General features: G+C 32.7%; 12 protein-coding genes across 20 annotated transcripts in view; 9 read left to right on the top strand and 3 right to left on the bottom strand.

Moving 5' to 3' along the window:
- The first annotated feature begins 7,247 nt into the window (after positions 1 to 7,247).
- LOC105642018 (Major facilitator superfamily protein) lies at positions 7,248 to 10,718 on the top strand. The gene is made up of 4 exons (XM_012226689.3): positions 7,248 to 7,406; positions 7,524 to 7,741; positions 8,260 to 8,816; positions 9,678 to 10,718. Exons 1-4 carry the CDS (start codon positions 7,331 to 7,333, stop codon positions 10,576 to 10,578), a joined length of 1,752 nt encoding a protein of 583 aa, XP_012082079.1. The 5' UTR covers positions 7,248 to 7,330; the 3' UTR covers positions 10,579 to 10,718.
- Positions 10,719 to 10,823: 105 nt separating this feature from the next.
- LOC119370070 (structural maintenance of chromosomes protein 2-1-like) lies at positions 10,824 to 13,072 on the top strand. The gene is made up of 3 exons (XM_089715706.1): positions 10,824 to 11,370; positions 12,310 to 12,384; positions 12,562 to 13,072. Exons 1-3 carry the CDS (start codon positions 11,314 to 11,316, stop codon positions 12,679 to 12,681), a joined length of 252 nt encoding a protein of 83 aa, XP_089571832.1. The 5' UTR covers positions 10,824 to 11,313; the 3' UTR covers positions 12,682 to 13,072.
- A 4,613-nt stretch (positions 13,073 to 17,685) lies between these two features.
- LOC105642015 (Glycolipid transfer protein (GLTP) family protein) lies at positions 17,686 to 19,857 on the top strand. Its single transcript, XM_012226688.4, has 4 exons — positions 17,686 to 18,542; positions 18,702 to 18,874; positions 18,987 to 19,132; positions 19,577 to 19,857. Exons 1-4 carry the CDS (start codon positions 18,219 to 18,221, stop codon positions 19,681 to 19,683), a joined length of 750 nt encoding a protein of 249 aa, XP_012082078.1. The 5' UTR covers positions 17,686 to 18,218; the 3' UTR covers positions 19,684 to 19,857.
- Positions 19,858 to 20,109: 252 nt separating this feature from the next.
- Positions 20,110 to 24,361, bottom strand: LTA2 (2-oxoacid dehydrogenases acyltransferase family protein). The gene is made up of 6 exons (XM_012226687.4): positions 23,237 to 24,361; positions 22,731 to 22,922; positions 22,557 to 22,644; positions 22,402 to 22,472; positions 21,513 to 21,596; positions 20,110 to 20,519 (listed from the first exon to the last, which is right to left on the bottom strand). Exons 1-6 carry the CDS (start codon positions 24,149 to 24,151, stop codon positions 20,415 to 20,417), a joined length of 1,455 nt encoding a protein of 484 aa, XP_012082077.1. The 5' UTR covers positions 24,152 to 24,361; the 3' UTR covers positions 20,110 to 20,414.
- Positions 24,362 to 30,771: 6,410 nt separating this feature from the next.
- Positions 30,772 to 35,406, top strand: LOC105642013 (Agenet and bromo-adjacent homology (BAH) domain-containing protein). The gene is made up of 6 exons (XM_012226686.3): positions 30,772 to 31,252; positions 32,771 to 32,853; positions 32,967 to 33,089; positions 33,195 to 34,028; positions 34,150 to 34,366; positions 34,486 to 35,406. Exons 1-6 carry the CDS (start codon positions 30,973 to 30,975, stop codon positions 35,016 to 35,018), a joined length of 2,070 nt encoding a protein of 689 aa, XP_012082076.1. The 5' UTR covers positions 30,772 to 30,972; the 3' UTR covers positions 35,019 to 35,406.
- An 856-nt stretch (positions 35,407 to 36,262) lies between these two features.
- Positions 36,263 to 38,042, top strand: LOC105642011 (uncharacterized). Of its 3 annotated transcripts, none has more exons than XM_020682435.3 (3): positions 36,263 to 36,673; positions 36,774 to 36,855; positions 37,516 to 37,656. In XM_020682435.3, exons 1-3 carry the CDS (start codon positions 36,557 to 36,559, stop codon positions 37,557 to 37,559), a joined length of 243 nt encoding a protein of 80 aa, XP_020538094.1. In that variant the 5' UTR covers positions 36,263 to 36,556; the 3' UTR covers positions 37,560 to 37,656. The 3 variants fall into 3 exon arrangements, with proteins under 3 accessions (XP_020538094.1, XP_012082074.1, XP_012082073.1); XM_012226684.4 differs by lacking the exon at positions 37,516 to 37,656 and adding an exon at positions 37,680 to 38,042 and having other exon boundaries at positions 36,287 to 36,673; XM_012226683.4 differs by lacking the exon at positions 37,516 to 37,656 and adding an exon at positions 37,671 to 38,042 and having other exon boundaries at positions 36,296 to 36,673.
- A 145-nt stretch (positions 38,043 to 38,187) lies between these two features.
- Positions 38,188 to 39,161, top strand: LOC149493027 (Copper transport protein family). The gene is made up of 3 exons (XM_089726897.1): positions 38,188 to 38,467; positions 38,584 to 38,665; positions 38,776 to 39,161. Exons 1-3 carry the CDS (start codon positions 38,438 to 38,440, stop codon positions 38,958 to 38,960), a joined length of 297 nt encoding a protein of 98 aa, XP_089583023.1. The 5' UTR covers positions 38,188 to 38,437; the 3' UTR covers positions 38,961 to 39,161.
- A 781-nt stretch (positions 39,162 to 39,942) lies between these two features.
- Positions 39,943 to 53,340, top strand: LOC105642010 (uncharacterized). 4 transcript variants are annotated; one of them, XR_002285356.3, is made up of 15 exons: positions 39,946 to 40,563; positions 41,122 to 42,419; positions 42,562 to 42,740; positions 44,228 to 44,424; positions 44,517 to 44,585; positions 44,808 to 44,880; positions 45,355 to 45,511; positions 45,600 to 45,891; positions 45,984 to 46,098; positions 46,198 to 46,361; positions 46,643 to 46,717; positions 46,828 to 47,228; positions 47,651 to 47,715; positions 48,232 to 48,281; positions 48,390 to 53,340. XR_002285356.3 is itself a non-coding variant. In XM_012226680.4 (12 exons), exons 1-12 carry the CDS (start codon positions 40,228 to 40,230, stop codon positions 47,014 to 47,016), a joined length of 3,144 nt encoding a protein of 1,047 aa, XP_012082070.1. In that variant the 5' UTR covers positions 39,946 to 40,227; the 3' UTR covers positions 47,017 to 47,322. The 4 variants fall into 4 exon arrangements, 1 of the variants encoding a protein (XP_012082070.1); XR_016322853.1 differs by having other exon boundaries at positions 39,943 to 40,563; positions 42,562 to 42,728; positions 47,651 to 48,281; XR_002285355.3 differs by having other exon boundaries at positions 47,651 to 48,281.
- A 4,297-nt stretch (positions 53,341 to 57,637) lies between these two features.
- LOC105642009 (Regulator of Vps4 activity in the MVB pathway protein) lies at positions 57,638 to 59,820 on the top strand. Its single transcript, XM_089726763.1, has 5 exons — positions 57,638 to 58,077; positions 58,190 to 58,293; positions 58,395 to 58,566; positions 58,663 to 58,782; positions 58,977 to 59,820. Exons 1-5 carry the CDS (start codon positions 57,889 to 57,891, stop codon positions 59,661 to 59,663), a joined length of 1,272 nt encoding a protein of 423 aa, XP_089582889.1. The 5' UTR covers positions 57,638 to 57,888; the 3' UTR covers positions 59,664 to 59,820.
- Positions 59,821 to 60,258: 438 nt separating this feature from the next.
- On the bottom strand, positions 60,259 to 62,874 carry AHP2 (Tat-binding protein 1(Tbp-1)-interacting protein (TBPIP)). The gene is made up of 6 exons (XM_012226678.4): positions 62,739 to 62,874; positions 62,520 to 62,545; positions 62,146 to 62,413; positions 61,784 to 61,854; positions 60,570 to 60,758; positions 60,259 to 60,484 (listed from the first exon to the last, which is right to left on the bottom strand). The coding sequence occupies exons 1-6, from the start codon at positions 62,764 to 62,766 to the stop codon at positions 60,386 to 60,388; spliced, it is 681 nt and encodes a 226-aa protein (XP_012082068.1). The 5' UTR covers positions 62,767 to 62,874; the 3' UTR covers positions 60,259 to 60,385.
- A 79-nt stretch (positions 62,875 to 62,953) lies between these two features.
- On the top strand, positions 62,954 to 65,299 carry LOC105642006 (hypothetical protein). 4 transcript variants are annotated; one of them, XM_089726767.1, is made up of 5 exons: positions 62,954 to 63,352; positions 63,704 to 63,797; positions 64,091 to 64,128; positions 64,234 to 64,369; positions 64,686 to 65,299. In XM_089726767.1, exons 1-5 carry the CDS (start codon positions 63,002 to 63,004, stop codon positions 65,099 to 65,101), a joined length of 1,035 nt encoding a protein of 344 aa, XP_089582893.1. In that variant the 5' UTR covers positions 62,954 to 63,001; the 3' UTR covers positions 65,102 to 65,299. The 4 variants fall into 4 exon arrangements, with proteins under 4 accessions (XP_089582893.1, XP_089582891.1, XP_089582892.1 ...); XM_089726765.1 differs by having other exon boundaries at positions 64,091 to 64,149; XM_089726766.1 differs by having other exon boundaries at positions 63,704 to 63,803.
- A 568-nt stretch (positions 65,300 to 65,867) lies between these two features.
- PSRP3/1 (Ribosomal protein PSRP-3/Ycf65) overlaps positions 65,868 to 66,602 on the bottom strand; it is a 1,152-nt gene continuing 417 nt past the window's right edge. The window contains exons 1-2 of the mRNA XM_037637356.2: positions 66,580 to 66,602; positions 65,868 to 66,277 (exon numbers count right to left, since the gene is read on the bottom strand). The exon at positions 66,580 to 66,602 is cut by the window's right edge and continues 417 nt beyond it. Coding sequence (XP_037493284.1) covers positions 65,993 to 66,277; positions 66,580 to 66,602 — 308 coding nt within the window. The 3' untranslated portion in view covers positions 65,868 to 65,992. The remainder of the gene's footprint in view (positions 66,278 to 66,579) is intronic.

The following is a 66,602-nucleotide window of genomic DNA, read 5'->3' as shown; positions in this document are numbered from 1 at the left end:
AAAATGTTAACAGATTTTCTTGTGAGGTTTTATCTCATGTATTACGAGGTTTTGCTAGCTTTTTTTCACCTAACATTTCCAAGTTAGCATTTGGGTATATGGAGTTAGCTTGATGGCTTGAGCTAGATTGCTTAGATTTTTTAACCGTTGATAATAAAATTAATTATTTTACTGATAAAAAAATTAATGTACTCCTTTTTAATTTTTAATCATTCAATATATATTCAAACTCTACCGGTTTGATTAATCTAAATCCATATCAAATAATTCCATAAAAAGAAGTAAAACACTTATTTCTGAATATTTAAAAAGATTTTATACTTAGATGTAAACTCGAGGTACTGTAGCTAAAAAAGAAAAATTTTTATCATCTTATTTCACCTCTCGTTGCTCTAGAATCATCATTGATGTAATCTAATAATGGAAGAGATGAAAATCTCAGAACACTTGTCAGGCTAATCAACCTTAGAACTGAATGGAGAATGAAAGAAGTCCATATTGTAGAAGGGGAGAAAATTAATTGACATTAATGAATGAAAAGCTACGTAGAGTGATATGTAAATGGGAGGATTTAAGGGCTTTTTGGTTTTCAGTTTTGAGTTTGAATTCATTATTGCTTGCGTCATCTATGGCGTGGCGTCAAAAAAATTCTTATAAAGTGGGGGAAGAGATAAGCGACGCATCCACCACTCTCTATCATTTGATTCATCGTTTGTTGTTTTGTGTTTGTTCATATTAAAACTATATATATGGCCATCTTTGCTCGATTTGCCTTTGTCAGACAAACCTTTCACGCATCTTGTGGGTGACAAATTGCCTGTTATCATTATCTAACTCTAGCCGAGTAGGAAACAAAATTTGAATCCTTCTGATTTTATGAGAGATCTTAGTAGCTGTCAGGTAAGCATCATCTCGGTTTGAGAATCTTTCGGTTTGATTTTGATTTTAATTGGTTCATTTTGGATTCAGTTTCGATTAGAAATCAAACTGTGATTATGCTTACTATCAGTATCAGATGTCTTAGTATTTATCAGGTGTTTCATCAAATATTAAAGAAAATAATATTTCATAACGTGCTCCCTTAATCTCTAAATACTAATATAAATATTACACTACCAAACACTATAATAAATAATAAAAATATTGCTTCAACCTAATGTTAGAATAGCCTAAATATAAAGAAAAGATAGGTTTATAATTATTTATTATTAAACTTTAAGATATTATTATTTTGCATATAATTTTAAGATATTATTAACTTGGTGCAATTACTAGCTCGTTGTAAGGGGAAAAAAAAAACTATTATTTAGATGGATAAGAGTTATTTACACCAAAATTGAATACCTAGTAAATTATAATTTATAAATTATAAATATTATGTTATTGTGACTATTATTGCCATAAATGAAAATATAACTATTTCTTCGTTTGAAAAAATATATAGGGGCAAAATAGTGATAAGAAGTAAATATTTTCTTAAATAATAATCTACTGTTGTCTTATAAGTGTTTTTCTAAGTAACGTTTTTTTGCGAGTGTTGAATCCATGACTTATATTAGAAAGATTGTAACCATTGAGTCATGTAAGTTATTGTATTAAATTGCTTAAATAAATTATTTATTCTAATATTTTATAATAGTTTGTTTTTCTATCAATTATTATATGACTCATTACATTTATATTTGCTAAGGTCATTATAATTTATTCAGCATATTTATTTTTATTATTTTATTTTATTTTTCTAAAATTAAACATGTTGCTCTTATTTATATGATACTTTCTCAATATTAAGTTTAAATTATTTTGTCACAAAAAAAGTGTTCAAATTATTTAATATATATTTAATTAAATATCAGTTTGATCTCAGATTTCAATTGACCATTTAATCTTTAATCATTTGCCTTTATCAAGTTAAATCACTATCTTAATTAATTATGACGTTCAAAATATAATATTTATCTTAGCATTTAGAAATTGAGGTACCATTACATGAAATATTATTCTCACTAACATGTAAAGGGTTTAAAAAATTTTTTTATGACGCTGCGATATCCAGTACTTGTATTTGCCTTGTTTCCCAATGCAAACATTATATGTTCATATCAAAAAATTATTTTTAACGCACATTTTTATTTTAAACCATTAGATAAACAACTAACCACTAACAACTAATATCTAATTAACAATTAATAACTAGTATAACAGCTCACAGCTACTACAACAGCTAGAATTGTGGAACGGAAAGTTTGTATACTTTGTTCTTTTTCAACTACCCATTAAAACCTTATGCAATTTTTTCCAGTATCCTGTTTCCAACTTCTATTGTATTCTTTCTTATAGGGTTTTCGTTAAGTTTAGGACGTTAACCCTCTTCTATTACAGGAAGTATTATTGACTGGTTTTCAATATTAGGCAATATGAGCTTGGTAAGATATCAACAGCAATAATATTTATATATTTGTTCAAATTAATTACTTGGTTGATGAACATTGTTTTAGCCTAATCAAAACCCAAAAATGTTGTTTTCATTTTTCCTTATTTATGTAAGAGATAATATTATTTTTGGAGTTTGTGAGTTTTTTTACTTTGGTATCTGAATGAAAATTGTTGTCAATTAAGTGTTTAGATTTTTATATATATTTTTTAATTTGGTGTCTTCTAATGATGTGAACAATTGAAAAATACAATAAAGCTATATGAGACCCACATATGCCAAGCTAGAAACTTATTTGGCCTAATATTTAATCCATATCATCATGCCAACGTGGCAAATGTTTGGAAATAACTATCCTAACCTCATTTAATGCTTAAAACCCTTACATATCATTAGTTCAGCTTATCATTTTCGTCCTCATCCCCATCTCCATCTCCATTCCACCTCCACGTTTACGGCCACCGTATTTCTTCCAAAATCTTTTCTCTTCTAAAAAAAGCAAATCCAGAATAACACATTCAGTTGCACCACCACTCACTATCACCTTTGATTCTGATATCTTGCTGCCACCATTGATTCTGATATTACTACCGCCACATTTAAAACGCTATCACAGAAGTTTGCAAGGAATGGTGAGTATGTTAAAGTGGTAGGTTTTAGTAGTTCGCATAGTGAGTCACCAGATTTGGATAATAAAAATCCGTCAAATAAAGAATCAAGTGAAATGGCAAGACAAGAGGAGGTGATTCAATCACGCCGTTGTCCTAATGTTAATACAAACGAGAAGTAATAAAAATTAATATCAAATAATTTTGTAAAGGAAAGGTCAAATCTTGGACTAAGTGCTAATATTGTTAAAAGAGAAGGCCCAAGATAGATTTTCTTTTTTAATTTTAATTTTTATATATTTATTTATTTATTTATTGGTTTTTGAGTGAGGATCTGTTTGACTTGTTTGAGTCCACATGATAAAGTAGATGATGAAGTTTAATTATAAATATATAGGAATAGAGAGAGCTTTTACAAAAAAAATTAAATAATTTTTTTGTCTTTTGGTAATAGTTTTATTAAGGGTTTCAATTATTAAGTGATGTTAGGACGGTCATTTCCAATCATTCGTCAAGTTTGCATGATAACGTGGATTAAAATATCAGATTGAATAACCATTCATCAAGATAAAAATGGGTCTTATATAGTCCTAATGTAATTTTTAATTGTCCACGTCATCAAAAGGTACTAAATTAAAAAGAAATCAAAATTCTAAACAACATTTGACGTTCAGAACCGAAATTAAAAAAAAAAATAACAACTTCAAACACCAAAAATAATATTATCCCTGTGTGTAACTTTAATTAAATTCTAGCCAATTTAACTAGTTCCTTTAAATACATAAATGTTGAGAGACATAATTGCACTCAATAACAAATGCATTTCCTTCAAATATTATGAACTTTAAGTTTCGGGTTTGAAGCTTTAAAGGGTAATAATATAGAAGGTAATTTATATAAATGAAAATTTATTTAAAATTCTGTTTTTTATTTGAATTATATTAATTTTTATACAAAAAAATAATTTCTTCATTATTTTTTTAAGTTTCTTTTCATCTCTCCACTGGGCATAACCCATATTCCAAAATTGTCGGTTTTAATTTCAAAACCATTGGTATCAGTTTTAAAAAAGGTGAAACCAAAATTAAACTGCTTTTAGATAGTTTTTAAGAAGATTTTAGAACTGTCAATTTCGGTTTTGTTTCAATTTTAAATTGAAATAAATAATTTATTTCAAACCTTTTAAAATTTCTATTTAGATTTATAGCTTGAGTAAATAATAATAATAATAAATATTACTATTGAAAAAAACTAGACTAATTTAATAAAAAATTTAAAGTTATTTTAAAAATTATAATAAAACAAAAAAAATTTTAAAAATATGTTTTTCACGGTTTCAAACCGGAACTGCCAACTTTTAAACCAGAATCGTCAGTTTAGTTTATAAAAATAAAGAATCGAAATTAAAATTTAAGTACACGGTTTCAATTACAGATTGAAATCAATAATAATTAATCATAATTTATTGTCATTTTTTACCGTTTTGATTTCGGTTCGATTCTGATTTGAAATGGAACCACTGTGATTGGTTCCCTCCACTAACACCCATGCATCTACCGAATCTTCTTGGTATGATATGGTATGAATCAAACAAACTTACTTCATTAATCTAAAGAAAACCCACTTCACCTAATTATTCTCTCTGTCTCTCTCTCTCTCTCTCTCTCCTTCTCCATCCATGGCACCTTTTGACTTCAATTTTTTCTAATCCCTTTAATTACAATTTTAGAAACAACTTTGCGGCTTTTACATACTCAATTAATCAATCAATAGAATAGATAGTAAATGGCAGGTGTTTTTCCATTACCTTTTCTTTTCTTTCACTTTGGTTTCTTTTCTCATATATTTACTTCCTCTTCCATCCTAACTTCATTTCTTTCCTAATCTATTTATACTAACAACAACAACGATAATAGGAGCCCCTTTTAGCTTGGGGCATTTTTCACGTTTTAAAAATATTTATGTGTTTTCTCATATAAAATGTTGTTTTTCCGTGTAAAATTATATTTAAAATATTATTTTTTAATATCTATTTCCACGTTTTTTACATATTTTATAGAATAGAATATTTATATTTCTCACTTCATTTAAAAAGCTATTGCTTTTTTGGTGAGTACCAAATTTTGCTCTACACTAATAATGTTTGATTGAGATAATTAGTGATTTTAATTCCTGTAAATATAAGAATATAAATTCGATCCCTGAAAAAAACATTTTGCTGAAAAGACAAAAAATATTTATGTTCTATGGCTCGAGAGAATTAAATCTCCTTATTGTACCATAAAAACAAAAACTTTTTGCTCTCTACTCACCACTAGATTTCTTTATTTAATGAAAATTGTAAGGACAATATCGATTTGTTTCTGTAGCCAGTATCTAACATCTCTTTTATGTGACCATAATTAAAAGAAGTTTAAGATCAATTTTTTAAGCTCGAGAATAATATTTAATGAAACTTCTTGTAATTCAGCCAAATTAAAGTCATTTTGTCCAACAGGTAGCATTGATACCTATTTGTACTAGCTAATTTCATAACCTTGAATATGAATCATTAATATTTAATATAAGGGTATATTAGAAAAAAAATTTAAAAAAATTATGATTTAACCATATTAATTACATTTTTTGATGTGTAAAGTCAAAATAGACCTATTATGGTGGGACAAAGGAGTATTTCTTAACTAAAAACATATACTACATATTTTTGGATGATTTTTTTTTTTTTTTGGAAATAAAATGAAATTTATTTAATTAATTATAATGAAGTAACAAAATGATCTTATTATATTGTACGAGGGGCGGAGGAAGGCTTAGTGTATTTCTTTGCAAATTATAGAAAATTAAACTGTCAAGTTTGAAATTTTTCATAATTTGCTTGTTCTCATACCAATTTGTTGATGTTATTTAGAAATATTACTGTTGTAGTTACAAAAATAACTATATAACTTTAAACGTAACCTCTTGAGACATCTATTTATGAATCAAATATCAAATAAATACAAAAATGATTTTATTTGTACGGTCAAATTTTCTTAAGAATATACGTACTATACTTTTTTATACTGAAATTGAATAAATTATTTTAATTAATGTAATAATTCCATTTAGTTAACTAAAATTAGAAATTTTCGAAACTAGAAAAATAAAATATTATAAATTAAAAAATTGTTCATACTTTTCAATGATTTAATTTTATATGTACCATTTGTTTATAATAAAATTCATTTATTTATACAATAAACAAATAGAACTTTTTTAGCTAAATGCATAAATTTATCTATGTACTTTATAGAAAAAATCTTGTGAAAACTGTTATTTTTTACTTTGACTCATTAAAATTTCAATTTATAAAATTACATCTATTAAACACTTTAACTTGTAAAATTAAATTGATTAAATATTTATTAAATAACTAAAAAATATAAAAATTATCAAATTAACATTTTACATATAAAAGTAAAAAATCTTATGTGTTTCACCTAAAAAAAGTCTTTTCATTATTATTTCGTTGCTAATAAACAAATTGTTGTTACTAATTAATACGGAGAAGTATGCCATGTTGCGGAAATTTAGTTATACATCGGCTCTTTTCTTACATCAGTTATACATATATGAATATATTGGCAGGTAAACAGTAGGATATATAAATATAAATCTCTGATATCTTATTATTATTATTATTATTATTATTATTTTAATTTTGGATTTAAAGTAAAATAGAAAGAATGTAGAGTGTTGGGGATTTATATAAAAATGGAAAGTTGGCCCCAATATTCCCACACCATACGCACTTATAACCAAAGGTTATCATTTATGAACAAAAATCCATTCCCTGTCTATACACATCACAAGAACAGCGACACGTCACATTTCGACAGCACAATAATACAAACCAAGAAAAATATTTAGCCTCAAAAAAAATTGCAGAATTTCCTTGTCCATATTTATCTGTCACATTTCACCTTATACATCATTCTTCCTTTATTTTATTATTAGGACCGACTAACTAATTGAATTTCTTATTATTGTTTGTGATTTTTTTTGGGTTTTTTTAAAATCAGATCAGATATCGAATTAGAAATTAGTGTACAAAAAAATCACAAATTGAATTATTATTATTATTATTATTATTATTATGGGAAAATTTAAAAAAAATTGCTGTACATACCATTTCTACAAATTATTACAATAATCTCTTGCCATACACGTAGGTACAAGTTGGGATATAAAATGTTCAGAGGCCTATAAATAGAGTTCCTTGTGAGCCATTCAAACAACAAGAATCAAAATGGAGGAGATGGAAAAGGGGAGCGTACATGCCAAAAGGCAAAAGGGTGGATTGATCACAATGCCCTTCATATTAGGTAAGCTCTGGTTAATTAATGAGTTAAAGAATTACTATATTGCTTTCACAGGGTAATTAGTTATAGTGATTTAAGTTAAACTGATTTTATGGATTTCGGTTTTGGTTTTTGGTGTAGTAAATGAGGCCGCTGAGAAGCTAGCAGTGGTGGGTTTTAATACAAATATGATTAGCTACTTAACTACTCAGATTCATATGCCATTAACCAAAGCTGCTAATACACTCACCAACTTTGGTGGCACTTCAAGCTTGACTCCTCTGCTCGGTGCCTTCCTCGCCGATTCCTACGCCGGCCGCTTCTGGACTATAACTCTTGCTTCCATAATATACCAAATGGTAAACACCTCTCTCTCTCTCTCTCTCTCTCTCTCTCTCTCTCTCTCACTCTCTTACTAACTATATATTGCTAATATGTTATTCTTTTTCTTTTTTGGGTTAATTTGACTTTCGATTTCAATTTCAAAACACTTTTAACCCTCGAAATAAATACAAAAAATAGCATCGAGTTGAACAAATTAGTACTGATTAATATTCTTGATTAATTAGGATTTACTAACAATACTGACATCCTAATTAATATTTTTTAATAAGTACAAAAAATAGCATAACGTCAAGATTAAAGAATATGAAGAAGATTTCCCAAGGGATTATGTAATATATGATATGACAAGTGAGAGTTAGAGCATGACAATTAAAAAATAATATTCCTTTTGTTTATGACAAATTAAAATGCCAATTTTGAATAATTAAGCATATTTTTATACATACTAGCTAGATCGCTAGTCAAATTTCAGCTAAAAAAATTATAAAATGAAATTGAGATTGACCCTTTTTTTTTATTCTTGCATAATTAGGGCATGACAAGCTTAACACTATCTGCCATCCTACCAAGTTTAAGGCCACCCCCATGTGAAGGTGACAAATGTCAAGAGGCAAACAATGGACAACTAGCGATCCTGTACGTATCACTTCTTTTAGGAGCATTAGGATCCGGGGGGATCCGACCATGCGTGGTAGCATTCGGGGCGGATCAGTTCGACGAAACGGATCCAAAGCAAACAACAAAGACATGGAGATACTTCAATTGGTATTATTTTGTGATGGGGGTGTCAATATTGGTGGCAGTGACAGTAATTGTTTATATACAAGACAATATTGGATGGGGATGGGGCCTTGGAATACCAGCAATTGCAATGTTTCTATCAATAATTGTATTTCTAGGTGGATATCCACTTTACAGGAACTTGGATCCAGCTGGTAGTCCATTTACCCGATTATTACAAGTGTCGGTGGCTGCATTCAAGAAGAGGAAGCTGTCTATGGTTTCGGATCCTAAGTTATTGTACCGGAACCATGAACTTGATGCTCCCATTTCCATTGGTGGAAGGCTTCTTCACACTAAACAAATAAGGTAATACTTTTTTATAAAGAATAAGTTCAAATTGGCCCTTTGAACTTAGAAATAATATTCAATTTGGTCGAAAATCAAATTTTTATATAATTTATCCCTGAATTTTGCACTAAAAAGAATAAAAATAGGAGGCTATGAGCACCTTGCTCCTCCAAATTAAGGAGGCTAAAGGGATAGAGATGATGAATATGGAGACCACCACCATATTATCTGGAATTTGGTCATTAATTTACAAAAGGATAATGATGACTTAATCATTTGTCATAGCACATATTACTTAGTGTTAGGGTTGATTAAAGTGATGTCTCTTTGGCTAAAGAACAAAAGCCAGAGCATCCCAGCTCACCCTATGACCCATCAATAGTCACGTTCGTATTTTTGGCTTCATGCACCTTCCTATTATTGTCCTATCTTTGCTCATGGCCTCCTCTTATATTTCAAAAGTCACGGGTTCTTACATGCATCGGGCCCAATTGAGTATGGCATTTTCTCTCTGGACTTTAAGTTAGTTTTGTCCATTAGGGTTGAATTTAAAAAAAAAAAAAAAAAAAAAAAAAAAAAAAAAAAACAAATCATTGATCTCATTCGCTAAAGAACTAAAATCTGAAGCGTTTTTTATTTTTTACATTAGTGAAAAGACTAAGTGACTGACAATCACCTTATAATAGTCAGAAGCCAATTAGACCATAGAAATTTTATCTCTCTAGTGTATGATCAGGATTGAAATGTTTGTAAATAATTAGCACGAATACTTAATTATGGTTTAGCTTCCAAAAATTGAACTCCTGTCAATAAGATAGAAAGTAAAAGAAACCGATCTAGTTCAGTTTTGCTGATTAATGTATGTCAAACAAACTGCAGGTTTCTTGACAAGGCAGCAATTGTGACCGAAGAGGACAACCTGAAACCAGGTCAAGCACCCAATCTATGGAGGCTAAACACAGTACACAGAGTAGAAGAACTCAAATCCATAATAAGAATGGGACCCATATGGGCATCAGGAATTCTTCTAATAACAGCTTATGCTCAACAAAGCACATTTTCTTTACAACAAGCGAAGACAATGGACAGACATCTTTCAAAATCCTTTCAAATCCCAGCTGGTTCAATGTCCGTCTTCACTATCACGTCAATGCTCACCACCATAGCCATATACGATCGTCTCTTCATTCCTTTCGCCCGTAAATTCACAGGTCTTGAACGCGGCATAACTTTCTTGCACAGAATGGGTATCGGCTTCGTAATCTCCATCTTAGCCACTTTAGTTGCGGGTTTCGTTGAGATTAAGAGAAAACAGGCAGCAATGGCTAATGGGTTATTAGATTCTCACAAAACTATTCCTATTTCTGTATTTTGGCTTGCGCCACAATACTGTCTGCATGGAATAGCAGAAGCCTTCATGTCAATTGGACATTTAGAGTTCTTTTATGATCAAGCACCAGAAAGCATGAGAAGCTCGGCTATGGCGTTGTTTTGGACAGCGATATCCGCAGGGAATTATGTGAGTACGCTTTTGGTTACTTTAGTGCATAAGTTTAGTGAAGGAGCTGATGGGTCCAACTGGCTTCCTGATAATAATATAAACAAGGGTAAATTAGAGTATTTTTACTGGTTGATCACTGGAATGCAAGTGATTAATCTTGTTTACTACTTGGTTTGTGCAAAGATGTATACTTTTAAGCCTATCCAGATCCACAGTAAAGATGAAGCTGATGCTGAGACTAAAGAAGATGGAGTAGTAGAACTTGCAATCAAGGCTTAGTTTGTTTTAATTAATTGCATAGCTAATTAGCTATAGCTTGTAGAGAAGTAGAGTAGAAGTTGATACTTTTAATAAATTAATTAATAGTATGTAAAAGAAAAGTTAATGCAGAAACAAATTAGCCCTTTCTATGCTTATAATCTTTTCTTCAGTAATAATAACAGATTAAAAGAATAATTTGCTTTCGTTTTCTCTTCTTGGTGGACGCATAATAGGGATTACACTACAAAAAAAAAATGCTCAATTGCGACCGACCTAAATCGGTAGCAGTTTTGCGACCGATTTGCGATTTATAAGCCATCATTCGCAAATTTTGGCGCTGAAAATTCCCGCGAGAATGGTTAATGATTTGCGACCTGTGTATTACGGATTTGTGACCAATTTTGCGATCGATGTGCGACTAAGTGGTTTTCTGTCGCAAAATTTCACGCGTAAAAAATGGGGCAAAATTCTGAGACCGATTGGAGACTAAATTGCGACTGATTTTTCGCGACCGATTTATTTAGTCGCAAATCGGTCTCAAATATTGTCCCTAGTCAAACGACGTTGGCTCATTAAAAATTGCGACCGATAGTTATAAAATTTGCGACCGATGTTTCGGTCGCAAAAGTTAGGGCTTTAAACGCCGCGCCCTCTCTTTTTTCTTTCTTCTTCTTTCTCTCTTCTCCTTCTCCTCTCCTCTCCTCCGTCCGCAGCGCCGCTCCGGCCCTTCCTGACACCGTTCCAGCCCGCCTGATGCCGCCAGCCTCGCTCCCTTTGCACTCCGGTCACTCTGTTTCGAAACAATCTGAGGTTAGTTTTATTTTGCGATTAATTTTTCGAAATTTTTTTTTTTCGAATTTATTTGTTTTTTATTATATTAATTTATGGTTGATTTTGTATATTGTTGTTAGAATTTTGTATATGGTTGCGATTAATTTATTTTGTATATGGTTGAGTTGCGATTAGAATTTTTTTAGGGGAGTCAAAATTATTATTATTTTTATTATTATTACTGTTCTTATTATTATTATAATTATTAGTATTATTGTTGTTGTTATTATTGTTATTATTATTATTATTATTATTAGTATTATTGTTATTGTTATTGTTGTTGTTATTATTATTATTAGTATTATTGTTACCTTAAGCGACTGTGATTGACAATTCTGGCAAATAATCTACTAGCATGCGTTTGTCAAATACACAAAACTATTAATTGCGATTAGGAACGATTGTGCAAATATTATTTTTGGTAAGTTTTGCGATTTTAGGTGTATTTGTCATTGGAACAGTCCTTGTCAGAGCTAAGCGGAGGCTAACGATCTCTGCTTGCCCTTTCTCTAATTTTGGACGAGGCATAGTTTAGTTGATTTTTCATTTATTATTTGGGATCTTGCAAAAGCTAATACCAAGCTTTTCCCTTTTAGACATATTGGATTGAATTTGAAATCTATTATGACATTGTAATTGAAATATTCAAGCATAATCCATTTTCATATAAAAGGTGCGTGTAAGGAAATGGACAAGTCATTTTAGGGGCTTTGTTGAGGAGATTCTGAATGGTACTTCATATGTGTCTTAGATTAGGCATGTGCACACAAAATACAATTTATTATTATTATTTTTTTATACTGAAACTACTTCAAATGAACTCTACTTTTGGTTCTAGTGTCTAGTGGTTTCATAATTTGGAGTAAAATTTTGTCATGAATGTATTTGCCAGTGATTTAATGTTGAGCCGTTTGACAGGTTGATGCAGCTCTTGATTTATGCCACACACAGAACATAGGGAGAATGATCAAAGCTCACTTTCCACATTCCCAGGTCAAATAATTTTCTTTTGATGCACTTAGTGGCAAAGGGAATAATTTAGCAGCAAATGTGGAGTTAAAGTGAATTTTGGTTATTGCTTGGGAATGGCACCCGATGTTTAATTTGCTTTCAAGCATAATATGCTAGGATATTTTGTCTTACACTTGTCTCTTTTGAATTATCTTGTAGTTTATTGTGGTTTCACTGAAAGAAGGCATGTTCAACAATGCCAATGTCCTTTTTCGGACGAAATTTGTAGATGGTGTTTCAACTGTCCAGAGGACTGTTGCTGCTAAGCAGAACAAGTGATTGCTGCCACATTATCAGGTTTATTACTGTGTTACTTTGATGGAATTTTATTATTTCGATTCACATGTTTTGAATTAATGTCCAGTAATGCCTGGTTAGTCCATCTGTTATTAATGTACCGTCACTAGTCGTAACACAGTTACTTAACCCAGTTCCAAATTTTTGTATTTTGTCTTTAATTTGACATCCATCAGTTTACCATTCCTATCACTTTCCTGCTTTCTTTTTCCCTATTTTGTTTGTCATTTTAGAAGACTTATCTTCTTTTCCAACTTTATGCTTTTCACTATTATGAAAGCATTAATAATATATATTTACAGAACTGAGGATGGAGGAATTACTTGAATAGCTTTGCTTTTTTTGAGACTTGTCAGATTATGTAGGAATAATTAATGAGGAATAGTTAGATGCAGATTATTGCTCTGTATAACAAATAATTAATGAGGAATAATTTGTTATACAGAGCAATAATCTGCATCTAACTATTCCTCATTAATTATTCCTACATAATCTGACAAGTCTCAAAAATAGCAAAGCCATTCAAGTATTTCCTCCATCCTCAGTTCTGTAAATATATATTAATGCTTTCATAATAGTGAAAAGCATAAAGTTGGAAAAGAAGATAAGTCTTCTAAAATGACAAACAAAATAGGGAAAAAGAAAGCTAGGAATGGTAAACTGAGGAATGTCAAATTAAAGACAAAATACAACAATTTGCGACCGATTTGCGACAGACTTTTTCTGCAACTAATTTGCGACAGCATTTCCACATGAAAACACGACCAAATTTTGCGACCGATTTTTTAATTTTGCGACCGACGGAAAAAATCGGTCGCAAAATATTTTGCGATAAGAATTTTTCCGACCGACGTGTTTTGGTTGCAGATAGGTCGCTAATTGAATTTAACGACCGATTTGTCGGTCGCAAAATGCCGTTTTTTTTGTAGTGTTATACTCTCATCATATATATTAGTTATAGTTAACTTTGTTTAAGTTTGTATGGAAAGAAATTAAATTTTCTGGGTACGTGCACTTATATATTTAGTTTTCCATTATTATTTTCTTTGACTATATTTTTCCCTTGAAAATAAATTTTGAAAACCATCAAGTAAGTTATTCTAATTACCTATGTAAACATGGAGGATTGTATAATACACTTTCCTACAAAAATAATATTATAAAGTAATGGTTAAGCTTGATATTCTTACTTGAAAGTAGTGTTTAAATATTAGGTGAGATAGAGATGTTTATGGTAGGTTATATCAATTTTTGAATATTAACAAATTGTGTAACGTACATGTATAATTACCTCTCTTCAATATTATAAGCTACATTTGGTTAACGGTACTAAAATATATAATCAAATCATTAATTACATTTCTAAGTATGCATTTTAATACAATTATATTAAAAAATATAAATATTTATATCATTTTACATTAATCAAATAACTGAACTTAACTTAAATTATTAATGAAAAGAAGGAAGTAAAAGATTTCTAAAGTACAACTTATAATAGACTAAAATGGCAAGCCAAAAATGCTAAAATGGATTGTGGTTGATTTGTTGTGTGAAAGAGAACGTGTGAATGGTGACGTGATTGATTGATGTTAAATTTTTAAAATCTCTGTCCTATGTACCAGTTTTGGATTATTTTTCATCTTTTTTTTCTGGTCTATTGAAACAACCCGAATTTTTATTTTTAAAATATTTTTCAATTAAATTTAATGAACCGACAGCCTGTAAATTTATTTCAATATTTTAATACGAATACTGTGATAAACCGAACCGAAAAAGCGATTGAAAAATTTGAAAACCAATTGAAAGCCAAAGGCTTAGGCCGAATCGAACCGGTTCGACCCAAACAATCTAGAAACATCTCCTTCCCTTTTTTTTTTCTTCTCATCAACGCTCACTCCCTCACCATTTTTGCGCCACTAGTCCACCACCGACACTGCCATCAGCACACTGCCAGTGCCACCACCTCCTCCTCTCTTCTTCTTCTTCTTCTTCTTTCTTTCTTTTCTTTCTTTCTTTCTCTTTCTTTTTCCTTGCGCCTGCGACTCTGTTGCTGGCAGAAGCAGATCGCGCCTCCACCAGCTTGAGCAGAGCCATAGCGCCACTACCGCTCCTCACCGCCGCTCGCCGTTCTTCACAGCCTCCATCTAGCGAGCACTGTAGACAGGAGCAGCGCCTCAGCTCAGTTGCAGCTCCAGCGCGTCTCCGACCACCAAGAGCATATCTGTCGCGCCTGCAGTTGCGCCGCCAGCTGCTCCGCCACCAGGTCGCGCCACCACTGCAAGTCAGCCCCTCCTACGTCGATCTCAGATGGTCCAATCGCTTCCAGCACGCGTAGTTTCAATCCGGTACGCGTAAAATCCCAAATCCTGCAAGAAAATAATATTTTGTTTGGGTATGAATTTATTTTATTAATGGTGGTTAATTAATTTAATTTTAGTAATCTTGGTTAGTTAATTTAATTTTAGTAATATTATTTAATTAAATTAATTTTATTATTTGTAGTTAATTAATTTAGTTAATTTAATTTATTAATTGTGAGTAGTTAATTGATTTATAATATTAGTGTTGATTTAATTAAGGAACCTTGATAATGACATATTAATAGAATTTAAGTGTGGATTAAGGTAGTTTAGATATAATGTTATTGTAAATTATAATTTTGATTGTGAGGTGATGTTGAGATTGAAGGAGGAGGGGAAATTTGATTTGATTGATTGCCCGATGAATGTGCTCTGTGGTTTGATAAATTGTTGATATTTTAACAGGTGGATAGTCCAAATTTTAGGGGAGATGCTGCCGAAATTTCGGTAGGAATTAGATTATTTTTAGAACTCTAATAGATAGTACGAATAAAATTATTATTGTTAGTAATATTATATTATCAATCATATTATTCTTATTAATAATATTATTATTATTAATATTAGTATTCTTATTAGTATTATTATAAAATATTACTTAACCTTTTATTTAAAGTTGATAAATTAGAATAAATATATAAATTAGAAAACCACATATATATATATATATATATATATATATATATATATATATATATAGTTTAATTTAATAAGTGAATTAAATGACTGGTAACCAAAACTAATAAACGAATGTGAAATATAATTTTCCGAATTAGAATTCTTACTTAGAATTTTTCCTGTTTATTTTAGAGGATTATAAAAATTCAAAAATGCGAGGACAAAGGCTGGAAGCACGTGGCTAGAAAGGCGGTCCTTTTAGAGGACAATAAAGAACTGTGAGTAGTGTTAGATAACTAGTATCATCCGCCTACATTCATGCATTCACGGCTAAATGTTATCATGCATTATTTTGTTGAATTGTCATATCGTGCTGCACTATTTGTTGATATTAAAAATTGCTTGATTATCTGTGATGTGATATTGCTGTGCCTTTTTTGTGTGGAATTGGGATGAAGTGGGTCACCATGGATTTGTGAGACTGTTACTATTATATGGATCCTGATTCTGATTTCTGTTAGCCGGGTAAATGGGAGATCGGCGCCCCCGTGTGCACCTACTGTTCTGATCTGTATGATATGGAAAACCACGGGTTGGTCTCTTTGGGCACACCTGATAATCTAGATCTGATTGCAGCCCGTAGGGTGGCCTCCTGTTGTGAGCGCTTGAAGATCTAGATTTGATGGAGACGACCGGGTTGCCTCCTGTTGGTATATAAAAAAAAAAAAAAAAAAAAAAAAGAGATTATACTGAAATCACAGGTTTGCTTCTTTATTGGGCGCACCTGATAATCTAGATTTGATCGCGGCCAGCAGGGTGGCCTCCTGTTGTGAGCGCCTGATGATTTAGAATTGATGGAGACGACCGGGTTGCCTCCTGTTGATAAAAAAAAAAAAAAAAAAGAAAAAGAAAAAAAGAGAGAGAGAGAGAGAGACTGGAAAAATAATGAGAGGACTGGTTGTGTGAGGATTAAACCGGTCGGCTAGAATGGGGGATTGGCGCCTTTTTGCACATGTGGGAGGACGGCTCATCGGGTTTCGGTGACTCCACTGACTAATTTCCACGTGATCTGATTATATGAAGGTGATAATATTTGTGATTGCTGTTGTATTGCCATTTGTGTGCCAAACTGCATGATCACATAATTTAACGGTTGACCACATAAAATTATTTTAGCATTTGTATGATTGTGCGGGGTGAGAGGGTTATTTAATTCTACTCACTGAGTTTAATACTCACCCCCCTCCAACCCTCCCCAGGTAATAGATGGAAAGAAGAATCGCGGAGTCTTATTGAATGAACGAGATATGGATCGATAGGAGTAATAATCATTGTATCAAATATGTAAATGCAAAGAATAGTGAGTTATGGAGTAGAGTTCTGCAATTGTATTCCAACTGAGTTGTAAATGAATAAATAAAGTATAGACATATATTATTTGGATATATTTGTGAAATAAATTATTGGGCCTGAATCCACAATTATGAATAGCATATGAGTTTTAAATAATTTAGGCTTACTACGGGTTTCGAGGGCTTTAAGCCCATCCAGGTCCTAGTACCGGTCCGGCCCACGGAAATGGGTCGTGACATCTATCTAGAAATAGAAAGTGATATAAACAATGTCTTTTTTTTTTTTCTTTTTTTTTTTTTACATCTCAACCTCACATGCTAAATAGAAGATTGCAAGGTATTTTAAACAAAAAAAAAAACATTTAGTTTTCTAACGTGGCAATTGAACAAGATCAACCCACGTTAGTATTAGCGTTGGAAATACTCTAAACAATTGTAAGACCCACTTCAAAAAGTAATTATAAGAAACTTTAATTTAATTAGTTGATCCATAAGTGGTAACATAAAACCTTTCTCTGTAAGTTTTTCCTTTGGTTTGTCATCCTACATAGAATCACAGCTTTCCTTATATAATTTTTCCCAAAGTGCAGCCAATGCCTCCTACACAACGAAATGCCAAAAAAAAAAAAAAAAAAAAAAAAAAAAAAAAAAGAGGGAGAGAGTCAGTTTTTTTGGGCTAAAAGTGGATCAAAGGTGCTATCTATGTTCATTATATGCTCCAAGGCCCATTGAGCCTAACTAGCTTTCTGGATCAGAACCTAGCCTTTGGCTAACCCAACCCACAATTGACAAATTACGGAAGAGTAGCTGGTCAGGCAGTTTAACAATCAAGCGCGCGAAAACCGCCACGAAAGATTTAGAGGGAATGACTTGCAAGTAAGCCATTTATAATTACATAAATCACCTGCTCCCATATGAATGGGTTTGCCGTTTTCGTTAGGCAATCCGCAACTCTAGCGAATTTTCCAATATTCAACTTATTAACCCCACAATTCCACGCTTTTCTTTTATTCCTTTTCCATGGAAACAGCACCAACCAATAAATCCCAAGCAATTTCAAATTTTCCTTTCTTGATTTTTATCATCCTCATGTTCCGATTCGATACTCCATTTGTTTTTCACTTTCCCAAAATTCATTCTAATTGACCAACTCATTTCGTTAAATTTTTTTTTTTTTTCAATAATAATGAAGAGGTATTTTTCTAATTCCAAATCAACCCGGATTTCAGAATCGCAGCAACAACAGCAACAGCCACAACTCGTTTTTGAAGACTCGGCCTCCGCTATGACGACATCAGGCGAAGCAAACGACAGAGGACACGAGCCATTGTCGGCTGTCGTTGCGGCGTTTGAAGATCTAGCGAAGCGTCTGAAATCTATTACGGATGGAGATGATAAAGGAGGAGAGCTTCGATTGGATACGTTCTGTGATGCGTGTTCTTTGGTCTCTGTTTTATTTAGCTGCCTTGGTCTTGCTTTCAAATTTGCCGAGTCCGAGTATGTTGCCAAGGTTCATCCTTTCTCCTCTGCTACCTGTAATCAATTGAATTTCTCATATTCCTGATTGAATCTATTATCATATCTATAATAGGAAATTGAGATTCAGATTTTAGTAATCCTTAGCTAGAATTGAAATGCCGGACTTGATTGTATAATTTGGCGTATCCAGGTTTGCAGTCTTGTGGAAGCATCAAAACGACATAACAGTTTACAAAAAGTGCTCGATTCAGATGTCGCGAATGGCACAGTGAGAACGCCAGGCAGTCATTCGCGTAACTTACGGCGAGTCAGGCAGGGTCTTGACCTTATCAGAGCTTTATTTGAGCAATTTGTGTCAACTAAGTATGTAGCTCCGTTTACCTCTAACTAATACATATATTGTTTTCTGAATTTTGTGCATCTGGTTGATAAAAGAATTGGTTTTTGACAATATTTTTGAAATTGTTGCCTCCAGTGATTACTCTTTAAAGGATGCAGCTACGTCGGCTTATTCGCAAGTTTGTGCACCATACCACACATGGGCCATCAGAACAGCCGTTTATGCCGGAATGTATACTCTCCCTTCAAGAGAACAACTTCTGCAAAAGCTCAACGAAACTGGTGAGTTTGAGTTAATGTAATGTATTATGTGCATAAATTTGCTAGTCTTTATAACTAACATGAGCTGTGAAGATTGAACTCCTTTACAATTTCTCTGTTTGTTGCTATTGTTACAGAGGAAATACACCCCATTCAAAATATTGATTAGAGATTATTAATATTTATTTTTATGTGAATTTTACATATTTTATCCATAAAAAGCTTAAAAACTGGTAATAAATACTCTCAAAACGTGTTTTTTCAACAATATCTAATGGTGGTCATGTTTTTGGAAAGGCAATTTCTACTCTAATACTTAATTGTTCGAGTATTTGTCTGTTTTTTTTTTTTTTTTCTAATAAAATTTGGATTCGGGGAAAAATAACTGATAAAGTAAGTTGTCAAATAGTTGAATTTGAATTTAGACTGCATACCTCATAACTTTTGTTCTCAATGTTGTTGCAGATCACTCTGCAGAGAAGAAAATGAGAAAGTACATCAAGGCCTCACTTCCAGTCATAGAATACATTGATAAGCTTTATATTGCTAGGAATATCAGCTTGGACTGGTAAATTGTACCTGTCTGGAAAAATCGAGCATTTCACATTGCATCAACTTGTAATTGACTGTAGTTACACGATATTAGCTTCAACCTAACTGTAGTCACATATTCCTTATGAGACCATCACCTGTCAATAATTATATTAATAGATTTGCACAGAAGTATTACAACACCTTTTTTCTTATGCATCTGGTGATTTAGAAACAATATATCTTCTTTTAAAGACTTTATCTTGATTCATGAGCAACAACCGAAAGTTCTGATTTTTGATAACCAGTTTACGGGGAAAAAAAATGCAAGTGATTTCCCAAAAGTGGCAACAACAATTCCTTTGTTTTTTACACATTTAGCAACCTTGCACAGAGTGGGACAAATGCTTTAGATGTTGATAAATCATGGTTTAAAGACTAATATAATAAGAGTTATAAAAATTAACTTGACGCTAATAAGCATGTTTATTTCCAGCTAAACTGTAACATTCACAGGTCCCTCATAATTAAAACTTTGAAGAACTTATTATTCCCTTCTTTAGAAAATCTACTCAACAGTATCTGTCATGTAAATGAAATCCTTCCAAAATCAAAACATAGGTACAACACGAGCAGAGCATCACTAGAAAGTACTGCAAAACCGGGTTCCTCGGCCAATTGAGTCTGTTTAGCGGACGCCAGCATTTTGTCAACAACCAAAGAATACACTCAAAATCAACTGCTCTGTTGAAAGGGAGAAAAAAAATGTCATCTATAATGTCAGGCTTTCTGGATTCTCAATGATCTTTGCAAAGGTCTGAAGGAAGGCAGCCAAGTCAGCACCATAGATAATTCGGTGATCAGCTGTTACATTCACCTGAAATTAAAAATCAAATAGATTCAGCTAACTTTTCCTGCAGAACTATTCGCCTTGCTGCAAAACTTCCACATACATGCTCCCAGTAAAGACTATGGGGGCATGCAGTTGCTGAATAAAAATAAAAGAGCAACTTTTTGTGATTTAATGATGCAAAGGGAATTATTTAGTGACAATAGATTCAGCAATAATACATTTGTCCACATTACAGGAGCTGAGGCCATAAAATAATTTCGAGACATGGCAATTTGAGACAAATAACAGGCCATAAACCAACACTCTAAGGCCATGCAACAGTTCAACCACATCATGTCAAACCAATACAACTATCAGATTTTTTGAATACGTCTTATTGTAGTATTAGTATAACATAATTCTGTCCTCATTCAGCTAGAGAAAATTGATATCCAGTAAGGTATGCAATCCACAACCAGAAACTTACAGTTCATGTCATCTATATAAATCAGTCTAGTTCGTATAATAACTACAAAGAATTAGAAAATTCCAATGGAATATAATCCACAGCTGATGCTCATGAATTAAAAAGATACAATGAAGACCTAGGTACCATGCATTTGCAGTTACTTCTTTATCATAATGAACATGAGAAAATTTTGTATTCAGAAAACAAAACAAATATAAGCGATACCGTCGAAAACTGAATTTTATTTCAAATATTTCATAATAATCTTATACAAATGACCAACAATGCCTCTGCTTGTATGCTAGCATCGAAATTAAACTAAATTCTAGATAAAAAGCAGCTAGGTTGTGTTTCTCCAAAGTGGACTGATTTCCCAAAGTTTAATTGTATCAAATGAGAATAACATCACAAATAATGTGCACGGTAACTGCTGCTTCGGAGCATATAATTTAGGTTAGTAGAAAGTTTGTCTCATCATAGTCTATAAAATTATAATATATCCTTTATTTGATGTCACGCACACAATCAATTGAACAAAACAGCAACAGAAGATCAAAAATCAAACTCACCAGCATTTTACTTTTCACACTAAAAAATCCATCAGCATCAGCCACCACAGTTGGTTTTGATGCTCCAACAGCCATTATAGCCCCCTGAACATCATGCCAAAGTTTGAAATGATTAAAAATCAGAACTGCAGAGTCCACTCTCATCAAAAGTACCTCTCAGATTTCCCTATGTCATGTTCCATTATAGTTTGTTGGCAAGATGATAGGATGGAATGGAGAAGAGGCTCCTTTTGTGGTATATTGGAGATAAATTTTTCTATTATTTACAGAGGACAAAAGGAGGCTTAGGGATGAAAATCTAAAGAGTATACGATAGAATTGTCTTGGGGAAATGTGAAAATACCTACTAAGGTACAGGTGGAGAATGAAAATTTTTTGGAGAACTGAGATAGGATACTGTAGAAAAGAATAAAGGATGGATTCTAGAGTTGATAGACTTGCACATGGAATGCAGCTATAGAAGCTTACAACAAAAGGATGGTTTTTGCTTCACTGTTGAGGTTGGTAATGGAGCTTCTATTAACATTTGGTCTGTTTCTAAGTGAGTGGCATTTCTTGTTCTTTTTTTCATTAGTTTCAAATAGTTCATGTCATCTATAAATCAGTATAGCATATACCTGTGAATAAATTCTTAATTACAAATAGTTGTAGGCTTTTCAAAGTATAGTATCATCACTTGAAAATTTTTCAAGATGTTGTTCTATATACAATTTCTTTTCCAGTTATTTTTGTTTTTACTTGTTGCATTAATGTAGATAGTTAAAAGTGTGGTATGCACTCTTAGTGGAATTGGTAGTGCCTGCTTTGAGATTTTCCATTAACAATCTTCATTTTATTGATGGAACAAAAAAATTGAACTTTGGCAAAAAGTCTATGCATTGTAACTCACCTGGCCAGGAGGAAGAATAGCATCAAACCTATCCACTCCAAACATTCCCAAATTGGAAAGAGTGAATGTCCCTGCATTTGTGTATGGTTTAAGTAGCATGCTCCTAGAAGATCATAAAAAACTATGCATTAAAGGTACAATTTTAAAGTAAAAACCTGAGTTGTATTCATGAGGCTGAAGTTGCTTTGCTCTGGCTTTCTCCACCAACTCTTTCCACTTTTGTGATAATAGATACAGATCCAACTATGCCCACCAAAAGGATAACTCAAAACTCTGCTGAACTGTAAAAATTTTCTAAAAATAAGTATATAATGACACATTTACAATACCTTGTTTGCATCTTGAAGAACAGGAGTAATCAATCCACCATTGATTGCCACTGCTACAGCAATGTTAATATTACTGTTATACGTAAAACTTTTTCCATCTTTACAGCAGGAATTCACAACTGGGTGTTGAACCAATGCCACTGCTGCAGCTTTTGCCAACAATGCAGTCATAGTCACACCCTTTGGTTTCACCTGATCATCATGAAAAAGAACAACAATAATCTCATAATCAATCAATATTTACAGAAATTTATAACATGAATCCAGTATGCAATCAAATAATTTGATTTTATACATAAGATACTCCACCGTCCATTTAACAATGAAATATTAGTTTTACCACGTTATTGATTTGGAAGATCAGGTGCATTTGGCTTTGATTTTCATTTTTCACATTGCTCTGTTCTCTGTACTTTATAGCACTTATCAAGTCCAAAATTTCTCAATTTAAAATTCTGAAGACAATGAGCCAAATAAGTGAATCCACGAGAGGTCAGGAAATGTACCTTCTCATATAGTGCATCAAGAGCATCAGTTGTTACAGGGTACCCAACCCGAAAAGTGGGGACTGAAAGACTCTCCACCATATTTTTTGACACTGCAGCTTGCATTGTTGTAAACGGTACAACGGTAGACCCCGGAAGCAGAGGAGCCGTAGGACTGGCAGCAGCTTTAGCCGGAGCAGCAGGAGCCGCAGCCAAAACTGGAACAGGCTCAGCAGCGACAGGCTTTGGAGTAATACCAGCCGCTGCCTCCACGTCAGCAGGCGTAATCCTCCCGTGCGGCCCCGTCCCGACAACCTTGTTAATATCCACCTTATGCTGCTTAGCCAACTTCTTTGCAAAAGGTGTCGCCACTGTCTTCCTGGGCCCCTCCGCCACATCTGCTACTGGAGCTGAAGCAGGAGTAGGGGTAGGAGTAGAAGCAGTAGGAGGAGTGGGAGTGGGAGGAGCAGCAGCAGCAGGAGCCGCGCCGCCAGTTTTGGTGGCAGCTTTTGCTTTAGCTTCGGCAATTTCGTCTTCAGTTTCAGCTAAAATTCCAATAGGAGCACCAACAGGAGCTGATTCACCCTCAGGAACAACAATTGCAGCGAGAATTCCATCGTAGAAAGTCTCAACATCCATGTCAGCCTTATCGGACTCGACAACTACGACGCTTTCGCCTTTAGAGAGAACATCACCTTCGGATTTAATCCAGGAAACAATTTTGCCCTCAGTCATGGTGGAACTGAGTGCAGGCATGAAGATCTCACGGATCTTCGATTGGACTCGCAAGGCATTATTTCGTCTATTACAGCGGTGAGATTTGGAAGGAAATGTGGAAGGAAAAGAAGGGAAAGAAGGAGATACAGAAGAAGAGAAAGAGATGCTTTTGTTGGAGATTGAGATTTTGGAAAGGAAAGCAGAAGAAGAGGAAGCCATTGGAGATTGAGATTGAGAAAAGGCGTGTTTGCGTTTAGGTGTGAGAGAGAATGAGAATGGAAGGGGAGGGAAATAGTAGAGGGAGAAAAAAGCGGGGCGGAGAAGACGAGGAGAGGTAGGTTGGAGGATTTGATTTTACGCTGGCTACTCTGTTTACATCGCCTACTAACACCACCGTTTGTTTAGTCGTCAAGTTCTTTAAGTTGCAGTATTTTAGCCTGCTCTTTATTGCCTTCTTTTATTCCTCGGTTTTTTCTAGTCTTTTCCTTCTTTTTTGTTTTTTTCCTCTTTTCCTGTTTTCTCTACACATTGTAAAAATTTACTGATTCAACAAAATTAAAGCATTTTCTGCTGTTTGGAAGTATCGTTTGATGATCAACTAATATAAATACAATGTTAAATTGTTATTAAATTACACTTTGTTGATAGAATAAAAATTTTTTATGATATCTTCTCAAAAAAAAAAATGTTATATGGGTAGAATAAAATAAAATAAAATAAAATAAGTATTCTTTCAACCTTAATGATGATTAAATTCTTCCACTTTGAATGTTGGTAGCATAATTATTGATTTATTTTTATATTTTTTGTTGTAAAATATTGCTTAAAATGCAATAGTGAATATAATATATATGAATCCTGTAAATTTAATTTATTGCTTATTTTTATATATTAATCATTAAAAAAAATTTGTATATCGACTCCAGAACAAAAAATATTTTTGGATCCATCAACTCACTCTAACATGTTCGTATAATTTTAACTACACTTATTCTTCAAGCTAAATTTAGAATATGGATAGGGAGTAAACATATCAAACTTAATTGAAGAATACATAAAATTTTGGAAACGAAAATAATTTTGTTACTATTTTTTTTTTTTTTTTTTAATAAAAGACTTAAATAATTATAAGGAATAAAGTATAACTCTAAGATTAAATTAGTACGATAATATATATATAAAGTTGTTTCCAATTTATCTTTTCATATCTTATAAAAAATATGGAGAATGAGAAATCTCTAATGCTAAATCATTTTTATCACAAAAATTATCATCAATATGATGAATCTTATTCAAGAAGAGGAACGCAAAGCACACACTATTATTTTAATTCATTAACCTTTTGTAGTATAAAAAAAAAATTAACAGCTAATACATATATTTAAAATATTAAATGCTATTTTATAAAGAGAAGCAGATACGTTACGTTGTTTTGACTTGAATGTTATATTGCCAGATAGCGTAACAAAAGACAATAACTACATTTATAAACTGTAATAAGTATAAATGAACAATTTTTTTTTTAAATCTAAAAATGAAATCATTCTACAACATTAAAAACAAAATTATAAACTAATACTTAATAATTACAAAAAATAGAGTATAAATACGAATATTAAATGAGCAATAACAACACGTTACAAAAAAAAACTAGTTTGATCACTTAAAAAAACAGTTCAAAATTTGTGGTTTTGAATTTATTAATTATTCCTAATAATTAAATAAACAATGCTCTTTTGAAGACCATATGGATTTATCAAGCCAGGCTTAGAGAGAAGATGGATCGTAGTGTTTGGGTTTATGTTTTCTCACGGGCTGGAAAGCTAGAAAAGGCCCATTATAAATATGCTAATGATTGGATAGTGTAATTTTAAAAATCCAGCGTATTTGACCAGATTATAAGAATTGTATAGTAATTATTTTAAGGGTATTTTTAATATTTTATAATTACTTAACAGAAAATTTAATTTAATGTAATATTTTAACATATTAATTAATTTAAATATTTGTTTTCTCAAATTAATTTAATGATTTTTCAATTTTATTATCCTCCAACCATATAATCCTTTATCCTTAAAAAAAAAAAAAAACTATATAATCCTTTTAAATTTGTGTACTTTTAGTTAGTCGGTCAAACTTTTTAAGTAATTATGTGTTTCCCAAATTACCCTTCGATTAATATCTCTTCCTTATCCTTTTTTTTTTTCTTTTTTTTTTTTTTTTGACCTTTTAAAATTTGTTGTTGAGTCATTTGATAAAATTAACGTGGAGCTAAATATTTATTTTATTAGTTATTGAGTTTTGATTTATATTCCCACGACATTGTAATTATATCAAAAATTTCATTTTGTGATGAGAGGTATATTGAAATAATGTATTATGCTTATTAAAATTAAATAAATTTTTATCTAAACAAAAATATCCCCGGGTCTGAAAATGCTAAAATTTTCCACGTGCGAGAAAGACTAACTAGTACTAGTGCCAAACATGTCTTGTTTGTCTCTCCAACGCCAAGTTGATGCCCGTGACAAGTTGGACCCGGAAGTGGAAATAAAATAAGGAATGAGTTCTATGAATTATAAAATATATAGTAATATAATACCCTCTATCTTTACAATTCATACTAACCTTACCAATTTGATCTACTGAGAGAATAATAGGTTGAAATTACATCATGAGCTACATAATATAAGTAACCTTGTTAATGCACTAAATTGATGAAAATTCTATGGTCGGAATGATTTAAACTCGAGACCTCCTACTCTTTATATAAATAAAAAGACAAAGTAGACCACCCTTAATGTCTGATTCACTAAACTAATCTTACAATTTCCACCTAAGTTAATTCCATCTAATAATATAAATAAGCTTAGGTCATGTTTAGTATAGTGTAATCAACCATGTAATGGAAGGAAAATTATATTACATGACTGATTACATTGTTAATATAATTGAGATTATATATGTAATCTCTGTTACTTAAATTGATGAAATATTCATTAAAAAAAAAAAATACATGTATTACTATTACATTAAGCATCTGTAATACCAGTCACATCAAATCATCCCAATCAAAATTCTACTACCACCTCAATCGCTCTACCGCCACTACTCCACTACCATCATCGCTCTACCACAATCACCAACCACCACTATTCCACTAGCACGGCCACTACAAAATAAAAAGTATATGTTAGTGTTTAATATGCAATAAAGAATAAAAAATTATATTATATTTTTTTTTTATTTTAGAAATGAAAACAATATAATGAAAAAACACTAAAAATATCAAAATGTCTATAATTTACATTGTAATGTAATTTATTAAACAAAAGTATATTGGAAAAAAAATAATTTTTAATAACTTTTAACTTTTATTTTTTTATATTACGTTCTTTTCGAGTTACCCTCTTTTAAGTTTTTAGTTCAAATAAATTTATAAATGTGAATGATTTTTAATAATTTAATATAGCAAATAGCTTTTAATTCAAATATATATATATTTTTTACAAATATATATATTTTTTACTAATAATGAGGAGGTGGTGGTAGAGTGGTGTTTGAGGTGGTGGTGGTGGAGCAATGGTGGTACATTAATTACATTACATATTTATAAATAAATATAAAAAATGAATAGCGATTATATTCCATAAATTTTTTCAATTATATTATCAAATATAATAATGAAATCTTGATTATATTATATTGCATTATATATTTGATTACGTTATATTGCATCACATTAAAATAAATATAACTTTAAAATTTATTTGATAAAATTAATTATTTTGACGGCTATTTTATCGTCATTTAGCGGTTAAATGGATCCACCAAGTCAGGTACCTATATTCACCATCAATAATAATAAAAAAATAAAAGATGCGCGTCTTTCCTTCCAGATAAACAGATAATGCTAAGCTTTTGGTGGGGTCAGCTTAGCTGTCATTTGGAGCCATTTCCTATGGGTTACGTCACCTATTTTGCCTTTATTCGCGACCTTCTTCTTCTTTACGACAATAAATCCTTTTTTATATATTATTAGTATTAGTATTATTATTATTATTTAATATTATTAGTATTATATTATATTAATTATTTAACAATGAATTATTGCCTTTTCTTTTATTAACTAAAAATAACGGGCATGATAACGTGCATCCACGCAGTATGTGCAAGCGACGCTGATGCAATGATTTTTGTACGAAGAGATTGATGATATGGCAAGAAAGTGGGGCCAACGCCTTTGCCATGTCAGCTACAGCCACTTTGTCGTTTTTGAGCTGAAGTTGGCATTGGCCACCACTATGGACTACTTTGTTTGTAGTTTGTTAATTCGTTTCTGTTGGGAAGACAAAGCTTTTACATTAAGCTACTTCAAAAACCTTTGACCGGCTAACGTGCTTGAGAAAATAAGACCAAGGAAATTTGACTAAATATTGATTTTTTATTCTTAAAAAATGGAAAAAAAATGTGGATAAACTAAACATGTTGGGCAAGATCACTGAATTTTGATCTGAAGCATTTAGGTATTAGCTCAATCTAAAATATTAATTGCTTAATACTCAATTCAGACTAATAGAGGTGATTTATATATGTTTTCAAATGAAAATGTTTACGTTATTATATTTGTACATTTTGAATTAAAAATGATAATATATTAATGATAAAAGAACAATATATGATTATCCTCTCTATCCTAAAATTATAATTTATTTTGATATTTGTATGCAAATTAACAAAAATTATTTAAATGAAGTATTTTATATTTGGTTTACTAATTTTGCTTTAATTAATAAATTATAACTTTAGTTAATTGAGTAACGTACAATTAATTTAAAATATTTAAAATCAATATTATTATGAGATGAAAGGATTATTTATTTGATTAGCACAAGTATCAGGCTAAAAAGAAGGATGACAAATAATGCATCCAGTTAGGAGGGCATGTTGATATATAATATGGTTTGATAAGGACTCTGTCGAGGCAGAATATAGTATTATTTATCAAATTGTATATATAAATGAATTAGAATCTGAAATTCGTTTGGGAATATTCTGAAAGTAATACTATTTTTGAATGTATGAAGTTAATATTAGAAAATATGTCATTGAATTGTTTAAGAATGAAACTTAATTGGAAAGGTGGAATGGGATGATGATAGGATACATTCTCCCTTAATCAAACAAATGTTTCAAGTTCAGTACACCAACGCATGGCTTAATAGTAATTGCATATACGAGTTGGCAATAAATCTAGATTCAAAATACTTTTAAACGCTTTAGTTCGAATTTCCCTTCGCAAGCATACTCAACATAAATTTAGATTAATATTTTTGTTTTGAAAGTTTGAATTTTACATATAGATATATCATGACCTTACACATCGTTGTTAGAGGCTGAATACATAAATTTATTCATGAATTTCGTAATTTTCATTTTGTGGCACTTTAAACTTTGTAGACGATTGATTATGCACTTAAAATTACAAATTTTAATAATATCACATGTCTTTTCATACTAACAACAACAATTTTAGAATTTTGGCTGTTACATATATAAAATATCAATATGATATGTAGTTAGCATAACTTTGGTAACAAATAACTTTTACATTTTTAAAATTATTTTAATAGATGTTTAATTAATCTAATTTTATAAGTTGAAGTATTCAATAAAATGATTTTATAAATTGAAGTGTTTAATAGATATAATTTTATAAGTCGAAGTGTTTGATATGTTAAAATACCAACGATGTCACGTGACTAAAATAATAAAATCTAAAAGTGAATTTATATATCCAACCTTTTGTTAAATAACTCGTGTTTTTTCTAATTTTCTTTTTATACAATTGGATGGTTTGTTTTCTAGAGTTTTCTAAATTATACATTATGGTAGTGACTGTCGATAATTAATAAATTAGAAAATATGCATTTATAAAATTATAATAAGTTTGTCAATGTATCTCTTGAAAATGAGAAATCAATTTCCTTAAAAATGATTTATTTTTCCTTTGCCCTGGAAAATAATTTTCATTGACTTATTTTTCTAAATAACCCTATCAATGAAAAATTGTGAAAAATATTTTTTTTTCAAGTTATTTTACAGAAATAAACGGAGCGTTAATTATTTTTATTTTTGTCATAATTCTAAAAATTCTAAGCGAAAAAGAGTATGTTTTTATAGCCGAATATGACAAGCGAAAAATCGTATAAATATATTATTTAGCTAGAGTTTTTTTTTTTGCCCTTTGAGATACTGATTTAGCCAGAGTTGGGAATTATTTAATTTCACAGACTCAAAATAAGTTGGATTGCCAAAATTATCAATAGAAACAATAATATAAACTTTAAAAAATCCTAAAATATTTTTGAACAATTGTTTTAATTGCAATATTAACTTTTATCAACGATTTTATTTGCTGTTAATTAAATATTATGAGGTAATATTTTCATAATTTATCAACCTATATCTAAATATTAATACAAGCACTATGCCATAATAGGAGTTTCGTGTTAGAATTTTTGGAAAAACGTTTTTTTCTTTTATTTACGGCTGGCAAAATAGACTGAGCCAGTTTAAATCCGGAAATTGCGGGCACCATTTCCTTCCCTTGTCCCTTGCATAAATGCTCAAAAATACCACACGTGACCCATAAAGAAAATTGAATAAAAAAAACAAAAAAAAAGTAATTTAGTAACATTCGGAAGGGCAGTTTGGGAATTAGATTCCCTCCATAGGTATTCTCGCAGTTTCCCACTTCTTTCTTGCGTGGCATCTTCGTGGATGCAATCATAGCCGTCCGATATATGTCCAAATTGCCAATAACGAAACCCTAGTTCTCGTCAATTTTATAACTTTCAAATCCTCAATTCAAAAAAAGCTCGCAAACAAATCAGATACGAAGAGAAAACGGATAGGAGAGAGAGACACGCCAAAGCCCAATCCTCTCATCAACCTGCCTATCTTCCCTGTAAAAGAGTTTCATTTCCTAATTTATAATCGAATTAGACTTTCGATTCTTGGGTTTTTTGATTGAATTGATGGAGAGACTGGGGTCGCCGCCGGATATGGAGTCGCTTGGGTACGTTAGCTGGGAGGAGGTGAACGTTTCGAGCGATAAAGGGAGGAGAGAGGTTCACTATTACTTGAAGAGAATGGATGGAGGATTAGATCTGGCTGTGATAGGGAAAGAGAGGAGCTTGAGGCATATGTCTTATCACTACGCTGTTAGGAATAGGTCGATTTTATTGTCTATGGGGCCGTCTTTGAAGCTCAAGTCGAGACGAGAGGTCCTTGATTGGCTCAACTCTATTGTTTCAGGTACAAATGATTAGAGGGATAAATAAAAACTTAATGTTTTTTACGGATTTTTATTTTTATTTTTCAAATTTTGGAACTTTGGGGTTTTGGGTTTTTGGTTTTTGGTTTTTGGTTCTGTGCAGAATTTTTTAGCCAGATCCAAGCTCCTCATATGTTTGGGATTGGATGCGCATGGAATTCATTGATTTAAATTTCATTTCCTTCTTGTGACTTGTTTCTTCTTAAAATCTTTTTTTATTTATCCTTAAATTAGTTCAAGGAGATAAGGAATCTGCCTTTGCTATGCCCTCATAATTCGCCAAAGTTTGAAATTTTGGATATTTTGCTACGTTATTCTCACCGATGAGAACCTGTTCTATATCTCAGTGTTTTCTTTATATTTGTCCTGCTTCTATTCTACACAAATTAGAACATAACGGCCTAGAGTTGGTTTGCACGTGAATTTTTTCGATTTCAAATCTGCGTCTTTCCGAAACTATTTGCTCTTCACGGCAATTCGAGTTTTGGGGACTGGGGGACTGATTCGTAACAAATTTGGTTGTGATGGTTTAGCGTTTCATAGGTATTCTTGTTACTGCTATTTTTAATATATTTTTGATGTTTGTGAAAAATATTTTTCGCATTTTATAACGGATATATCTCTGTTTCTATTGAACTTTTTCTTGTTAAAGTCGTTTGATAGATTTTTTTTTTTAAAATGTTTTTTAAGTCAATTTTAATTTAATTAGTTGTGACATTTTTAAGAAAAATGGTTTCTTCCCCTTTTGAACATGTTCTTTATGTTAGTATATTTTGGTTTTGGTTTCATGAGAGCAGGAAAATACCCAGGATAACATTTGTGATCTTTCTGGGTTTATCTTGTGAATTTGGTTTCTTCTAGTCAATAAATTAATGAATTTTGCTCCTTCATCTCTTTTTTTAAACCAAAAAGATGATAACTTCAAATAGCATTAATGATTTCAACCTCTTTTTGATTTTCAATTTTGAACCCTCAAGATCTATGCTTCTATATCTATTTTTTAGTTTTTATTTTTTCCTCTTCATATAGTCATTACAATGGATTTTCTTATACCCTTATCCACCCTTTTTTCTGTTTCTTTCCATGATTATAAACCTTGCCCTAGCCATAATCAACATCTAGCATTTCTGGTGTCATGTTGCTGCAAACTGACTGTGATCTGGGCTGCAGGAATTCTTATTCAATTTTAAAGAGCTGATTGACAGCATCGGATCCTTGTGGCCTCAATATCTAGGTTAAGATCTTTCATGGCCAGATTTATTACGTTTTACATGAGTGTTTTTGATCTGTCTATTGTCATATTGAATCTTGAAGACTCCAGTCAAGATACTTTCCTGCATGATTTTTTGTCATCTTTGTTATTTCTTGTGGAAATTTGTTGATCTTATGATTGAATATGTTTCTTTCTTGCCCCTGATAGATTTTCTTTTCACTATCCGTTTTGGTTCCTTTCTGGTGATAGCTCATTATTCAGTATGAATGTACTTTTGATTTGTCAGATTCACATCTCCTTGAGTCATCCAACCGATTGGGTTCTTTGGATGCTAGTGCTGCTTCTGAATTGGATATTAAAAACATTAAGGTATAAACGGTGTCAATCAACTTTTTGCCTTTTCATATTTTTCCCTTCAAGATGTTTGATTTGTCAGATTCAATTGTCCTTTTTTTTAAAATCCTTACATGTTTTATTTACAGGATACTCAACTACAGAAGTTGGGCCATCATACGAATGCTTTTTTATGGTTAGGTTCTCCATGGACATGTAGAAAAAGACGAAAGCATTATCAGTCTTTTTGCCGGAATGGTGTCAAGATTTCTGTGAGTGCTTTTTTGGCATGTTATTTCTTTTATGTGGTTCATACTTCAGTTTATGTGCTGTTACTTACACTGCTTTTTGTCTACCTCTTGTTGAACTTCTTCTAGGTTCATGACTTTGTATACGTCTTAGCTGAAGAGGACAAAAGGCTTGTTGCTTACTTGGAAGACATGTACGAGGACTCTAAAGGGAACAAGATGGTTGTGGTACGATGGTTTCACAAAATTGATGAGGTTGGTATTACTTTACCTCACAATTATAATGACAGAGAGATTTTCTCTTCTCTTTGTCTTCAAGATCTCAGTATTGAATGCATAGATGGAAAGGCCACTGTCCTCAGTCCTCAGCACTTTCAGAAGTTCCGAGATGAGGCGATGCACACCATGCTGGATCCATTCGTTTGCTACAAGCAGTTTGAGAGTGAAGATATCAAGCCCTTTGACATTACTCAAGTCAAAGGTTACTGGAAACAAGAAATACTTAGGCAGATGTATATGGTTTCTCCCCTAAAGGATCAGACAAATTCTCATTGCTCTGGTGATAGCCCGAAAGTGGAAGCAAATTCCAATGATGATTCCGGGATCAGACCTAGGAAGAGGCTTCGTCGATTAAAAGACAATGATATTTGTAGTGGGAGTAAAGAATCTATGGGCACTTTAAGTGTGGATATGAATATCTTACCTAACAGTGGGTTTGACTGCAGAAGTGGAATCGGGACCTCCAATCTACCGGGAGGAGAATCTACTGCTCTGTTGTGTACAACAGAGGCCAAGCAAAGTTCTCAGTGTCTAAATGTTGGTTCTGAAGTTGAAGTGCTTTCTCAGGATAGTGGGATTAGAGGGTGTTGGTTTAGAGCATTGATAATTAAGATGCACAAAGATAAGGTGAAGGTGAGATATCAAGATGTTAAAGATGCGGATGATGAAGCAAATAATTTAGAGGTGTGTCTTGTTTACTCTCTTTTTTTACCTTCTTATGTTCTGCTCTTTGTTATGGGAAAAGAAGAGATAACCCAGTTTAATATGTTTTATTAACATATATTTTCTTGTTTGTTTTTTGCAGGAGTGGATTTTAGCTACCAGAGTTGCAGTTTCTGACCAATTGGGTATCCGGATCAATGGAAGAACGGTTGTTCGTCCTGCCCCAAAGTTAAACAAGGGTCGAGTATCATGGGGTTTCAATGTTGGGACTGCTGTTGATGTTTGGTGGCATGATGCTTGGCAGGAAGGCATCGTTGTTCATAAAGCATCTGAAGATAGATTTCATGTCTATTTCCCAGGTAAGAAAAAAATTCAGTCTCCTGACAGTAATTTTAAAAAGTATATTAAGTTTCAAGGGATGATTTTTTTTTTCTTTTGCTTTCAATTTTTTCAAATATTCTTTCTTTCTTTTTGTCAGGGGAAATGCAGGAATCAATCTTTGGCCATGCTAACCTGAGACATTCGCAAGAATGGTTGGGGAATAGGTGGATGCATATCAAAGAAAGGCCGGATATTGTGAATTCTATTGCGTCTTTAAAGCAAGTTGTCAAATCTGTTGAAAACAAATTGGTTCGACCTGCCATTTGTGAGGCCTCGCAACCGGAAAAAAGTAAAGTTATATATAGTGATTATTCTTCAGATTCTGGAAGTGATAGGGGAAGAGAACCAGATGTGGTTCGAGATCTTTTGAAGGATGATTTTCTAGCCCAGTTAAGGTGGAACAAATCAAAGAAGAGGAGACGAGGTAATGGGAGCTCTGGCCAGAGGACGCATCAAAAGGGTAAATCCAGTGGGACCTCGACAAAATTAGTAGCCAGTGCAAACGCCTGTGACAGATTTGTGCTTCCAATGAGACTTAAACTTGATCATGAGAATTGCAAGTATATGGGGGATTCTTTATTCTGTTCTGGTGTTGCACAGCCACTAACAAGCTTGGTTATGTCTAGGTGATAGAATTTTTTATTTTTGGGAGGACGAAAAAGCTTTTGATGACCATCTCTCAAAATAGATGTTACTCATTGTTTTTGGTTTTTTAGATATATATGTCTTGTTGTGCATGCACTCGATGCACTTAGCTTTAGCTTTCTAACTGATATCATCAAATATGAATGCCATATTAACATGTAGCTCCTCTCGCTGCCTCATATTGATATAAATGTAACAATAGCCTGTATCTGCCCTGGTGCTTGTGATCCACAAGTTTCAGGCTGCATTTTTTGGTTGAACTTGCACACTGCATATTATGTGCCTTTAGTAGTATTTATAGGTGATTTCAGCTTTGTATAATTTTCATATCAATCTCTCTGATAATAAACGTTTTATCTTTTTTCCTTCCTCACATTCAGTTTTGTCAGATATTTCATGGAATTGTCGTTGTAAATTTAGTTCAATGAGGATCTTGAACGCCAACTGTTTGTTTTCTTTCTGATTGCGTAATCTATTCTGAAGTACGGCTTTGTGAGTTGCGAAACTTTGTTTGATTGGATGCCAATTTAACCATAGGGACCGAAAGCGTCCACATAATGGTTGTGTGGGTTCCATTTTGGAGGATCCAAGAGTATGATGATGTCTACGATTGAACAACATGATCTCTGTTTTGTGAAGCTTGGCTTAGTTCTTGTTGACCTGCCCTACTCATATAAATATTCTGTAATCTGTAAAGCGTGATTTAATCTTGTTTTGTTAATATTATTGGCTCTATTAGTTTTAATTTTATTGTTAATTATAGAATAAGATAAATATACACACAAATGGATCTGAGCTGTTAAACACTGTCAATGAATGATAGGCTCCAGTAAGTTGGCAAATTAAGTCCAATGAATTTGCTGGGTTGTTGTACTCAGCTATAACTGATTTGTTTGGTTCAGGTTAATCCACTCAGATAGCATCAACACCGCTGAACAATCAAAGATCAGTTAGGTCTAAAACTTTTTATTTTAGTTTATGTGTTAGTGTTTAACAGAGAGCTGAGTTGAGCTGAGCAGTCAAAACTGTTCTAGGCATTTTTTGGCGTCGACTCAGCTTCGTTGGCTCGTTGCTTAGCAGCCATCGTCACGCTTCCTGTGACATGATTGATTATTGATTAATTAAGTTGAAAAACTTGAAAGTTGTGTTTGGTCTTATAAGTAAGCTATGTAGAATAATTCCAAGGGAGAAAATTCTAAAACAGTGGTGGATGTGGGCCTGCCTTTTTGAAGGAGGCATCTTGTCAACTATGTGCATAAAGACCTTTCTCAGTTCTCACTTTATTTCTGTGCTCCTATGGCTTTCCCAAAATATTTTATCCTCTTGTTTTAGTTATTTTTCTCCAACAATTGAAGCATCTCAAAAGATGGGCTTGCTCTATCAGTACAGCAGCAGTCGTTCTTAGATCTTTTTCTGTGTCTCTGTCTCTCTCTCTTTCTCTTTGCAAGATGGGATTTAACTTAGCACCTTACTTCTTTCTTTATATGAATAGTTTGTCTGTTTAAGTTACCCATAGCAAAGATATGGCTCTTGCTAATCGGCCCAAGAAGGTGACATCAAGAATTGAATTCAAGAAGCCAAAAAGCATGCTTCTTCCTTTAACTAGCCTTGCCTCTGTTGAATCCTTATCAGTCCCTCTTGTTTGTACTCTCTCTCTCTCCCACTCTGCTTATTATGCTTTTCTTATCATGTGAAATTTTAAAGGATAAAGGCTCCGTGGTTCGTGTTTGTTTTGAGCAGGTCCAGGAAGTTGTTCTATCAGCAGATATTCGATGCACAGAATGTCAAAAGAAAGTAGCTGAAATAATATCAAGAATGAATGGTAAGATATCTAATGTCCTAACTGTGGTCTAAGCTTCCACATAACTGTAGCCACTTTGCCATTAGTCTGGTAGCTCAGTGGCCGAAAGCAGGAGGTCAAGGGTTAAAATCTGAGCTCCTTAAAAATCATTTGATATACAAAAATAGAAAAATTATGTTCTATGGTTCTTCATCGGTGTACCAATTATTTTGGAAATATACTTGGGAGAATTTTCCCAGTGCTAAAATTGATGGTTGAACAAATGGAAAAAAGTATTCTTTTTCTATTTTCTCATAAAAAGTTGGTGGTGGTCCTGGTTGCGTGCCTTTTATGCAGACATTTTTGCCTTCTTTGTTTCTTTTAACTAGTGCTTTCTATAGTAATTAGATAGGAATATTTGAGCTTCAAATAGTTTTTAAAGATTTCTGTGCCTCTATTATGGGTAAATCTCATCTAATGTTAAGATAAGCTGGTCTATACATGTTGAGAAATCAAAATAAAAAAAAAAAAAAAGAAAAAAAAGAAAAAGGTGCGATTCTTGCTAAAGTGTCTAAGTCCAAAGTCTGTTGCATTATTGGGGAAACCATCACTTTGGCTGTTCTGCAAATTTGATACTGTAATAATAGATAAATTATTGATAGCCTTTGGTTTCATTTTCTTGTACTGTTCTTTTTTTTTCAGATGTATGTGAAGTAGGGTATATCAGATGCATGCTTGATGCATAGTTGTCTTTTTGCTACAATACTTGATGAGTTCTTTGCAACTTGACCTGAGTTAAGATTCTTGATTTTCAGTTCAAAATAGAATTTTGCAGTTAAAGCTAAACTTCGGTGTAGTTTTTGCAGAGACAGATTCTGTGTCAGTTAATGTGTTGGAAAAGAAGGTAACTCTTACTTGCAGATATCCTGCATTTAAAGTACCTTCAAAGCAAGTTGCTGCTATAAACAGGAACCCTTTTAGCAAAATCGCCACCATCAAGCGGATGTTCAGAAATAGTTAACATGGGTCCAAAGTTGCAATATATGCGACTTGTAATATTCTCTGCCTGGAATGTGGATAGCCTGTGAACAACACAATTTTAGCGGAAAAAAAAAAAGGTGTATCAAGTTGAAGCAGCTTTGTACATAATTGTTATGTAACAATTGAAAAATTGTAGGACAAAATTCTATGTTTTTATGGTAAAGATTCACTTTTCTTGAGCAGTTAAACAGTTACATCAATCTCACCTTGCTTTCAAGTTACTTGTCATTGTAAAACTTTAATTTCTTGGCCTTCAGGGCAATTAAATTATGGTAAGGTAATGGCGAGATGGCTTAAATTTTGTGTAACAGAACCTTATCCAACAAGGAAGAGATGCTTCATAATATGCAATGAAGTAAAAGGAGTGCTTTCCCCTCAACCTTGAAGTTAAGGATAATAGCTTAAGTGTGACAAACAATGCCTTCACTTTAAAGTCTATAAGGAGAATCAGATACCACAAAGAAAGTTAAGAATTTCTAGCAGACAAGTCTCTGATTCTTCAAATCCCCAAAAAATCCAACCATTTCCTTTTCATTACCTTCTTTTTAGCCATCATCATAAAATCATCATTTACACCTTGAAAATGTCTGTTCACAGCTTCACACAAGCCAAGGCAAGGACAAAAAACATACTTAAGGAATTTTTGTTTCCTTTCTTTTTCGAACTCAGTTAAAATAAAACAAACAAAGATTTATTAAACACTAATTGGGTATTAATGTTCTTTTGCAGACTTGTTGTATGGTAATCAGAATTAACCTCGACTGCAATTCTTGCTGCAGAAAAGCGAGGAAAATTATACTCAACATGAAAGGTAAAAACTGATTCAATTAATGAAATGAAGAAATTAATTGTCCTCCATAGCTATCTAGATTCTCCGTTGAGTATTACTTACATGCAAGTCTCTTCTTTTCTTCATTGTAGAGATAGAGACGCATATGATAGCTAAACAGGAATGCAGAATAGTTCTGTGTGGAAGATTTACACCAGCAGATGTCGCGATAAAGTTAAGAAAGAAGATGAATCGCAGGGTGGAAATATTGGAAATACAAGAGTTCGGTGGCAGTGATGATAGACCTGAAGAGTCGAGGCCATTAATCTCTGGCTAATCCACAAAATAGAATATTCTGAAGAAAGAAAATTCCGGAGACGACCAATATGAAATTGAACATGATGTGTAGAGATAAGTATATACTTTTTTTCTAGAAATGTGAAAACAAATGTTAGAACAGATGCAAAAGAATGAACAAGCGTAGATTGTAGTTTTTACATTGCAAAATGTTACTCTAGAATGTTTTTGTCTTCGAAAATTTTTAAGAAAATTAATCAGTATGATCAAGAATTAGTGATTTAACTCATTTGGGAAACTATCAGGACAATATAAGACCACGGCCATCAATTTGTCTATTGATGTACAGGTACATGAAAGATATGGTTGAATTGGTTGAACTCTCCAATTTAACGAATCTTTACCTTCATCGATTTACTGGTCCAAACATTAGCTATTACTATTAATTAAGATTTTTCTTTTTTGTATATGAGAAAAAAAAAAGATTACAAATTGAAAGTAAATATCCAATAATTCAAAAATCTTAAATTTTGACGTCAAAATTATGATTTTAATCGCTGATATGAAATAGTTTTCTTTTTCATTGGATTGAATACTACCTCGATTTCTAAATACTTTGACCTGTGAAATTTCACTTTCTTAATAAAATCATTAAATTTATTTAATTATAAATTATTGGATAGATTGATTATATTATCTTTAATTTAATATTTGCAAAATGTAAAATGAAGCAATAATTATTAATCATATAGGATAAAAATGAAAAAAAAAAATACTCCTTAAAATTATAAATATGATAATTATTTTGCAACATATGACTTTGTAGATGTGACTGAGTATTTAGTATCGAGGTTGTATATGATATATTCGTAAATCGTAAGAGAAGTCCTCTCTCCCAAGCCCCAAATATGCATTGAATCCCATTCCAAACTCTAAAACCCAAACACTGTATTCATTGGATTGGGGCAGTAAATTGGGCTATGGCCTTTCCGGCACGTGTGGAAAGTTCCATAAGATCTTAATTTTAAAATCGCTGCCACGGGCCAGATCTTCGCTTTCCTCACTCGAGTCGATTTTCATAATCGGGAAAGGAAAGGAAAAGAGAGGAAAGGAAAGGAATTGAAATCCATAATTCCGGCACTAAAACAAAGAATACCCAATTTCTGAGCCTCACAGATTCACAATTCTAGATTTCACCCTCCATCGTTTGTGCTCACAAATCATATCTAGCGCGCCTTGTCGAAGCGAAAAAACTCCAAAACAAAACCCTAGCCCTAGATTTGCTATACAATCAAAAACAACAAACAATGGCTAGCGATGCTGATGCCTCTCGTCGCAAGCACCGTCGATCACCCTCAGATGAGGAGGCGGATAAGTCCTCGAAGCGACACAAACATCGCCACCACCGTCGCCACCACCACCGCTCGCACCGAAGCAAAAAGCACGGTGAGGAAAGTAAACAAGGTGGTGAAGAAACTGCTCCACCTTCTCCTCCTCCGGTTCCTGTTACTGTTTTTGGTAATTGTAATGATAGGATTGATGATGATGTGGAGGAAGGGGAGATTTTGGAGGAGGAGGGTTCTGGTGGTGTAGGTGTAAAGGATATTGACTTACGCAGTGAAGGAGTCGGTTTTCAAAATCTGGTGTGTTCTATCTGCCCTTATGTGTTTCAATTGTTTAATCTAATTGTTTCTGTTCAGCTTTGGTTTTCTGTTTGGTCACTAATAAAATTGGGGAAAGAGATATGTAATACATTTGAGATTGAGAAAGCTCGTTTTTGTCAAGAAAAGCCTTTTTGACTTTTTTTTTTTCTTTAAAACTTTTTTCTCCTACTCTGTTTTTTGAACTAACTTTCCCAGTGGCCAAACGGATGCTTATGGTGGTGTTTTGATTTCTATGAATGGAATGATGGATATTTTTTGTTTGGTGAGAGCTTTTTAGACTATGTCCCATACACATATGTAAGAACCTGCTTGCACTACACACGAACATGAGTGAATTGCAAAAAGAAAGAAGTTTCCTAGGCGTTTCAATGGAGAACTGGTGGCTTATTGTTGATTTGTAAGAGCTAGTTACATGTTTTTTTTTTTTCCTATTTCATTTCTGCATGCTCACTACATTTGCATCTGAATTACTTATTAAGTAGCGTTTATCATACCTCTGCAGTTCACGCACCTTAATTGTTCTTCATTGTATTGCAGGGAGTGAATGCTGACAACAGTGACAGTGGTTTGACAAATTCTAACAAAGCTATCACGTTTGACACTAAGTTTAGCTTGCCAAAAGATTCTAGGGCCAAGATTCAAGATGAATTAGTTCCAAGAGATGGCCTCAAAGTCGATGCTAATGGAGATTTGGGTCATGAATATTATAGAGATGGCAAGAAACGATATGACGAATCTGGGTCCTCTTCTAAAGGAAGCCACAACCGAAAGATTTATGGTGATGTTGATGCATCTACACCTGAAGGTGGTGAAAGCAAATTAAGCGATTGGGGGAGGTCTTCTTCTTCTGAGAGTGAGGGGCATAAGCACAAGACGGTAGCAGCAGCATCTCTTGATAGGAACCATGATGAGGTTCTTGCAAGGAGTAGATCTTTGTCTCGTGATTTTGCTAGGGACAGATCTCGGTCCCGCAGCATTGTAGAAGAGGAGATTCTTTTGAAGAGAAGGCGGCATGATGAAAGGGTTGATAATGATTCTGATGATGAAAAAATTGCTAGACGTCATAGGTATCTACGGTATGGCAGTACAGATTTAGACAGGGAGCATGGTAACAGCTACACCAGAAACTTGGGACGGGAAGACAGTCATAGCAGCTGGGATGTGCAAGGCAGAGAGATGAACAGGGAGAAGGAGAAAGAACGGAGAAGGGAGCAAGAACGAGAGAGGAGCAGGGACAGAGATCAAAGAAGAGAGGAACGAGAGAGGAGCAGTGACAGGGGGCAGAGGAGAGAGAAGGAACGAGAGAGGAGCAGGGACAGGGATCTTAGAAGAGAAAAGGAACGGGAGCAGAGCAGGGATAGGGACTTAAGAAGAGTGAAGGACAGAGAGAGGAGCCGAGATAGGGATCTGAGAAGAGAGAAGGAGCAAGAGAGGAGCAAGTTCACAGAGATTGACAGGGACTGGAGAAGAGAGAAGCAACTACATAGGAGCTTGGATAATGAGGCGGATAGAGATTGGGATAGGAAAAGGGAGAAGGAACTAGACAGGAGCAGGGATAGGGAAGAGGAGCTGGACCAAAAAAGGCAGAAAGAAAGAGAGAAAAGCAAAGATAAAGACATGTCCAGGGCTAGTGTTAGGCATAGAGATAGGAAGAGAGATAATGATAGGTATAGGGAGAGAGATAGAGTTAGGGACCGAGATTGGGAGAGTGAAAGGGAACGGGAGAGGCGAGGTGATAGGAATAGGGAAAAGGCCAGGGACATTAAGAGCGATTCAATAAAGGTCTATAATTCTCATGGTGATTCGTTAAAAGGTGATAGAGATAAACTAGAAAGGTATTACTTATCCCTCCATGTTTGTTTATTTTATTTCACATTTAATTCTTTTATCATTCAAAAGAACTGTTATTAACTGTTATTTTTCATCTCACTTTTTTTTTTTTTTTTTTAAATTTTTTGTTGTCCTAACTGGCTCTAGAGACGAGAAAGAACAGGATGATTTTGAGGAAAGGATTTCGTTAAAACTTGCTGAACAGGAGGAAGATCTTGATAGAGTTAAGGAGGAGAGTAGAAAGCGCAGGCAAGCTATCCTTGAAAAATATAGGAACCAGCAGTTACAGCAGCAAAATGAGAGACAACCAAAAGGTGTGGAAAAAGGTGCGTTTAATCTTTATTTGTGCATTGCATTAGTTTTTTCTATGCTTAAGTTAACTTAGAAATTAGCTTCCTAGTAGTTGCTCTGTTTGAGGTAAGTTTGATTTTCAAGTTATGCATACTGGCAGCTCAGATCTGGCCTTAAGGCAGCCTTCTCAGTTGAAGCTCCACTCTGTAAATTAGCATCCTACAAGTGGACTTCGTCCCGCTTTGCCATGAGACATCATAAGCATTTTTTTATATTTAATTTATTAAATTTTTTCCTTAAAATTATATCTCAAATTATTAAAAATATTTTTCAATCGAGAAAGAATTAAACCTATATATATATGCGCTATGTTTTTTAGGTTTTCAAATTCTTAAAGATTTAAATTTTGAGATTTTTTATATATAACTTTGAATTATTTACAATATGTAATATTTATATTTTTAGAAGTGTTGAAATTGAATAAGTATTTTATTATAATAGTTATGGTTAATGTAAGACCAATAATAAAAGTGAAATATTCCAAAAATAACTAATCTGCCAATACCATCACATAGTTAAATGATCTAACAATTAAATAAAATATATTAATAGCATTAATTCTAAAAATATATCTAATAAATAATGCTATGATTTTTAAATGTTGAATATATTTTTAACATATATCCACATGATTTATATCAATAGCATCACACGTTTTATTAATATTTTTAATGATCAAAACAATAGCATCATAGATTTTATGAATATTTTTAAAATATTAAGGATATATCATCAGGTGATGTGTGATGCTGTTGAATAAGAAATTTCTTTCTTCTTAAAAGAATGCAATTTGAATGTTTAAAAACAAAAATTGCCTGATGATTTAGTAAAATGGACAATGGAGTTGATTTATTAATGCAATGCAGTGTTGGCAGTTGACAATTTTTGGCATGTGGAAATGTTGGAAATTGGGCAGGGCGATTAGCAAGTGAAGGTGGGCCACATAGCTTCTTTTGCATAGAAGAGCAGAGCAGTTATTTTACTTTTACTGTTCTTATGAACTGTAAAATTGGCTTTTTTTTTTTTTTTTCATAGAGACAGTGTGTACGTGTAATGAGAAAATGTCCTAGTAAGAAAATATGATTTCTGAATTGGATTTCATAGCATGTAAGGGTTACAGTGCCTGTAAATTTGGCAATTTAAAAACTAAACATTTGATTTCTTAAGTTGGATTTGGACCTAGCCTATATTGAAAAGTGTTCGCATTAGTACTTTGCCAAAAGAAAAAGATATTGTTGACAGTATATTTTTGTAGCATTAGGTATTTTGGCAATGTTGCAATTCTGGTATATGAGTTGGAAGTGTGAAAGAAAAATCTAGCATTTTACTGATTGATGATTGAGCTTGAAACAGACTTGGCAAAAACTAGGATTGTTTGCCTAATGCTTTTATTTGTTTATCTGTTTTATTTTTCACTCGTGTTCTATGCCACTTATATTCCATTACTCTGTGTGTCGAGCAGATGTTGAACCTTCACAATGTGCCGTCCAATCACCACCGGCTTCTAATATTGCACAAGAAACTGTTGAAATCAAGATTGATGATGATGCCTATGTTGCTGAACCATCATTTTCTGTGGGTAAGTTGCCTCCACAAAATGGAAAAGAGGCTTCTGACGGGACCTCTGGTGCTGTAGGACTTGGAGAGGGTACTCCAAAGGTATGTCCTTTACTTTCAAAATTGTTTGCTGAGTGATGGTTTTTGAAAAGCACATTTTTTGCTTATGATACTTATTTTATTGCTTTGGGCAGAGTGAGGGGTCAGATGAAAAATATTGTGATGATATATTTGGGGAGACACCAACAGGAGTTCGTAAATCAGTAAGATCCATAGCTTTATGCAATCCTTTTTTTGTCTGCTTATCATCTCTTACACTCGTTGAGTTACATTTGTTTACATCCTGTGATAGAACAGTGAATCCAACTGGGATTACTCTTTGTGCATCTTATTTTAGTTTATTTTAATACTTGGAATACTTATCTTGCATGTTATGAGAATTATGGACAAATATGCTAAAATTTTCTGTGTGTAAACTTATGCAGGGCAAAGGAGATGGTTTACCAATTGTGCGGAGTGGTCTTAATGACAACTGGGATGATGCTGAAGGTTATTATGGTGAGTATGGCAATATGTGGTCATTTCTTATTTTAAAATTTCTTTTATTTTTTCTGTTTTATTCCTGAATATTGTCGGAAGACTGTACGTTTAAATCAGAAATTAAGTGTTTTCCTGTGGTACTAAAAAATTATGGTATGAGTCTAATATTATTTAAATCTACTATTTTCTACCTATTTAGTCTGTTTAGAAATTTTCTTTGGACATTGTTTCTATTTACTTATTTTCATTTGCGTTTTCAAGTTAAGGCTTGGCTCAAAGTTTTATACAAATTAAGAAGACGTCATTTTATATCATTGTTTAGATGACAATGAGTTAATATCTCATTTCTCTTATTTGTCCTATAGGGTTTTGTTTATGAACCTTGGAAGGCAATACAGTGATTAGGTTGATCTTTGAATCAATCTTTTACTTCTGTTCCTCCAATATTTATCTTGTTTCATTATTTCATTTGATTATTACTTTTCTTTATAGGCTACCGTTTTGGTGAAATTCTTGATGGTCGGTATGAAATTGTGGCTGCTCATGGCAAGGGCGTCTTTTCCACAGTAGTTCGTGCCAAGGACTTGAAAGCTGGCATTGGTGAACCCGATGAGGTGGCCATAAAAATCATACGTAATAATGAAACAATGTGAGATATCACTACCAGTATTTGTTCTTTGTATGTCTTATCATTGTTAGTAGTATAACAACTGATTTGATATGCTTCTGTGATGTAGGCATAAAGCTGGTCAGACAGAGGTCCAAATATTAAATAAATTAGCAGGGTCAGATCCAGAAAACAAGCGCCACTGTGTTCGTTTTCTTTCAAGTTTCAAGTATAGAAATCATCTTTGTTTAGTTTTTGAATCTCTTCATATGAACCTTCGTGAAGTCTTGAAAAAGTTTGGTCGCAATATTGGTCTTAAACTAACTGCCGTGAGAACATATGCAAAGCAGCTTTTTATTGCTTTGAAGCATCTTAAGAACTGTGGTGTTCTCCATTGTGATATAAAGCCTGATAACATGCTGGTATGTCTCTTGTACACCACATGCTTATGTTGCCCCTCCAGTTACTTATGGTTTCACTATTCGTTATTTAATTTCCTCTCTTCTTTTTTTAGGTAAATGAAGCAAAAAATGTTTTGAAGCTTTGTGATTTCGGCAATGCCATGTATTCTGGTAAAAATGAGGTTACACCATACCTTGTAAGCCGCTTCTATCGAGCTCCAGAAATAAGTAAGTTTCAGTCTTGAGCTATTATATGGGATGTGCTTTCTTATTGGACCAATGATTAAAAAAATGCGTATAGTTTACTTTTTGGGTACTTCTTTTCAGTTCTTGGCTTGACATATGATCATCCAATGGATATGTGGTCTGTCGGTTGCTGCTTGTATGAGCTATATACTGGAAAAGTTCTTTTTCCAGGCCCTACTAATAATGACATGCTGCGACTTCACATGGAACTGAAAGGTCCTTTTCCAAAGAAGATGCTTAGAAAGGTGAGACGTTTTCCTTTAATAATTGTCTATAGCAGTTGTTGCAATGGCGAACTTCCTTTAACTTTGGAGTTAATTTTCTCGTTTGTGTTTTGATGCACGGTTCAGGCCGATGCTTTCTTCCATTTCTCATACCACCTATCCTCCTGTTTCTCTTTCTCTCTCCTCTCTTTGTGCTTGTTCTTCTTGTTGTGAGGCTTTAAGTTGTTTGGCATGACTGTTCTGGAACTATTTTTGGAGTTTTCTTTTACTAATATTATGCCGTTCCAACTTTCTTGTTGCAGGGTGCATTTATTGACCAGCATTTTGACCATGATTTGAATTTTCATGCTATAGAGGAGGATCCTCTTACTAAAAAGGTGTGCTGTACACATCTATCTTTCCATCATCCATTAATCTACCTTTTCAACATTTGCATCTTTTTCTTGGTTTTCTTTCATACTGACAGATTTGACTTTTGTTTACCCAGACTATAAAGAGGATGATTCTAAATATAAAGCCAAAAGATATTGGATCAATCATTTCTAGCTCTCCTGGGGAGGATGCAAAGATGTTAGCCAATTTTAGAGATCTTTTAGACAAAATATTTGTGTTAGATCCTGAAAAGAGGTTGACAGTACAACAAGCACAACTGCATCCATTCATCACGGGCAAGTGAACCATGTTGCTGATTTTCTGACACCAGAAACGCGTTGCGCTAGATATTAGTATACTGACTTCATTTTCAGTTATCTAATCATTGGGCATTATCTGTCTTTATTTTCTATGTGCTGGCCTATGAGCTTTGGACAGTTATAGCCATCATTGAAGATATTTGGTCAGAAGTTCTCTTTACTGGCGGTTCTTTCAGGGGAATGTACTGTTTCTACTGTAAGACAACTTGCGTGTTTTCCCCTCTTGTAACCATTCTTGATTATGGGCATTGTGAAAATTTGACAAAATTTTTCACATATGTTTTTATTTACTGAGCCACTATTATATTTGTACCTTGTACATGGTTGCTGCTGTTGAATTGTGGGAAATCAATAAGGAAAGAAATATTTGGGATTCCTATGATTTAGAAATATAAATTTGTTTTTTTTTTTAACCATTTGCTGAAGTTGGCAATGTGGATCTTGTTTCCTTGTTATTTTGATGTTTTGTTTTATAGCTTTTGCATGATTTTGAATTTTGAATACCATTATCTTAGACTTGCAACATCGTTCAACCTCTTTATGTTTTGTAATTATTTTATTATGATTTTGTCGGAATTTTGCTCCGTCTTTAGGAATCTAATTCAATTTTTCATTCAGGATTTGGCTCCTTGCTTTGAGGCAACCCTCCAGTGCTTAAATGCTTATAAGGCACCCAGGAGAAGGTACCTTGAATTGTTTACTGGGACGTTTTCAAACACCCAGAGTACATATTGTGATCTTTTGATAACTTTTTTGGACTTACATAGAATTTTATGATTTTAATTCATATGCACTGTTTTGTATGTGTTTGAAAATGTTTTATTATATTGCTCATTTGTGTTTTATTTGTTTCCTCCGAAATAATTCCTTTATTTTGTTACTATGGGACCTGTGAGTTATTTGCTTTGCTTGTGCATTGGTTTCAAATGGAATCTCCTTGTACATGCACTGTGAACTATACATTTGAAAGTGGTATTACTATTACCATGGTTCACCTTTTCCCTAGTCTTGATGTGTGAGAATAGAATGTGACAAGGTGTCTTTAGCAGTCGGCCAGCTATATGCCTGTGTGGCTGAGCTAACTAGACAGTATCTATGTCTTTGTTTTGTGCGCTGTGATTTATATTTTGTATTATCTTTGCATGTATCTATGTTCTAATATTTTCTATGCATCTGATCCATGGACTACTATGCTGGAGGCGAATGCTCCTGAGATGCTGCTTCGACTTTAAAGTTAACATACATACTAGTAAGTAATTAAATTTTTAATTTGATTGCTGTTGCTCTTCTTGAATGGCTGGAGAAGTGGCCAACACGGTGTTGAAAATGCTAATGTATTGACATCTCGTCTTTATAGGGTATTGCTTTCATCCCCTTGCCGACTTGTAAGTATCTGAAAATTTATTGTTGGTCATGTGAATTATTTTCCTTATGATGAAATCGATGGTTTTGATGTTAATTTTCCCACCTCTTATGTCATAGCATCATAAATAAATGCTGCTTGAGATTCGTAGATTATGTTTCATACATGTGCATAATTTTAATATTAGCCATGTTAAGATATTAAAACAAGTAATGCAGCTAAATACTCAGTTCTATGAAGCATAACCTTGGTGTATAAGGTGTTATGCTTTAGTTTAAAGAGATTTGCTCAAAGAACTGGAAAAATAAAAGGGAAATATAACAAGCATCATTTATTTAAGATAGCGTTTTATTTGTGTGCTTGGTGAATGTTTGTGATCAATTTTACAATTTCTGAAATGCTTGCAATCATTGTTCAACTGCTTAATACTTTCCATGTGGCTAGACAACCAAATTTTGTGGTGTTATCACAATCTTGTCAAGATTTTCTGATCCCCTGGCAAACAAAGTGTGGCTACTGTTATGAGTTTGAAATCCCAAAATGAACCCTTAGGGCTTTATTCCTTAGCTAGAAGCTAGATAAAGAGAGTGCATGAGCATGAAGGTACCTTTTGCTTTTGTTCGATCTGCATATAGTTTGCTTGAAGCAAGATTTCATATATTTTCTTAATGATATAAATATCATACAGGATTTCTAACCAAACTATATATAACATAATCTCTGTAACTTCACAATTTCTTTATGCAATCTCTCAATGTAAATGCTGATGTAGCACGATGTTCTCCTCAGTCTTATTTCAATTTAGTTTTGGTGAGTGATAGATTTCTTCAATGAATAAGCCATTTAAAACACCCCCAACTTTGTATTCTGTTATAATTATACCCCAAATCAAACTTAACCCCTAGGACAACAATTTCTAAGTTTTGTTATAACTGCACTCCAATTTCAAATTAGGGCTACATAAATTCATAGAATAAAAAACATAAAATGTGACCCACTATTAGAATTAACCGATAAAAGTTAAGTGAAACGGTGCATTTCACTGTGCACCAGCTTCCACTTAACCCATATCTAACTCCTCTCTCCTAGTTTGAAAATTGCGTGCTTCTTCTTCTTTGTTCTTCTGTTTTTTTTCTTCTTCCATTTTTTCATGCTGAAGCCAGAAAAGAAAAATGAAGAAAAGTTGAAGAAGATTGTGGATTGATATCTCCATCATCTCCCTCCTATCTGTAGATCTTGTACAATAGAGCTTCAATTTCCCATGTCCCTCTCCTCCATGCCGTCCTCAATAAAATCTGTTTGACTTTTAATTCTCTAAATTACTAGCTTAAACAGAATGAGGAGTCATTAGCGTTGGGCGTCTCTGTTTTGCATCAATTATGGCTATCTTGTAATTGTGCCTTTCTCAAATCCTGACTAAGGTATTTGTTCTCTTTTTTTGTGCTTTTCTCATTCTTTTTTGTTTTTAATAATTCTTTATTAAATAGTGTGGTTATGTGGCAAAATAGTGTAATTATTGAATTGCTAGTTCTTACTTGGATTTCTTTTGTTTTTCGTTATTCAATATCTTCATCAATCATTTTCTTCTCCAATATATAAAAGAAATTGGATTCATTTTTGGAAAGAATTTCTGTTGTATTTTTCAAATGGAATTTTATTTTTCTGGAAATAAGAATTCATTTGAATTATGCTAACCCAATATAGTTGTATTGTGGTTGTTTTTAGGATTGATAATTGGGGCTTAACATCATTAGAGATACCTGTCTTTTATATTTGTAAATTGGTAAGACTGATGAGAGAAGAGGCACGAAGGAGAGAGAAAATGGGGTTGAGGGATTTTGGTTACTGTTGATGGAAGGGCAGTGGTAGGAGATGACTGATGAGGATAGGTGGGTTAAGTGAAACGCTCCTTTGGGATAATTTTAACTGCAGTTACAGATTTGGGTCCCACTTTATTATTATTTTTTTATTCAATTGAGTTGTCTTAATTTGAAATTAGGGTGTTCCAGGGGTTAATTTTGTTTTGGGGTATAATTTATAATAAAATGCAAAGTTTGGGGTATTTAAATGGTTTACTCTTTCTTCAATATATTTTATCTACTGAGTGAACATAATCTAAATGGGAATTCTTGAGGATTACTATTGTTTGTTGTCTCATCAGTTGCATCTCTGGAGAGCAATTGCTGGTTAAAATCTGTTAGCAAATGTTGTCATGCTAAGTATTGGCTGACAAGGAATTTACTTTCTAGTCTGGGACATGACAGTGCATTGACCCTTGCCTTCCCGAAAACTATAAGCTGGTCTGTGCACTATACAGGGTACCTTCTGAAATTTGAGGTTTCAGTTATTTTCTGTAAGAAAAAAGGAAAACCCCTTTTAGATATTGCAAAAACAGTTTTGAAGACCTTGGAAAAGTTTTAGTTATGTTCAGTAATTAGTCAAGATGGTGTTTTTTCCTAATGGTAGATACAACAGCAATGCTCAATGAACCCTTAAGTTTGTGTTTAGTGAAAACTTCATTGTCTTTTGAAGCGATTTAAAAATGAATGTTTTTTATGTTTGATATTTTTACTTTTTTGTGTAAGAAATATGTGAAGAATGGCAAAAACCAGCTTGGGAACTCCGGTCCTGGTATTGATAACAGCTGGCCTGACCATAGTTCCCCCTACTCAGACTGAAACCTTAAATATGATTGGAATTTTCTTCTCTTCTCTAAGTGGTTTTGATGTTAGCCTCTACTAAAAAGTTATGCTTCCTACTTTCCTGTCACCATATCATTAGCTTTAAATCATAAAAAGACAAGACAATGTGGGCAATTGGGTAGATTTTCTGACTATAGATTGTAAGTATAGTTTACCAAATTGAGCTAATAATGTCTTAGGACATGCATGATTATGTACATTTTTATTTCTTAGGTGGTCTTGCACAGATAGAATGCAGCCGTCGTATTGATTCCTTAGCCAAGCAAGGAGTTATCAGGTCATGGACTTCTTTGATTGCTTTCTCTTTGCTTTCTTTTTGAGCATCATAGGTTTCAAAATTTATGCAATTATTTGAGGTGGTTGTTTTAGGTTTTGCATCTTGATTAGGGAATTGTTTTACTAGTGTGGATAGTCTACATACTCTTTTGTATTCTTATGATCTGTTATTTTTATGTGGAGGCATTATTAAGAGTCCTTGTCCATCTTAGGTTTTGTTTCTTACACATACTTCTAAAATTTAAAAAGAAAATAGAACTGTTTGTGCTTTGTCTTTTTCTGTCTCATCGACTTGTAGCTCTTGCTAAAAAACTTAAGATTATATTGGAACAATTCATAACTTGATCTGATATCTGTAATTGTTTCCATTTTCGTGGAGAGAAATAGAACAAGATAACTGGGGGAAAACAGTGGATTCTTTTGTGGCGAGAGATAAAAAAAAGTGAAAAAAAAAAAAAATCTAAAACCGTGGTGGAATTTTGAATTGGAAACTTGAATTTATTTGAAAATGATTAAGTTGGATATTTTAGTCCATTTCCTTTTTTGGTTGTGGCCTCTAACTAATTTTGCGGAAGTAAGGGTTGCCTTTTTTATTATAGATTGTGTCTAAATAGGAAAGAGCTTTGCGGTGTTAAATTTCGAACTTTGGGATGATGGTTGAAATCCTGCCTTTCTTGTCTTAATTAAAATTATTCAATTTGTGCATAAGACAAACAAACATTAGGAAATTTGAACTACAAGTGTGTTGCTTGATACCTGATGGCACCTGTAGAAAAAGTAAACTTAATTTTATGTTCATATTTCCCTTTGAAGTACTGGTGTACTTGAATATTGCATGGCCCTTGAATCTTTTAGTGCGCTGAATCACATGTATGTCAACCATATCTGAAATGAAGATTGGCCTTTGAAGTCCAAAGAAGGGGTCTCCAAGGTGAAATTGCTATTTGCTTTCATTCTTTTTATGGGGTCACAACACAGCAGTGTAGGGCGACCCTATAGTGAACATCCTTCAGAGGAAAAATGATATTCAGAAATGGAGTTACTCATTCTTTTCTCGTCTTTTTTTTTTTTTTTGTTGTTGTCTTAGTGAAACTAGTATTATTTTTGTTTTCTCATTTTTTCAAGTTTTCTAAATGTTCATTGCATTTCAGTATCATTATTTTTTCATTTTTTTTATCCTTTTTTAGTACATTTCCTTTTGGGTTTTATGGACAGTCCCTGACCACAATTTTGGAGAATTCGTTGCTTGTATCTTCAAAACAACAAACCTTGATTTGTTGTTTTGAAGTGAATCTCTGTGATTGTTACTGCAGGTGCATTTTCTTTAAGTGAAATAGAATCTTTGGTTTCTGCTGGAACAAGATTTGTGTTCTTCTATAGCCTAATATTTTTCTGCAGCCATGGCTGCAACATATCCTATAATAGCTTGAAGCTATGATATCACTGTTGCTTTATAAGTTTTATGCATTACGCTTACCTGGTGATGATGTGATTTCTTGAATAGCATTTACATAATTTGCTTTGTTTGACTTTTGAATCCTTCAAATATGTGATTATATATTCGAGGGGCTTCATAGCTCTGTATTGCAGTGGGACTTCTGTAGCTTTTCCAAAACAAGATATAATGTAGTCAACATTTGGTGGGTATGCATATGAGATTAAAAGAGTTGGGTTTGGGTACGATATTTTTGTGGGTGCAACATTTCTGTTAGCTGTTCAAAGACTTGAGCAATCCTGGGAGAAGTGAATTGAGCAATGTCAGCGTCTTCTACCTTGATATCTGTCCTCCCTATTGGTTATAATGAAGTACAACAGATTTTGCCGTTTTCAGTTTGTGCTTCAGCCAACTTCATATTCAATGTAATGTTTGTTAGTAAAAAATGTTATTGATCGTTCGGGATGAAACGGTGGTTTTGGAGTGATGATGCCACATTTTCATTTTGTATCAAGTATTGCCATTTAGGATTCCTGCTGGCCTTTTACTCCCTTGTTTCTGGCGTTTGCTCACGTAAGATTATACGAGAATATCTATAATCTAATCTATAATCAATAAAATATATGAAAATGGGAATGTGGTGAATATAAAATAATCATTGATAAAATTATTTTTAAAGATTTTAATTTTGTTGGTTAAAAAAATAATATTTATTTGATTGGTTATATTATTATTTTTATTTAAATTTAAATTCTATTGATTAAAAAAATAAAATGAATTAAAATAAGCTATCTTTAATAGTCTAAAAGAGTGAAATTTTATACAACATATTCATTCAAATTTTTAATTTATGTTTTATTAAACAGGTTTTATCCTATTTAAATAAGAATTATATATTGTGTATTATTATGGAAGTTGTATTTAAGTTTGTGGATTCTTTACTTTCATTATCGAGAGTTCTGCTATATGTTAAACATTCATCAATCAACTTATCATAATCAGATAGATGTATTAATTTTATTTTTTTTATTTTTTGTGATTATAAGTCGGTGTCACTGTTATCCTATATGTTTTTAATTTTATTTTTACAAATTGTAAATTTAAAATTTTTTGTATTTATGTATAAAATATTGTAACTTTACGTTTAATCATTAATGTATTCGATTATTAACTTGTTTATTTACATAAGTTGGTTTACTATAATTACTATTGTTTATTACATAACAGGAAACATTATTTTTTGTAAGAAAATTATTATTATTATTTTTATTGTTGGGGAAATATATTCTTATTTGATAAATTTGTAAGTATCTTGATTTTTTGTTTTTTAATTTTTGATTCTACGCATGTTGATATTGTAAAATTTAATTAATGATGGAATTTTTTTATTTTAAAAAAATTTAAAATTTTTATTTAATTATCTAATTTGAAGAAATCAAATTATAAATCTATTCATTTTGTTTATTCAATAATTAATTATCATATAATAAAAATTATTTGTTTTCTTTCTTTTGTAATAATTAATAATCCAAATATAAGTTTTTTTGTATGAATAAAAACACTAATTAGTTTTTTCAATAATTAATAACGACATTATAAACTAATGTAATATTTTGTTAATTTTATAATTTAATTATTCTTTACTTTTTTTAAAAAAAAATCTTAATTCTCTTTTGAGTACTATGTATATGAGTACTACATCTCCTAAATTTATCATACAAATACTTATTTATTTATTTTTTAATATTCAACACATTTTTAGATAATGATAAAAATTAATACTTTGAGCAAAAAACACGAATGATTAAGGTTTCTGACATTTTTTTCTTTTTCCATTCAAATAATTTTATGGTTTGAGTAATTATTTTAATTTGTAAAAATAATATTAATGTTTTTTTTTTTTTTTTTTTTTTTTTTTTTTTTTTTGTTTTAGTTTAGCTAAGAATGTGACTTTATTGTCTTTAATTTATGAGTATAAGATTCTTCTATCATTTTTAAATTTATAAAAAAGTTGGATCAGTAATTTTTGTTATCATAGTCAAAGAATAATAAAAGGGTGAAAGACGAATATTATCTTTTTCATCATATTAATTTACTTAAATTTTTAATCAAATTTAGTTCATAAATTTCGTATGAGTTATTTATAAGTATTGACCCGCACATTGTGTGGCATACGACTAGTCTTATTTAGATTTAAAGCAAGTCAGATAGGGTATAGACACTTGATTGTAAAAATTTAAGTAGTTTAAACACTTAATTACAAATATTTTGTATTTAGACACTAAGATAAAAAAAACTTTTGAAAAGTTCCAACAATATATTTATAGTTATTACTTGTTATTGTCATTTGCACATTATTTTGAGCTTATCATGCCATATTTAGTACAATAAAGAATGGATTAAGAAATGAAATGGAGAACATAATAGAATGGAACGAGAAATAGAATATTTATTCATGTGTTTAGTATATCATATGAAATGAAAAGGAATGAAATGAAAAATTAGTAAAAGACTAATAATAGCTTTTGTTTTATTAAAAGAAAGAGAAAAAAATATAATAAAGATAAAAGATAAAGCCACCTATATAGTATTTTAAAATATATTCATATGGAATTGAAATAGAATCTCAATCCCTTAACTTATTTTTTCCGAGGTTTAATTACTAAACAAATAGAAATACCGTTTCCATTCCTATTTCTTGCACTAAACATGAGTGTCTCAAGGGGCATTTACTATCTATCTGCGTTTTCCATTTCCTCCTGGTGGTGATTCACGGATCGCTGGCGTAGTTGGTTTCCCACTTACAATTACAAATATCGTAATTACTTTTGTTATAAAAAATTAAATTAACCAAATTAAATATTACTAAATTATTACCAATTCAATCTATAGATTTAAATATTACTAAATTAAATTCTTTGAAAAAAGTTGAAATTTCTTATAATTTTGCTAAATTAAAATTTTATGCAAATTTCTTTTCACTTTATGTTGTTTTTGAAACGGATTTAGAGTCAGAATAGAAATAGATTGAAAATAAAATATGTTCCTGTACCTTTTAAAATTAGAATTAAAAATCTCTATAATAATCGAATCGGACGTACTTCAAAATTCAATGGAGTTTCAAATATCGGTGATTATAAACAAAAAATTTAGAATAAAAACAAAAAATCTGTTGCTAATCCATGCATGCCGACTGATTTCAACTGAATAACCGCATGGAAACAACTTTTGTGGGTGTGGATAGATTCCATATAAGCTCTTCGCCATTCCTTATAGTTGTGTTTAGTGAAAATCGAATTTGAGAGCTCTTCCCAAATACTTAATCTGCATTGTCAACTGAATAATAAATCGCAGTTTATTTCTTCTCATGATTAAAAATGAACAAAATGAGAATGATAATTAGGTTAATATAAAAGTCCAAACTTGGGAATGTAAAATCAAATTGATTGTCAATGCAACATTATTTTGGTGGGCCTTCTCTTTTTTCTAGTTTCCTCTTAATTTTAACTTGTAAGAGTAGGATACTTCAGAAATTTCCTTGACATTTCTCAACGACTTTTTTATGACTTTGTTTCCCATGCTAAATAAAATTATTAATTAATTAATTATCATTTATATTTGATTTTTTGTTATGAAACACTTGATTTGCTACGGCACTGCCATCGGATGGATTGGCGAATGCATTTTGTAGCCTCTAGTCGTTATATTCTTCAACTGAATTCTAACATTATCTTAGCAAAATTAAATATTTATTTATTTATTTTGATTTATAAATAAACCATTTATAGTAAACATTTAAATATCTAAATTTTTTTAAAAAAATTTATTCGATGTATGAAAATAAACTTTTTACAATAAAAGTGTTTCAACACTATAAAATTTATATAAATTTGTGATTAGGATATTGATTCACATGTCCACAGAAATCAATGAGAAAGAGCTAATTGCCCTTAGCTAAACCTGAAATTGCTGGCTTGAATTAAATACATGTGAAAAATACATTTTTGCATCTCTTTCACAATTTTTTTTTTTTTTTTTTTATATATAAATGCATGCACCTTTATAAAGCTTTTTCTTTTCCAAAAGAAAGAAAATTTCAAAACTTAATAGCTATGGAGGGGAAGAAGAGAAGGAATTGTTAAAAAAGGGGAAAACTATATTTTTCTTAAGCTTTTGTGTCTTATCACATATATTTAATGCAAATCAATAATTGCAGATTTAGTTGGTGGTAACTCTTTTTCTTTGGTTACGTAGACCAATGCCATCTTAATCATAATTCCAACCGATCACATAGAAAGAATGAAAGCAAATAATTATAAAAATTTTCAGTTTAGAATAAAAAATTTCAAAAAATTCAGACACCAAATTATAATTATCCCAAAAATTGTTATTTAAAGAATTAAAAAAAAGAACTTTCCTTCTAAAAAATTTCCCTCATTTTCTCAATTCATTCCTTTCCTGTTCCTCCAAAAAAAAAAAAAAATCCAAAAATGTGAAGAACATTTCAGCAAATAATTTATTATTTATTTCTGATTCAATCTACCAGCCATTTCCTAAAAAAAAAAAAATAAATAAATAAATCTATGAAGCCATAATTAGAAATCTTGAATGTTAAAAAGGAAAGGTGGACCAACCAACGGACGTGACTGTGAAGACTATCCTGACGTGTTTATACTACGAAGTGCTCTACGCGGCTCTCAAAACTGATGGGCCCATTCAAAGCTCCAGCATGGAAATTCACATCCTTCGAAAAGTCGAAAAAACTATTAAGTAGGAGAAAGAAATAAAAAAACCGCGTTTTGATAATGGAAAATAAAATACTTGAACTTTTCCTCTCCACAGACAGCTCTTTTTCATCTTTCAAAGTTCAAACCATATCATAATATTACAAAGTCTTACCTACTAAGAAAAACCAAACGCAATCTCTCTCTCTCGTCATCACATAAAGGAGCAAACGAACATTTGCTTCTTTGTTCTCTTCTTCTCATTCTCAGATATCTCTCTTTCTGTCAATTGTTTTTCATTTTAGAGTTTATCTAATTAATAAACAAAAATCAGTAGAGAGAGAGCGAGAGGGAGGATGGGAAAGAAACTTGATGCTTTTCTAGGAAGAAGAAACTTCAAGAATTCAAAATTCAAAGCACTTACAAATCTTGCTAATTCTCGCCTTTCAGTTTTCAAGAACCAACGCCAAGTCAGGTGTAATCAAGCTCGCTCTGATGTTCTTCAGCTTCTTCAGCAAGGCAACCATGAACGTGCTCTTCTTCGTGTAAGTTTCTTCTTCTTTTTTTTTTTTTTTTTTTTTTTTTTTTTTTTTTTAAATTTATTTTATCAATTAATAAGCGTTGGATAAAAGAAGTTCTTCCATAAAATTTAAACAGGTTGATAACGTGATAAAAGAGCAGAATATGTTAGATGTGTATATTATGTTGGAAGGATACTGTAATCTCTTGGTTGAAAGGGTCCACCTCATTGCACAAGACAGGTCTGCTTCATTTTTTTCCAATTTTTGATATGTTATGAACAGTTTAATCTTTTGTTTTTCCTCTTCAAATAAAAAGAAATTTGGATTTCTTTTGGCTGCAGAGTTTGTCCTGATGAACTGAAAGAGGCAGTATCAAGTTTGCTGTATGCATCTACAAGATGCGGAGACTTCCCTGAGCTTCAAGAAATCCGCGCAGTGCTTGCTTCTTGGTACGGGAAGGAATTTGCTGCTCGTGCTATTGACTTGCGCAATAATTGTGGAGTCAATACCAAGGTTTGTGATTCCTTTCATTGGGACAAACCTATATATTTGCGTCGATATGATTAGAATTTTTATACTTGTAAGATAATTGTTTTTGTACTCCTATAGATGATCCAGAAGCTATCAACTAGACACTCAGAATTGGATAACAGAATGAAGGTGCTCAAGGAAATTGCGTTGGAGAACAACATTGTTCTGCAACTCGAGGAAGCATCTATTATAACTGAGGTATAAAATTTTCTTATTTATTTTTACTTTTGTTAGTTTGGTTTCGGCTAAGATTTGAACTCATAATTTCACATCTTTGGGGATGACTCCAATAACTCTGAGCCACAGCATATTGGTTTAAGAATGAATGTTTAATCATGAACATTATATGCAACTTTTTATTATAGTATGCACTAAATATGAGATAAACGCAGGAAAAAGTGGATGTAAGCAAGAAGAACCATCCTGAGCCAGAGAAATCGAACATTTCAGGTGGCTCTAAGGTGGTTGACAATTTGCAAATTTTGCCCGAAGAGATAGAAAAAGATGGTTTCACTGATTCTGCAAAGGCAAGGAAAAAGTATAAGGATGTAGCTGATGCAGCTCAAGCAGCATTTGAGTCTGCTGCCTACGCAGCAGCAGCTGCTAGAGCAGCTGTCGAACTATCTCGATCTGAACCCCATGATCCTGACAACCAAAACGGTCCTGATAATCAAGGAAGAAAAGTATCAAATAAAGACGAGCGCATAAATCTTGACTCTAAACCCAGAGATCAGGAAATCCAAAATGAAAATGAGAGTACAGATTCAGAGGGCAACAGTGCAGCGGAACAGAAAACGCCAGTGTCTTCTGCTCCTTCAGATTCAGATCCAGTAGAAGATGATATGAGGGTTTATTCAATGAACCTGGACCCAGAGTACCTAGCGAAGAAACTGGAGAAGGATATAGTTTTTGACGAGAGTGACGATGAAAGTTATGGTTCGGATTCTAAAATAAGGTGTAGCAGAATTGAAGGAGAGATTCAGGCAGTTGAGAAGAAAATCCCTCCAATAATTCAAGCCGGTCTAAATAGGGAGAAGGGTCCATTTTCTGTGAGGACCAGAGGAGTGCCTGGTTACTAAAAAATTGAGTATAATAAATTCTGTTTGTGAGTTTTGCTGATAGAATATCCTTTATTATTATTATTTTTTTTTTTTTGTGGGGGTTATTTTTTTCCAATGTAAACTTGAATTGTTTTCTACTTTCAATGTTAAAATTTTGTGCAGTTAAAAAGAACAATGCAGATATCAAACAGTTTTTTAAGTTTACACATTTTTTTGAAGAGAAATCTCAAATAATATATGGAAGTGTGTTTAAGTTTCAATATCCTTCCTGTGGTAAAATCTAGGATTAGCTTATTAAGAAATGCAACGCCCAGAATGAAACAAAGACAAGCATAAATATAATTTATCTGAACACACTAATAAGAAAATAGACACAGTTTCAATCAAAGGTTGCCACATCAATCATTACTTCAAGCTTGCAAAGGACAGCTCGCTGCGGACCATTAGTTAAACTGTAGTTCATGGGAAAGCTATACAAACGTGATTTGGACATCCTTTCTTTTTACAAGCCATTTAAACTAATAATTATTGCATAGTATTTGTAGAACAAAGGTTTGTTTGACAAGTAAAATTTATGGAAAGAACTAAAATTGCAGAAAGTAAACTGCTGAGATAAAAAAAAAAAGTTTTTCTTACTAGGATGCAGAATATACAAAATTTGTAATGAATTCATGTCTAGAAAATACCAGAATTATATGCCTAAATATTTGACTAAGGGATCCATGTCGCCTTATACAAAGTCAATGCCCTCTGGCCCGCTTCTTTCCATGTTGCAGCAGATCACTGAATGACTGCAAGCTCACATCAACATCTTCATCATATTCAATTCCAAGTTCCTCCTGTATAAACACAAACAGCTATTGAAAACAACTCGTACAAGGTGAAATGCAAATGATTACAAGATATGAACCATAAATGGATAACCTTAAATTCCTTTAGATCCTTCGGTGAGTTTTCAGTAATAGCATCCCACAAATCCTTGAACATCCTTTTACGCCTTCTCCACTGACTTATTTGCTCTGAGTACATTTTCTCAACTGCCTTTCCCTCTTCTGGTCTCACCAAGGTAACTTCCCCACGCAGTTTAACCAATTTGTCCTCCATTTCCTTTACCTGATAGTAGAATTAGAAGGTCATCAATGCCTAAGTTTCATCCATTCTTCTTCACACAATGTCATATAGTTTTGATGCATCATATATGTATCAAAAGATGACCAAAAAATTATTTGGATACATGTCACGAAAATAATTTTGGAACATATGATTCTGAAAGAAAAAATCTTTGAAACATGGTGGTCAAAGGTGCAAGGAATTTGAGGTACTTGGGGCTCAGGGGCAGGCAGACATCCAGGGAATGTGAGATGCATAATATATAGATTGTTTAAACTCGTAACAAGTAATAACTGAATGCAAAAAATTCAAAAATTCATAAAATAATAAACAGAAGACAAGACACTAAAGTCTAAAACTAGTTCAACAAGGGTCACATGCACACTGAAGTACAAGGAGATAAGAAAATACCAAACCAAACTCAAACTATATTAGCTTGAAACAGATGTATATATGCAAGAGTGCAAATCCTAGCAACCACTACTACGCATGGTTCAAAACGCATTCCTGTTCTTCGATTTCATCTGTTCCTTTTAAATTTTCCTCACATCTATAATTCCTAACAAATAGTCGCTACCCTATAGGCACTTGTTTTTTATGCTAGCCTGCTACTCAATACAATGACTCAAGTTTATTGGAAACTTCACCTTAGAATTAGAAAGCAAAATCTATGGTGATATTCACCTTGCACATTATATCTCATCCATTTATTTTAGTAAGGTAAACAGTACCATCAATAGCTTAAATCAAACCACAAAAGCGTAAAATCAAGAAATCTGAAATGAAGTAAACCAACTAATCAAGAGTAAAAATCCCTCGGATCAGGTACATGCAAAGGTTCCCTGTAAAAGTTTGTGGTATGGAGGCCAGGTATATGTCTTATGAGTGAAGCATGCTTGAGACCACTAGAGGTGCTTGACCTCAAGCCTGGGTGAGCCTGCAGCCTAGGCATGTCCGAGGTGCACCTTTGACAACCATGCTTTGAAAGTGTAATTAAGAAATGCTCGAAAAAAATCAATATTATTTACCTCCTTTCTTAATTTGGCTTCTTTGTCATGTATTTGTTCCAAGGTCAAATTTGATTGCAAAGCCCTAATTTCTGTAACAATGCACATCAATCCTCATATTAGATGACTAGCCAATTAATTCTCTACAGCTCTCCTAATATCCATGAAACTGAAACCCACAAATAACAAGTTGAAATAGCTAAAATGTGCATGTGTAGATTGTATACCAAACAACTCATTAGGGAATAGAGTTTATATCAACAACAATTTTTTCTTCTAAATGGAATTTAATAAGATTCCTCATCGCGATGTTCTGTTTCAACTGATAGGAAGCATAAACATGCTACTCTGATGAAAAAATATCAATATGTAAGAGGAGATACCTCCCTCAACCTCGCTAATTGCTTTCTTCTGATCTTCCAGCTGTTGCTGAAGTTTGGCATTTTCTTCTTTCATGCGATTAAGCTCTTCACTGTTTGGGATGTCGAACTGATCTTGTCGAGCAAGGTATATCTTTTGCTTGCCATACTCCTTAAATGAAATCTTCCCACTATCTGCGAGATTGTCTAATGCTTTCTGTACCGCTGCCTTTTTGAGATTGAACTTTTGCAACGAGTCAGCCACATTTTGAGAATTTAGTGGCCTGTTTTGCTGTACAAAGAGATATGAGAGCAAGATTGGAGGTAGCAAATAACTAGAACCTTAAAACGAAGATTCCAAATCAAAATCGCTAACCACGATGAGCGGCCAGGCTTACCTCGTTCACGAAGTTGAGCACTATCGCTGCAGAAATTACAACAAAGAGAAGATAACATGGACGAATTTAATGAATTAATTTTGAAAAACAGATTAAGAACGATTTAAATCGAAATTAACATGAAAATTAGCGCACTGGAGACTCGTAAAACATGTAATTAATCAAATAGCTTTAAAAGATGAGAAAGACAGACAAAATTGAGCGGTTGTTTTGATTTACCTTCGGCGCTATCAGATTTCGGAGCCATTCGCCGGTCGTAAAACGAGAGAAAATGCGCGCGAAAATTCTCTGATTATTCCCGCACGAAAAAGTGATGTTTTTCAATCAATGAGAACTAAACTTGCTTTATACGGAGCCGGTGCTTAAAAACGGTGACGTATCTTCCGTGTTAAATTCCTATTGATACGATGTCGCTTCTTTGGAGTTATATTCGTGTTCAAAGCTTAGCCAATGGACCATTGGCAGGTGAGAACTGAGAAGTAATGGCAGCAACTCAAGTTCTGACCTGCAACAATGGCTTCTGTTCCTATTCCTTGGTTGCAGCTACCATACCCTATAAATCGAAACCATCAATCTTTCACCATTATCAACTGCACAAAAATAAAGAAGCTTCGGCTTTCTCCTGCAACGCATGGCCTAGAAATCAGAAAAATCGCTTGAAATTGGAGACCCTCTTTGTCTGCCAGGCGGCTCGACGTAAACCCAGCATTTTAAACGCCGCCGTATCATCTGATAAGGGAGATGGTGATAATGCACGGAAAGTGCTTCAAATAATATTATGGGCTCTTGAAGGTGTTTACATTTTGTGGCTCTTTCTACTTCCTTACGCCCCTGTAAGTATCTGTTTCGATATAGTTAACAACATTCTATTCTTGATAAATCTTTCTTTGGATTGGGAATTTGAAACTCAACAATTTAAAGTTGAAGTTTTTGCGCAATTTACATAAATAAAGATTTGAACTTGCAGAGCGCGTGTATGAATATATTTCTCCACTAACCATCATGTGTGAATTTCTAACTAAGGAAAACCTAAGCATTATGGACCTTTTTTGATTCCAAATATCCACCTATCCAAACAGGTTCTAAAAGTTTCTCTATTTGTTGTTGCTTGTTATGCTCTGGTTTTAGTCCTCTACTGTTATAAATTGATATGAGAATAGGATTTCATTTGTATCTGTTAACAGGGAGATCCAGTGTGGGCTATCAGTAAGGACACTATAAATTCTCTCATTGGCCTTTCTCTCAATTTCTTCTTCATCTTGCCATTTATGAATTCCGGTATGTGTAAGTGTTGTAGTTCCTGTGCGTCTCTTTTATCTATATGTTATAAGCCTTGTGCCCATGTAGCTGTTAACAACATTTTACTGATAATCCATATGGTATGATTTAGCTATATTGTGGAGGTTCTTTTTCTAAGGAATTTTATCTTTATATTCTTTTTTTTTTTTTTTTTCTCTGTAGTGAACTTAGAATAGGTTTGCTTTTGCAACCAACTCTATAGAATAGAACTGAGTTTTTCATTCCATGAAATAGTAGATCCGATCTCAACATTGAACTTTTTGGCAGAGTAGTTGGCATAAGTCTCATTGATGCTCCGGTGCTTCACCCGGTAATTACACTATTATATGAAGTAAATCTGATTCATTCTCAGTTTTTCCATTATCATTTTTTATGTAAATGTCCTTTCTTATGTTGGCAATCTTCCTTGCTTCAGATGTCTGAAGGATTATTCAACTTTGTTATCGGATGGACCTTCATGTTTGCTCCATTGCTGTTCTCTGATTGTAGGAGAGATAGATACAAAGGATCATTAGACATTTTATGGGGCCTGCAGATGTTTCTCACAAACAGTATGTTTCATTTATAGAATCCTTCCTGCGCTTCATTAGTAGATTATTTTGACCATGTTGGTGATGAAAATATTTTTTTGCTGTGTGGATAGTAAGTATAATTTTGATAATAAGTATCATGTTGGTAATGAAAATATTTCTTTTGTTAATTTATAGTCATAAATTCCACCCGTACTCCCCTCTCAATAGGCATCTGAAAACACCTAAAATCTAAATACCTAAACAGCAAACCTAGAATGGCAAATTTTAGTATTTGTAGGATTCCATTAGGAATTTAACGCTAACCAAATTGTGGTTATTGTTCATTTGATGCCAGCATTTTTAATACCATACATGGCTATCCGGCTAAATGAAGCTGATTCTGAGTCCACTCCACAAAAGCTCTCTCAACTAGGTACAGTAATGACAAATGGTGCACCAATAGTGGGGCTGATTGGTGGGTTTGCTTGTCTGATTTCTGCATTATGGGCCCTTTATGGAAGAATGGATGGTAATTTTGGGAGCATAACAGACAGATGGGAATTCTTGGTTAGTTATCTAGGATCAGAGAGGTTGGCTTATGCCTTCATTTGGGATATATGTCTTTACATAATCTTTCAGCCTTGGCTTATCGGTGACAATTTGCAGAACGTTCAGAAAAGCAGGATTGACATAGTGAAATATCTTAGATTTGTTCCAGTAGTTGGTTTGGTGGCCTATCTCCTCTGTTTGAATCTTGATGAGGAACTATAGCTATATGCAGTTCTTTAGAAAGTTCAAATACAAGTCAGTATTACAGCCTTATAACCAGTTTAACTGTTAAATATCATAACGTGCATACAAATGAATATGCACATTCTGTATCTCTGTATTTACTAGAAAGTGTAACTGAATTTTGCATCTATATTTCTTTTACTTGCAAAAGAAAATATACTGCTTCAATTGTCTCTATTAGTGATGAATTCCTTCAGTGAATATTGAGGAGATGTGGATGGTTGACTAGCGTCTGTCTCTCTTTTTTTCTTTTTTTTTTCTCTGCTATTGAAAGATGCTGTGTCCACATTAAGATCAGGGCGTGAACCCAGATCAGGGAATGAATTACTATAACTCATTGTGCGGTATATAAATGGATTTGAAGCATAAAATTCAATTATAAATGGAGTTTATTTTTGTTATGTTGAAATTATACAAAATTAATCTTGTAAGAGTTGGAGGGCACTACGAGAAAAATAGACTCTTTCTCAAATCGCCCCGCGAAGACGCATGGTATCTTTTAAGATGAAGGACGCCCGTCCCACGAGACGGAGGATTTAGGAGACCTCTTCCCATGCTACTCCTTTGACGAAATCTAACATTAGCATTTTTGTTCAGACCAAAAATGAATCTCATCAAATTTTGAGGAATAATTTATACCAATTGCAAGCTCCAAATCTGAAACTAATATATTACCAATTGATAATTCATTTGTATTGAACCATAGCCAACTACAGAAACCATCAAATCAAAAAACCTCTATCAATGAACATAATACATCCTTCAATATATTATATCAGGAGCAAAAGTACACGAGGACGTAAGCAATTAACTAGCTCCAGCACCTAAATACAACATTAACAGAAAAAATAAACCAAAATGTTCATTTCATTAGGTGGTAATATTGCCACCACTTTGCTGCCACAAATTGATGATATCAGTAGCCTGATTGAGGAGTATAATCATTTTCTTCTGGGATATCCATGGCTTGCTCTCTAGAGTAGTCTTTAGCTCTTCCCAAGCATCCTTTCTTGGCCAAAAATAATATGGACTCAAGGGAACAGTTCCCTGTCCAGGAATTAACTGATCCAGAGCCAGACCAATGTTCTTCTCCATCCATATGAATTTTAACACCAACCTTGGCTTCTCCACTTGCTTCACCAGCACCTCATTTTTCTGCAAAAATTCAAGAAACATAGACCTCATTTCTTGCAAAAGTCAAGAAACACCCATTTCTAAGCCAAAGTCAAGGAACATCCTAATTTTTATGAGCAAAAAAAAATCAAAAAACACAAATCTCAATTCTGCAGAAATCAAGAAACGCTCATTTCTATGTGAAAATCAAGAAACATTCATTCCTCTGCAAAAATAAAAAAACACCTCATGTATCTGCAAAAATCAAGAACTATACTAAATAGAACAATTTATATCTATATATAAACACATGAACAGCAGTTAAAGAAAGAGAGATTTTAGACCTCAGTTACTTGGTTGAGGATTG

This window comes from Jatropha curcas, chromosome 10, assembly GCF_041381405.1.
Source record: "Jatropha curcas cultivar XTBG-Jc1 chromosome 10, XTBG_Jcur_1.0, whole genome shotgun sequence".
NCBI lineage: Eukaryota > Viridiplantae > Streptophyta > Magnoliopsida > Malpighiales > Euphorbiaceae > Jatropha > Jatropha curcas.
Note: the sequence above shows the minus strand (reverse complement) of the source record. Positions and strands in the feature narration are given on the sequence as shown.

What these genes read in the sequence shown, in the direction of transcription:
- LOC105642018 (XM_012226689.3), top strand. Translation starts at nt 7,331, where the DNA reads ATGGAGGAGATGGAAAAGGGGAGCGTACATGCCAAAAGGCAAAAGGGT. An exon ending in CTTCCATAATATACCAAATG is followed by an intron (nt 7,742 to 8,259) that starts GTAAACACCTCT and finishes TTGCATAATTAG; the next exon opens with GGCATGACAAGCTTAACACT. An exon ending in CTTCACACTAAACAAATAAG is followed by an intron (nt 8,817 to 9,677) that starts GTAATACTTTTT and finishes AACAAACTGCAG; the next exon opens with GTTTCTTGACAAGGCAGCAA.
- LOC119370070 (XM_089715706.1), top strand. Translation starts at nt 11,314, where the DNA reads ATGCCGCCAGCCTCGCTCCCTTTGCACTCCGGTCACTCTGTTTCGAAA. An exon ending in CTGTTTCGAAACAATCTGAG is followed by an intron (nt 11,371 to 12,309) that starts GTTAGTTTTATT and finishes GCCGTTTGACAG; the next exon opens with GTTGATGCAGCTCTTGATTT. An exon ending in CTCACTTTCCACATTCCCAG is followed by an intron (nt 12,385 to 12,561) that starts GTCAAATAATTT and finishes ATTATCTTGTAG; the next exon opens with TTTATTGTGGTTTCACTGAA.
- LOC105642015 (XM_012226688.4), top strand. Translation starts at nt 18,219, where the DNA reads ATGAAGAGGTATTTTTCTAATTCCAAATCAACCCGGATTTCAGAATCG. An exon ending in AGTCCGAGTATGTTGCCAAG is followed by an intron (nt 18,543 to 18,701) that starts GTTCATCCTTTC and finishes TGGCGTATCCAG; the next exon opens with GTTTGCAGTCTTGTGGAAGC. An exon ending in GCAAAAGCTCAACGAAACTG is followed by an intron (nt 19,133 to 19,576) that starts GTGAGTTTGAGT and finishes ATGTTGTTGCAG; the next exon opens with ATCACTCTGCAGAGAAGAAA.
- LTA2 (XM_012226687.4), bottom strand. Translation starts at nt 24,151, where the DNA reads ATGGCTTCCTCTTCTTCTGCTTTCCTTTCCAAAATCTCAATCTCCAAC. An exon ending in TTGATGCACTATATGAGAAG is followed by an intron (nt 22,923 to 23,236) that starts GTACATTTCCTG and finishes CATGATGATCAG; the next exon opens with GTGAAACCAAAGGGTGTGAC. An exon ending in GTGTGAAAAGTAAAATGCTG is followed by an intron (nt 20,520 to 21,512) that starts GTGAGTTTGATT and finishes TTTTAATTTCAG; the next exon opens with GTGAATGTAACAGCTGATCA.
- LOC105642013 (XM_012226686.3), top strand. Translation starts at nt 30,973, where the DNA reads ATGGAGAGACTGGGGTCGCCGCCGGATATGGAGTCGCTTGGGTACGTT. An exon ending in TGGATATTAAAAACATTAAG is followed by an intron (nt 32,854 to 32,966) that starts GTATAAACGGTG and finishes TTTTATTTACAG; the next exon opens with GATACTCAACTACAGAAGTT. An exon ending in ATTTCATGTCTATTTCCCAG is followed by an intron (nt 34,367 to 34,485) that starts GTAAGAAAAAAA and finishes TCTTTTTGTCAG; the next exon opens with GGGAAATGCAGGAATCAATC.
- LOC105642011 (XM_012226683.4), top strand. Translation starts at nt 36,557, where the DNA reads ATGGCTCTTGCTAATCGGCCCAAGAAGGTGACATCAAGAATTGAATTC. An exon ending in AATCCTTATCAGTCCCTCTT is followed by an intron (nt 36,674 to 36,773) that starts GTTTGTACTCTC and finishes TGTTTTGAGCAG; the next exon opens with GTCCAGGAAGTTGTTCTATC. An exon ending in AATAATATCAAGAATGAATG is followed by an intron (nt 36,856 to 37,670) that starts GTAAGATATCTA and finishes ACTTCGGTGTAG; the next exon opens with TTTTTGCAGAGACAGATTCT.
- LOC149493027 (XM_089726897.1), top strand. Translation starts at nt 38,438, where the DNA reads ATGTCTGTTCACAGCTTCACACAAGCCAAG. An exon ending in ACAGCTTCACACAAGCCAAG is followed by an intron (nt 38,468 to 38,583) that starts GCAAGGACAAAA and finishes GTTCTTTTGCAG; the next exon opens with ACTTGTTGTATGGTAATCAG. An exon ending in AATTATACTCAACATGAAAG is followed by an intron (nt 38,666 to 38,775) that starts GTAAAAACTGAT and finishes TCTTCATTGTAG; the next exon opens with AGATAGAGACGCATATGATA.
- LOC105642010 (XM_012226680.4), top strand. Translation starts at nt 40,228, where the DNA reads ATGGCTAGCGATGCTGATGCCTCTCGTCGCAAGCACCGTCGATCACCC. An exon ending in CAACAGGAGTTCGTAAATCA is followed by an intron (nt 44,586 to 44,807) that starts GTAAGATCCATA and finishes AAACTTATGCAG; the next exon opens with GGCAAAGGAGATGGTTTACC. An exon ending in TGATGCTGAAGGTTATTATG is followed by an intron (nt 44,881 to 45,354) that starts GTGAGTATGGCA and finishes TTTTCTTTATAG; the next exon opens with GCTACCGTTTTGGTGAAATT.
- LOC105642009 (XM_089726763.1), top strand. Translation starts at nt 57,889, where the DNA reads ATGGGAAAGAAACTTGATGCTTTTCTAGGAAGAAGAAACTTCAAGAAT. An exon ending in CACCTCATTGCACAAGACAG is followed by an intron (nt 58,294 to 58,394) that starts GTCTGCTTCATT and finishes TTTTGGCTGCAG; the next exon opens with AGTTTGTCCTGATGAACTGA. An exon ending in ATTGTGGAGTCAATACCAAG is followed by an intron (nt 58,567 to 58,662) that starts GTTTGTGATTCC and finishes GTACTCCTATAG; the next exon opens with ATGATCCAGAAGCTATCAAC.
- AHP2 (XM_012226678.4), bottom strand. Translation starts at nt 62,766, where the DNA reads ATGGCTCCGAAATCTGATAGCGCCGAAG. An exon ending in GAAATCTGATAGCGCCGAAG is followed by an intron (nt 62,546 to 62,738) that starts GTAAATCAAAAC and finishes TAATTTCTGCAG; the next exon opens with CGATAGTGCTCAACTTCGTG. An exon ending in AATTAGCGAGGTTGAGGGAG is followed by an intron (nt 61,855 to 62,145) that starts GTATCTCCTCTT and finishes GCATTGTTACAG; the next exon opens with AAATTAGGGCTTTGCAATCA.
- LOC105642006 (XM_089726764.1), top strand. Translation starts at nt 63,002, where the DNA reads ATGGCAGCAACTCAAGTTCTGACCTGCAACAATGGCTTCTGTTCCTAT. An exon ending in ATTTATGAATTCCGGTATGT is followed by an intron (nt 63,804 to 64,090) that starts GTAAGTGTTGTA and finishes TTGGCAGAGTAG; the next exon opens with TTGGCATAAGTCTCATTGAT. An exon ending in TAATTACACTATTATATGAA is followed by an intron (nt 64,150 to 64,233) that starts GTAAATCTGATT and finishes TCCTTGCTTCAG; the next exon opens with ATGTCTGAAGGATTATTCAA.